This window comes from Rhinoraja longicauda, unplaced genomic scaffold, assembly GCF_053455715.1.
Source record: "Rhinoraja longicauda isolate Sanriku21f unplaced genomic scaffold, sRhiLon1.1 Scf000188, whole genome shotgun sequence".
NCBI classification, from domain to species: domain Eukaryota; kingdom Metazoa; phylum Chordata; class Chondrichthyes; order Rajiformes; family Arhynchobatidae; genus Rhinoraja; species Rhinoraja longicauda.
The window spans coordinates 122182-188793 of NW_027601406.1; the positions used below are offsets into that span (position 1 = coordinate 122182).

At 38.7% G+C, this 66612-nt stretch overlaps 1 protein-coding gene across 1 annotated transcript; it reads right to left on the bottom strand.

The window, feature by feature from the left end:
* Positions 1–35147: 35147 nt before the first annotated feature.
* On the bottom strand, positions 35148–55560 carry LOC144590437 (uncharacterized). Its single transcript, XM_078395051.1, has 10 exons — positions 55497–55560; positions 52490–52585; positions 44864–44959; positions 44480–44539; positions 43971–44069; positions 43066–43125; positions 42560–42631; positions 39326–39376; positions 38934–38993; positions 35148–35215 (listed from the first exon to the last, which is right to left on the bottom strand). The coding sequence occupies exons 1-10, from the start codon at positions 55558–55560 to the stop codon at positions 35148–35150; spliced, it is 726 nt and encodes a 241-aa protein (XP_078251177.1).
* Between the last annotated feature and the right edge of the window lie 11052 nt (positions 55561–66612).

Sequence of the window (66612 nt, forward strand, 5' to 3'; positions counted from 1 at the left end):
AATGGATATTTCAAGGAAATTGGACACCTTTTATTTCATAAGGCAGAATTGTTATCACTGTGTTGTGCACCGAACTGTCAACATGTTATTGCACAAAGTTTCATGTCGTATACTTCAACTGAAAATATTGGATTTTTACATGCTATTTTGATTGAGCATTTCCTGTTAGATTTAAAATTCTGCAACAATTAGTTACCAGAATTAATTGGCCATTTTTTTAATCAATCCGCTGCCTATAATTTATTTACACTGGACAATACATCTTTCTAATACCCATAGATATTTTGAACTTGGTTTGTTTCATTTTGCTGTTGTTATTCAAGGCCAGAAGGTAGAATGTGGGCAGTATAAATAACTAAAATATTGTATATGCAAAAGTCCAGTCTTCGATTTTATTTCTTGGACGAATGGAGGCTGAAGGTTTATCTTGTGGAGGTGTAATAAAATCAAATGGGAATAGATAGGGTGAATGTACAGAATGTTTATAGTGGAGGAATCAAATATGCAGAGAAATCTCAGTTAAAATACATGCAGCACTCTCATGTCGACACTTGTAAAATGTCAAAACTGACTTTAATTATTTGTTTCTTTTTATCTATTGATGCATGTTAGCATGTTGCAGTCATGTAATTGATGACTGGGGCATTATATATACTACTATTTTCCGAACATAGAAGCATCAATGATAATACAAAATATAAATTGCCTGACTTATTTTTGGCTTATTTGACTATTTGCAAGACATTTCTATTTAAATTAAACGAGGTGATTATACTAATGAATGTTTTTCGAAATGACATCAAAGCGTTAGGCCACAATATTATATCCCAGTTGCAACTCTGTATAATATTAGAAATTATACATACAGAAGAACGTAAACTGACAAAATATTTTTCTTTTTCAAGTGACTTATTTTTCTCTTGCAATATTCTCCTGACCACACTCTGTTGTTTTTCTAGAATTGTTCAACAATTCTCAGCAAATAACTTCGAAGTGACTGATAGATTGGTCTCTTTGAGAAAGATTGGCTAATGACTTGATCAAGCATCAACCGTTGTTTGTCACATGTGTTGGTAAATATTGTATCATTTTAATGTCTGATCAGTGAATGCTGGTGCTGCATTATCCTAGTACCTGTTGTTTCGCTGCTGGTGGCAGATGTAGTCGATGCAGTGGCAGTTGTTGTGCTTGGTTCTGAGAATGAAATGAAAATGTGACATCAATGGATATTGAAAGAAAATTGGACTATTTTTGATTCATAAAGCAGGTAAAGTGGGGTAGTGATAATTAAACTGACGACAAGAAATGTGAACAATGAATTCAACAAATAATTGGGTGGGTAATTTTGGGAGTTCTAATGCATCTTAAGTATAATGAACAGTGTTTCTCTAGAATTGTTCAACAATTCTCAGCAAATAACTTCGAAGTGACTGATCAATTGATCTCTTTGAGAAAGATTGGCTAATGACTTGATCAAGCATCAACCGTTGTTTGTCACATGTGTTGGTAAATATTGTATCATTTTAATGTCTGATCAGTGAATGCTGGCGCTGCATTATCCTAGTACCTGTTGTTTCGCTACTAGTGGCGGACGTAGTCGATGCAGTGGCAGTTGTGCTTGGTTCTGTGAATGAAATGAAGATGTGACATCAATAGATATTGCAATGGAAATGGAAGGTAAATTAAACACTTATCGTGTCATAAAGCATGTAAAGTGTAACAGTGTAAATTAAACTGACAAGAAGTAATGTTAGCCAAGGATTACATTAATAATTGTGTGGATAACATTTGGAGTTGTTTGGAATTATGAAATATTTTTGCATTTAAATTCCTTTGTCAGTTTTGCACGGAATTATCACAATTGCATTGAACTATTTTTAATGTAGTAGTCGTCAACTGAAAGTATTCAACTTGTACACGCATATTCCGTTCAGATCAGTGAATGTTGGTGCTGCTTTATCCTCGTACCTGTTGTTTCGCTGCTGGTGGCAGCTGTAGTCGATGCAGTGGCAGTTGTGCTTGGTTCTGAGAATGAAATGAAGAAGTGACATCAATGGATATTGAAAGAAAATTGGACTATTTTTGATTCCTAAAGCAGGTAAAGTGGGGTAGTGAAATTTAAACTGACTACAAGAAATGTGTGAACAATGAATTCAACAAAAAATTGGGTGGGTAATTTTGGGAGTTCTAATGAATCTTAAGAATCATGAACAGTTTTGGTACTGAATGAACCGATGGTTTGGCCTCTTTGAGGAACATTGTTTGATCAAGAAACATCTACTGTTTGTCACTTTTGGTGATAAGTAATGTATGTTTTTAAAGTCTGATCAGTGAATGCTGGTGCTGCATTATCTAGTACCTGTTGTTTCGCTGCTAGTAGTCGATGTAGTGGCAGTTGTTGTGCTTGGTTCTGTGGATGAAATTAAAATGAGACATCAATGGATATTTCAAGGAAGTTGGACACCTTTTATTTCATAAGGCAGAATTGTTATCACTGTGTTGTGCACCAAACTGTCATCATGTTATGGCACAAAATTTCATGTCGTATACTTCAACTGAAAATATTGGATTTTTACATGCAATTTTGATTGAGCATTTGCTGTTAGATTTAAAATTTCCACAACAATTAGTTACCTGAATTAATTGGCCATTTTTTTATCAGTCTGCTGCCTATAATTTATTTGTACTGGACTTTAAATCTTTCAAACACCCATAGATATTTTGAACTTGGTTTGTTTCATTTTAATGTTGTTATTCAAGGCCAGAAGGTAGAATGTGGGCAGTATAAATAACTAAAATATTGTATATGCAAAAGTCCAGTCGTCGATATTATTTCTTGGACGAAAGGAGACTGAAGGTTTATCTTGTGGAGGTGTAATAAAATCAAATGGGAATAGATAGGGTGAATGTACAGAATGTTTATAGTGGGGGAATCAAATATGCAGAGAAATCCCAGTTAAAATACATGCTGCACTCTCATGTCTACAATGGTAAAATGTCCATGGAAGTCAAAGCTGACTTTAAATATTTGTTTCTTTTTATCTATTGATGCATGTTAGCATCTTGCAGTCATGTAATTGATGACTGGGGCATTATATATACTACTATTTTCCGAACATAGAAGCATCAATGATAATACAAAGTATAAATTAAAAATTGCCTGACTTATTTTTGCCTTATTGGACTATTTGCATGATTTTCTATTTAAATTAACGAGGTGATTATACTAGCGAATGTTTTTAGAAATTACATCAAAGTGTTAGGCCACAATATTATATCCCAGTTGCAACTCTGTATAATATTAGAAATTACACATACATAAGAACGTAAACTGACAAAATATTTTTCTTTTTCAAGTTACTTATTTTTCTCTTGCAATATTCTCCAGAACACACTCTGTTGTTGCTCTTGAATTGTTCAACAATTCTCAGCAAATAACTTCGAAGTGACTGATAGATTGGTCCCTTTGAGAAAGATTAGCTAATATCTTGATCAAGCATTAACTGTTGTTTGTCACATGTGTTGGTAAATATTGTATCATTTGAATGTCTAATCAGTGAATGCTGGTGCTGCATTATCCTAGTACCTGTTGTTTCGCTGGTAGTGGCGGATGTAGTCGATGCAGTGGCAGTTGTGCTTGGTTCTGAGAATGAAATGATGATGTGACATCAATAGATATTGTAATGGAAATGGAAGGTAAATTAAACACTTATCGTGTCATAAAGCATGTAAAGTGTAACAGTGTAAATTAAACTGACAAGAAGAAATGTTAGCCAAGGATTACATTAATAATTGTGTGGATAACATTTGGAGTTGTTTGGAATTATGAAATATTTTTGCATTTAAATTCCTTTGTCAGTTTTGCACGGAATTATCACAATTGTATTGAACTATTTTTAATGTAGTTGTCGTCAACTGAAAGTATTCAACTTGTACATGCATATTCCGTTCAGATCAGTGAATGTTGGTGCTGCATTATCCTCGTACCTGTTGTTTCGCTGTTGGTGGCAGCTGTCGTCGATGCAGTGGCAGTTGTGCTTGGTTCTGAGAATGAAATGAAGAAGTGACATCAATGGATATTGAAAGAAAATTGGACTATTTTTGATTTCTAAAGCAGGTAAAGTGGGGTAGTGAAAATTAAACTGACTACAAGAAATGTGTGAACAATGAATTAAACAAATAATTGGGTGGGTAATTTTGGGAGTTCTAATGAATCTTAAGAATCATGAACATGAAGGGCGGCACAGTAGCGCAGCGGTAGAGTTGCTGCTTTACAGCGAATGCAGCGCCGGAGACTCAGGTTCGATCCTGACTACGGGTGCTGCACTGTAAGGAGCTTGTACATTCTCCCCGTGACCTGCGTGGGTTTTCTCCGAGATCTTCGGTTTCCTCCCACACTCCAAAGACGTACAGGAGTGTAGGTTAATTGGCTGGGTAAATGTAAAAATTGTCCCTAGTGGGTGTAGGATAGTGTTAATGTACGGGGATCGCTGGGCGGCACGGACTTGGAGGGCCGAAAAGGCCTGTTTCCGGCTGTATGTATATGATATGATATGATGATAACAGTTTTGGTACCGAATGAACCGATGGTTTGGCCTCTTTGGGGAACATTTTTTGATCAAGAAACATCTACTGTTTGTCACTTTTGGTGATAAATAATATATGTTTTTAAAGTCTGATCAGTGAATGCTGGTGCTGCATTATCTGGTACCTGTTGTTTCGCTGCTAGTAGTCGATGTAGTGGCAGTTGTTGTGCTTGGTTCTGTGGATGAAATTAAGATGAGACATCAATGGATATTTCAAGGAAATTGGACACCTTTTATATCATAAGGCAGAATTGTTATCACTGTGTTGTGCACCGAACTGTCAACATGATATTGCACAAAGTTTCATGTCGTATACTTCAACTGAAAATATTGGATTTTTACATGCTATTTTGATTGAGCATTTGCAGTTAGATTTAAATTTCTGCAACAATTAGTTACCAGAATTAATTGGCCATTTTTTTAATCAATCCGCTGCCTATAATTTATTTACACTGGACAATACATCTTTCTAATACCCATAGATATTTTGAACTTGGTTTGTTTCATTTTGCTGTTGTTATTCAAGGCCAGAAGGTAGAATGTGGGCAGTATAAATAACTAAAATATTGTATATGCAAAAGTCCAGTCTTGGATTTTATTTCTTGGACGAAAGGAGGCTGAAGGTTTATCTTGTGGAGGTGTAATAAAATCAAATGGGAATAGATAGTGTGAATGTACAGAATGTTTATAGTGGGGGAATCAAATATGCAGAGAAATCTCAGTTAAAATACATGCAGCACTCTCATGTCTACACTTGTAAAATGTCCATGGAAGTCAAAACTGACTTTAATTATTTGTTTATTTTTATCTATTAATGCATTTTAGCATCTTTCAGTCATGTAATTGATGACTGGGGCAGTATATATACTACTATTTTCCAAACATAGAAGCATCAATGGTAATACAAAGTATAAATTAATAATTGCCTGACTTATTTTTGCCTTATTTGAGTATTTGCACGATATTTCTATTTGAATTAACGAGGTGATTATACTAGTGAATGTTTTTAGAAATGACATCATAGTGTTAGGCCACAATATTATATGCCAGTTGCAACTCTGTATAATATTAGAAATTATACATACATAAGAAAGTAAACTGACAAAATATTTTTCTTTTTCAAGTGACTTATTTTTCTCTTGCAATATTGTCCTGCCCACATTCTGTTGTTTCTCTAGAATTGTTCAACAATTCTCAGCAAATAACTTCGAACTGACTGATAGATTGGTCTCTTTGAGAAAGATTGGCTAATGACTTCATCATGCATCAACTGTTGTTTGTCACATGTGTTGGTAAATATTGTATCATAGTATATTCTTGCTATTGAGGGCGTGCAGTGTAGGTTTACTAGATTAATTCCCGGAATGGCGGGTCTTTCATATGTTGAAAGACTGGAGCGACTAGGCTTGTATACACTGGAATTTAGAAGGATGAGAGCAGATCTTATCGAAACATATAAGATTATTAAGGGGTTGGACACGTTAGAGGCAGGAAACATGTTCCCAATGTTGGGGGAGTCCAGAACAAGGGGCCACAGTTTAAGAATAAGGGGTAGGCCATTTAGAACTGAGATGAGGAAAAACTTTTTCAGTCAGAGAGTTGTGAATCTGTGGAATTCTCTGCCTCAGAAGGCAGTGGAGGCCAATTGTCTGAATGCATTCAAGAGAGAGCTGGATCGAGCTCTTAAGGATAGCGGATTCAGGGGGTATGGGGAGAAGGCAGGAACGGGGTACTGATTGAGAATGATCAGCCATGATCACATTGAATGGCGGTACTGGCACAAAGGGCCGAATGGCCTCCTCCTGCACCTATTGTCTATTGTCTATTGTCTATTGTCATTTAAAGTCTGATCGGTGAATGCTGGTGCTGCATTATCCTAGTACCTGTTGTTTCGCTGCTAGTGGCGGACGTAGTCGATGCAGTGGCAGTTGTGCTTGGTTCTGTGAATGAAATGAAGATGTGACAGCAATGGATATTGCATTGGAAATGGAAGGTAAATTGGACACTTATTGTGTCATAAAGCATGTAAAGTGTGGCAGTGTAAATTAAACTGACGTGAAGAAATGTTAGCCAAGGATTACATTAATAATTGTGTGGATAACATTTGGGTTTGTTTGGAATCATGAAATATATCTGCATGTAAATTCCTTTGTCAGTTTTGCACGGAATTATCACAATTGTATTGAACAATTTTGAAATTGGTAGTCGTCAACTGAAAATATTGAATTTGTACACGCAGATTCCGTTTTGATCAGTGAATGTTGGTGCTGCATTATCCTCGTACCTGTTGTTTCACTGCTGGTGGGAGATGTAGTCGATGCAGTGGCAGTTGTTGTGCTTGGTTCTGAGAATGAAATGAAGATGTGACATCAATGGATATTGAAAGAAAATTGGACTATTCTTGATTCATAAAGCAGGTAAAGTGGGGTAGTGAAAATTATACTGACGACAAGAAATGTGTGAACAATGAATTCAACAAAAAATAGGGTGGGTAATTTTTGGAGGTCTAATGAATCTTAAGAATCATGAACAGTTTCGGTACCGAATGAACCGATGGTTTGGCCTCTTTGAGGAACATTGTTTGATCAAGCATCATCTACTGTTTGTCACTTTTGGTGATAAGTAATGTATGTTTTTAAAGTCTGATCAGTGAATGCTGGTGCTGCATTATCTGGTACCTGTTGTTTCGCTGCTAGTAGTCGATGTAGTGGCATTTGTTGTGCTTGGTTCTGTGGATGAAATGAAGATGAGACTTCAGTGGAAATTTCAAGGAAATTGGACACCTTTTATTTCATAAGGCAGAATTGTTATCACTGTGTTGCGCACCAAACTGTCATCATGTTATTGCACAAAGTTTCATGTCGTATACTTCAACTGAAAATATTGGATTTTTACATGCTATTTTGATTGACCATTTGCTGTTAGATTTAAAATTCTGCGAAAATTAGTTACCTGAATTAATTAGCCATTTTTTAATCTATCTGCTACCTAAAATTTATTTGTACTGGACATTAAATCTTTCTAATACCCATAGATATTTTGAACTTGGTTTGTTTCATTTTAATTATTCACAAAATGCTGGAGTAACTCAGCAGGTCGGGCAGCATCTCGGGAGTGAAGGAATGGGTGACGTTTCGGGTCGAGACCCTTCTTCAGACTGTTTCATTTTAATGTTGTTATTCAAGGCCGGAAGGTAGAATGTGTGCAGTATAAATAACTAAAATATTGTATATGCAAAAGTCCAGTCTTGGATTTTATTTCTTGGACGAAAGGAGGCTGAAGGTTTATTTTGTGGAGTTGCAATAATATCAGATGGGAATAGATAGGGTGAATGTACTGAATGTTTATAGTGGGGGAATCAAATATGCAGAGAAATCTCCGTTAAAATACATGCAGCACTCTCATGTCCACACTTGTAAAATTTCCATGGAAGTCAAAGCTGACTTTAAATATTTGTTTATTTTTATCTTTTGATGCATGTTAGCATCTTGCAGTCATGTAATTGATGACTGGGACATTATATATACTACTATTTTTTTCCGAACATAGAAGCACCAATGATAATACAAAGTATAAACTAAAAATTGCCTGACTTATTTTTGGCTTATTTGACCATTTGCACGATATTTCTATTTAAATTTACGAGGTGATTATACTAATGAATGTTTTTAGAAATTACATCAAAGCGTTAGGCTACAATATTATATTCCAGTTGCAACTCTGTATAATATTAGAAATTATACATACAGAAGAACGTAAACTGACGAGAAGAAATGTTAGCCAAGGATTACATTAATAATTGTGTGGATAACATTTAGAGTTGTTTGGAATCATGAAATATTTTGGCATGTAAATTCCTTTGTCTGTTTTGCACGGAATTATCACAATTGTATTGAACTATTTTTAATGTAGTAGTCGTCAACTGAAAGTATTGAACTTGTACACGCATATTCCGTTCAGATTAGTGAATGTTGGTTGGTGCTGCATTATCCTAGTACCTGTTGTTTCGCTGCTGGTGGCAGATGTAGTCGATGCAGTGGCAGTTGTTGTGCTTGGTTCTGAGAATGAAATGAAGATGTGACATCAATGGATATTGAAAGAAAATTGTACTATTTTTTATTCATAAAGCAGGTAAAGTGGGGTAGTGATAATTAAACTGACGACAAGAAATGTGAACAATGAATTCAACAAATAATTGGTTGGGTAATTTTGAGAGTTCTAATGCATCTTAAGTATAATGAACAGTGTTTCTCTAGAATTGTTCAACAATTCTCAGCAAATAACTTCGAAGTGACTGATCGATTGGTCTCTTTGAGAAAGATTGGCTAATGACTTGATCAAGCATCAACCGTTGTTTGTCACATGTGTTGGTAAATATTGTATCATTTTAATGTCTGATCAGTGAATGCTGGTGCTGCATTATCCTAGTACCTGTTGTTTCGCTACTAGAGGCGGACGTAGTCGATGCAGTGGCAGTTGTGCTTGGTTCTGTGAATGAAATGAAGATGTGACATCAATAGATATTGCAATGGAAATGGAAGGTAAATTGGACACTTATCATGTCATAAAGCATGTAAAGTGTAGCAGTGTAAATTAAACTGACGAGAAGAAATGTGAGCCAAGGATTACATTAATAATTGTGTGGATAACATTTGGAGTTGTTTGGAATCAAGAAACATTTTGGCATGTAAATTCCTTTGTCAGTTTTGCACGGAATTATCACAATTGTATTGATCAATTTTTAATGTAGTAGTCGTCAACTGAAAGTATTCAACTTGTACACGCATATTCCGTTCAGATCAGTGAATGTTGGTGCTGCATTATCCTCGTACCTGTTGTTTCGCTGCTGGTGGCAGCTGTAGTCGATGCAGTGGCAGTTGTGCTTGGTTCTGAGAATGAAATGAAGAAGTGACATCAATGGATATTGAAAGAAAATTGGACTATTTTTGATTCCTAAAGCATGTAAAGTGGGGTAGTGAAATTTAAACTGACTACAAGAAATGTGTGAACAATGAATTCAACAAAAAATTGGGTGGGTAATTTTGGGAGTTCTCATGAATCTTAAGAATCATGAACAGTTTTGGTACCGAATGAACCGATGGTTTGGCCTCTTTGAGGAACATTGTTTGATCAAGAAACATCTACTGTTTGTCACTTTTGGTGATAAGTAATGTATGTTTTTAAAGTCTGATCAGTGAATGCTGGTGCTGCATTATCTAGTACCTGTTGTTTCGCTGCTAGTAGTCGATGCAGTGGTAGTTGTTGTGCTTGGTTCTGTGGATGAAATTAAGATGAGACATCAATGGATATTTCAAGGAAATTGGACACCTTTTATTTCATAAGGCAGAATTGTTATCACTGTGTTGTGCACCGAACTGTCAACATGTTATTGCACAAAGTTTCATGTCGTATACTTCAACTGAAAATATTGGATTTTTACATGCTATTTTGATTGAGCATTTCCTGTTAGATTTAAAATTCTGCAACAATTAGTTACCAGAATTAATTGGCCATTTTTTTAATCAATCCGCTGCCTATAATTTATTTACACTGGACAATACATCTTTCTAATACCCATAGATATTTTGAACTTGGTTTGTTTCATTTTGCTGTTGTTATTCAAGGCCAGAAGGTAGAATGTGGGCAGTATAAATAACTAAAATATTGTATATGCAAAAGTCCAGTCTTCGATTTTATTTCTTGGACGAATGGAGGCTGAAGGTTTATCTTGTGGAGGTGTAATAAAATCAAATGGGAATAGATAGGGTGAATGTACAGAATGTTTATAGTGGAGGAATCAAATATGCAGAGAAATCTCAGTTAAAATACATGCAGCACTCTCATGTCGACACTTGTAAAATGTCAAAACTGACTTTAATTATTTGTTTCTTTTTATCTATTGATGCATGTTAGCATGTTGCAGTCATGTAATTGATGACTGGGGCATTATATATACTACTATTTTCCGAACATAGAAGCATCAATGATAATACAAAATATAAATTGCCTGACTTATTTTTGGCTTATTTGACTATTTGCAAGACATTTCTATTTAAATTAAACGAGGTGATTATACTAATGAATGTTTTTCGAAATGACATCAAAGCGTTAGGCCACAATATTATATCCCAGTTGCAACTCTGTATAATATTAGAAATTATACATACAGAAGAACGTAAACTGACAAAATATTTTTCTTTTTCAAGTGACTTATTTTTCTCTTGCAATATTCTCCTGACCACACTCTGTTGTTTTTCTAGAATTGTTCAACAATTCTCAGCAAATAACTTCGAAGTGACTGATAGATTGGTCTCTTTGAGAAAGATTGGCTAATGACTTGATCAAGCATCAACCGTTGTTTGTCACATGTGTTGGTAAATATTGTATCATTTTAATGTCTGATCAGTGAATGCTGGTGCTGCATTATCCTAGTACCTGTTGTTTCGCTGCTGGTGGCAGATGTAGTCGATGCAGTGGCAGTTGTTGTGCTTGGTTCTGAGAATGAAATGAAAATGTGACATCAATGGATATTGAAAGAAAATTGGACTATTTTTGATTCATAAAGCAGGTAAAGTGGGGTAGTGATAATTAAACTGACGACAAGAAATGTGAACAATGAATTCAATAAATAATTGGGTGGGTAATTTTGGGAGTTCTAATGCATCTTAAGTATAATGAACAGTGTTTCTCTAGAATTGTTCAACAATTCTCAGCAAATAACTTCGAAGTGACTGATCAATTGATCTCTTTGAGAAAGATTGGCTAATGACTTGATCAAGCATCAACCGTTGTTTGTCACATGTGTTGGTAAATATTGTATCATTTTAATGTCTGATCAGTGAATGCTGGCGCTGCATTATCCTAGTACCTGTTGTTTCGCTACTAGTGGCGGACGTAGTCGATGCAGTGGCAGTTGTGCTTGGTTCTGTGAATGAAATGAAGATGTGACATCAATAGATATTGCAATGGAAATGGAAGGTAAATTAAACACTTATCGTGTCATAAAGCATGTAAAGTGTAACAGTGTAAATTAAACTGACAAGAAGTAATGTTAGCCAAGGATTACATTAATAATTGTGTGGATAACATTTGGAGTTGTTTGGAATTATGAAATATTTTTGCATTTAAATTCCTTTGTCAGTTTTGCACGGAATTATCACAATTGCATTGAACTATTTTTAATGTAGTAGTCGTCAACTGAAAGTATTCAACTTGTACACGCATATTCCGTTCAGATCAGTGAATGTTGGTGCTGCTTTATCCTCGTACCTGTTGTTTCGCTGCTGGTGGCAGCTGTAGTCGATGCAGTGGCAGTTGTGCTTGGTTCTGAGAATGAAATGAAGAAGTGACATCAATGGATATTGAAAGAAAATTGGACTATTTTTGATTCCTAAAGCAGGTAAAGTGGGGTAGTGAAATTTAAACTGACTACAAGAAATGTGTGAACAATGAATTCAACAAAAAATTGGGTGGGTAATTTTGGGAGTTCTAATGAATCTTAAGAATCATGAACAGTTTTGGTACTGAATGAACCGATGGTTTGGCCTCTTTGAGGAACATTGTTTGATCAAGAAACATCTACTGTTTGTCACTTTTGGTGATAAGTAATGTATGTTTTTAAAGTCTGATCAGTGAATGCTGGTGCTGCATTATCTAGTACCTGTTGTTTCGCTGCTAGTAGTCGATGTAGTGGCAGTTGTTGTGCTTGGTTCTGTGGATGAAATTAAAATGAGACATCAATGGATATTTCAAGGAAGTTGGACACCTTTTATTTCATAAGGCAGAATTGTTATCACTGTGTTGTGCACCAAACTGTCATCATGTTATGGCACAAAATTTCATGTCGTATACTTCAACTGAAAATATTGGATTTTTACATGCAATTTTGATTGAGCATTTGCTGTTAGATTTAAAATTTCCACAACAATTAGTTACCTGAATTAATTGGCCATTTTTTTATCAGTCTGCTGCCTATAATTTATTTGTACTGGACTTTAAATCTTTCAAACACCCATAGATATTTTGAACTTGGTTTGTTTCATTTTAATGTTGTTATTCAAGGCCAGAAGGTAGAATGTGGGCAGTATAAATAACTAAAATATTGTATATGCAAAAGTCCAGTCGTCGATATTATTTCTTGGACGAAAGGAGACTGAAGGTTTATCTTGTGGAGGTGTAATAAAATCAAATGGGAATAGATAGGGTGAATGTACAGAATGTTTATAGTGGGGGAATCAAATATGCAGAGAAATCCCAGTTAAAATACATGCTGCACTCTCATGTCTACAATGGTAAAATGTCCATGGAAGTCAAAGCTGACTTTAAATATTTGTTTCTTTTTATCTATTGATGCATGTTAGCATCTTGCAGTCATGTAATTGATGACTGGGGCATTATATATACTACTATTTTCCGAACATAGAAGCATCAATGATAATACAAAGTATAAATTAAAAATTGCCTGACTTATTTTTGCCTTATTGGACTATTTGCATGATTTTCTATTTAAATTAACGAGGTGATTATACTAGCGAATGTTTTTAGAAATTACATCAAAGTGTTAGGCCACAATATTATATCCCAGTTGCAACTCTGTATAATATTAGAAATTACACATACATAAGAACGTAAACTGACAAAATATTTTTCTTTTTCAAGTTACTTATTTTTCTCTTGCAATATTCTCCAGAACACACTCTGTTGTTGCTCTTGAATTGTTCAACAATTCTCAGCAAATAACTTCGAAGTGACTGATAGATTGGTCCCTTTGAGAAAGATTAGCTAATATCTTGATCAAGCATTAACTGTTGTTTGTCACATGTGTTGGTAAATATTGTATCATTTGAATGTCTAATCAGTGAATGCTGGTGCTGCATTATCCTAGTACCTGTTGTTTCGCTGGTAGTGGCGGACGTAGTCGATGCAGTGGCAGTTGTGCTTGGTTCTGAGAATGAAATGATGATGTGACATCAATAGATATTGTAATGGAAATGGAAGGTAAATTAAACACTTATCGTGTCATAAAGCATGTAAAGTGTAACAGTGTAAATTAAACTGACAAGAAGAAATGTTAGCCAAGGATTACATTAATAATTGTGTGGATAACATTTGGAGTTGTTTGGAATTATGAAATATTTTTGCATTTAAATTCCTTTGTCAGTTTTGCACGGAATTATCACAATTGTATTGAACTATTTTTAATGTAGTAGTCGTCAACTGAAAGTATTCAACTTGTACATGCATATTCCGTTCAGATATGTGAATGTTGGTGCTGCATTATCCTCGTACCTGTTGTTTCGCTGTTGGTGGCAGCTGTAGTCGATGCAGTGGCAGTTGTGCTTGGTTCTGAGAATGAAATGAAGAAGTGACATCAATGGATATTGAAAGAAAATTGGACTATTTTTGATTTCTAAAGCAGGTAAAGTGGGGTAGTGAAAATTAAACTGACTACAAGAAATGTGTGAACAATGAATTAAACAAATAATTGGGTGGGTAATTTTGGGAGTTCTAATGAATCTTAAGAATCATGAACATGAAGGGCGGCACAGTAGCGCAGCGGTAGAGTTGCTGCTTTACAGCGAATGCAGCGCCGGAGACTCAGGTTCGATCCTGACTACGGGTGCTGCACTGTAAGGAGCTTGTACATTCTCCCCGTGACCTGCGTGGGTTTTCTCCGAGATCTTCGGTTTCCTCCCACACTCCAAAGACGTACAGGAGTGTAGGTTAATTGGCTGGGTAAATGTAAAAATTGTCCCTAGTGGGTGTAGGATAGTGTTAATGTACGGGGATCGCTGGGCAGCACGGACTTGGAGGGCCGAAAAGGCCTGTTTCCGGCTGTATGTATATGATATGATATGATGATAACAGTTTTGGTACCGAATGAACCGATGGTTTGGCCTCTTTGGGGAACATTTTTTGATCAAGAAACATCTACTGTTTGTCACTTTTGGTGATAAATAATATATGTTTTTAAAGTCTGATCAGTGAATGCTGGTGCTGCATTATCTGGTACCTGTTGTTTCGCTGCTAGTAGTCGATGTAGTGGCAGTTGTTGTGCTTGGTTCTGTGGATGAAATTAAGATGAGACATCAATGGATATTTCAAGGAAATTGGACACCTTTTATTTCATAAGGCAGAATTGTTATCACTGTGTTGTGCACCGAACTGTCAACATGATATTGCACAAAGTTTCATGTCGTATACTTCAACTGAAAATATTGGATTTTTACATGCTATTTTGATTGAGCATTTGCAGTTAGATTTAAATTTCTGCAACAATTAGTTACCAGAATTAATTGGCCATTTTTTTAATCAATCCGCTGCCTATAATTTATTTACACTGGACAATACATCTTTCTAATACCCATAGATATTTTGAACTTGGTTTGTTTAATTTTGCTGTTGTTATTCAAGGCCAGAAGGTAGAATGTGGGCAGTATAAATAACTAAAATATTGTATATGCAAAAGTCCAGTCTTGGATTTTATTTCTTGGACGAAAGGAGGCTGAAGGTTTATCTTGTGGAGGTGTAATAAAATCAAATGGGAATAGATAGTGTGAATGTACAGAATGTTTATAGTGGGGGAATCAAATATGCAGAGAAATCTCAGTTAAAATACATGCAGCACTCTCATGTCTACACTTGTAAAATGTCCATGGAAGTCAAAACTGACTTTAATTATTTGTTTATTTTTATCTATTAATGCATGTTAGCATGTTGCAGTCATGTAATTGATGACTGGGGCAGTATATATACTACTATTTTCCAAACATAGAAGCATCAATGGTAATACAAAGTATAAATTAATAATTGCCTGACTTATTTTTGCCTTATTTGAGTATTTGCACGATATTTCTATTTGAATTAACGAGGTGATTATACTAGTGAATGTTTTTAGAAATGACATCATAGTGTTAGGCCACAATATTATATGCCAGTTGCAACTCTGTATAATATTAGAAATTATACATACATAAGAAAGTAAACTGACAAAATATTTTTCTTTTTCAAGTGACTTATTTTTCTCTTGCAATATTGTCCTGACCACATTCTGTTGTTTCTCTAGAATTGTTCAACAATTCTCAGCAAATAACTTCGAACTGACTGATAGATTGGTCTCTTTGAGAAAGATTGGCTAATGACTTAGTCATCATGCATCAACTGTTGTTTGTCACATGTGTTGGTAAATATTGTATCATAGTATATTCTTGCTATTGAGGGCGTGCAGTGTAGGTTTACTAGATTAATTCCCGGAATGGCGGGACTTTCATATGTTGAAAGACTGGAGCGACTAGGCTTGTATACACTGGAATTTAGAAGGATGAGAGCAGATCATCGAAACATATAAGATTATTAAGGGGTTGGACACGTTAGAGGCAGGAAACATGTTCCCAATGTTGGGGGAGTCCAGAACAAGGGGCCACAGTTTAAGAATAAGGGGTAGGCCATTTAGAACTGAGATGAGGAAAAACTTTTTCAGTCAGAGAGTTGTGAATCTGTGGAATTCTCTGCCTCAGAAGGCAGTGGAGGCCAATTCTCTGAATGCATTCAAGAGAGAGCTGGATCGAGCTCTTAAGGATAGCGGATTCAGGGGATATGGGGAGAAGGCAGGAACGGGGTACTGATTGAGAATGATCAGCCATGATCACATTGAATGGCGGTGCTGGCACAAAGGGCCGAATGGCCTCCTCCTGCACCTATTGTCTATTGTCTATTGTCTATTGTCATTTAAAGTCTGATCGGTGAATGCTGGTGCTGCATTATCCTAGTACCTGTTGTTTCGCTGCTAGTGGCGGACGTAGTCGATGCAGTGGCAGTTGTGCTTGGTTCTGTGAATGAAATGAAGATGTGACAGCAATGGATATTGCATTGGAAATGGAAGGTAAATTGGACACTTATTGTGTCATAAAGCATGTAAAGTGTAGCAGTGTAAATTAAACTGACGTGAAGAAATGTTAGCCAAGGATTACATTAATAATTGTGTGGATAACATTTGGGTTTGTTTGGAATCATGAAATATATCTGCATGTAAATTCCTTTGTCAGTTTTGCACGGAATTATCACAATTGTATTGAACAATTTTGAAATTGGTAGTCGTCAACTGAAAATATTGAATTTGTACACGCAGATTCCGTTTTGATCAGTGAATGTTGGTGCTGCATTATCCTCGTACCTGTTGTTTCACTGCTGGTGGGAGATGTAGTCGATGCAGTGGCAGTTGTTGTGCTTGGTTCTGAGAATGAAATGAAGATGTGACATCAATGGATATTGAAAGAAAATTGGACTCTGCTTGATTCATAAAGCAGGTAAAGTGGGGTAGTGAAAATTATACTGACGACAAGAAATGTGTGAACAATGAATTCAACAAAAAATAGGGTGGGTAATTTTTGGAGGTCTAATGAATCTTAAGAATCATGAACAGTTTCGGTACCGAATGAACCGATGGTTTGGCCTCTTTGAGGAACATTGTTTGATCAAGCATCATCTACTGTTTGTCACTTTTGGTGATAAGTAATGTATGTTTTTAAAGTCTGATCAGTGAATGCTGGTGCTGCATTATCTGGTACCTGTTGTTTCGCTGCTAGTAGTCGATGTAGTGGCATTTGTTGTGCTTGGTTCTGTGGATGAAATGAAGATGAGACTTCAGTGGAAATTTCAAGGAAATTGGACACCTTTTATTTCATAAGGCAGAATTGTTATCACTGTGTTGCGCACCAAACTGTCATCATGTTATTGCACAAAGTTTCATGTCGTATACTTCAACTGAAAATATTGGATTTTTACCTGCTATTTTGATTGACCATTTGCTGTTAGATTTAAAATTCTGCGAAAATTAGTTACCTGAATTAATTAGCCATTTTTTAATCTATCTGCTACCTAAAATTTATTTGTACTGGACATTAAATCTTTCTAATACCCATAGATATTTTGAACTTGGTTTGTTTCATTTTAATTATTCACAAAATGCTGGAGTAACTCAGCAGGTCGGGCAGCATCTCGGGAGTGAAGGAATGGGTGACGTTTCGGGTCGAGACCCTTCTTCAGACTGTTTCATTTTAATGTTGTTATTCAAGGCCGGAAGGTAGAATGTGTGCAGTATAAATAACTAAAATATTGTATATGCAAAAGTCCAGTCTTGGATTTTATTTCTTGGACGAAAGGAGGCTGAAGGTTTATTTTGTGGAGTTGCAATAATATCAGATGGGAATAGATAGGGTGAATGTACTGAATGTTTATAGTGGGGGAATCAAATATGCAGAGAAATCTCCGTTAAAATACATGCAGCACTCTCATGTCCACACTTGTAAAATTTCCATGGAAGTCAAAGCTGACTTTAAATATTTGTTTATTTTTATCTTTTGATGCATGTTAGCATCTTGCAGTCATGTAATTGATGACTGGGACATTATATATACTACTATTTTTTTCCGAACATAGAAGCATCAATGATAATACAAAGTATAAACTAAAAATTGTCTGACTTATTTTTGGCTTATTTGACCATTTGCACGATATTTCTATTTAAATTTACGAGGTGATTATACTAATGAATGTTTTTAGAAATTACATCAAAGCGTTAGGCTACAATATTATATTCCAGTTGCAACTCTGTATAATATTAGAAATTATACATACAGAAGAACGTAAACTGACGAGAAGAAATGTTAGCCAAGGATTACATTAATAATTGTGTGGATAATATTTAGAGTTGTTTGGAATCAAGAAATATTTTGGCATGTAAATTCCTTTGTCTGTTTTGCACGGAATTATCACAATTGTATTGAACTATTTTTAATGTAGTAGTCGTCAACTGAATGTATTGAACTTGTACATGCATATTCCGTTCAGATTAGTGAATGTTGGTTGGTGCTGCATTATCCTAGTACCTGTTGTTTCGCTGCTGGTGGCAGATGTAGTCGATGCAGTGGCAGTTGTTGTGCTTGGTTCTGAGAATGAAATGAAGATGTGACATCAATGGATATTGAAAGAAAATTGTACTATTTTTTATTCATAAAGCAGGTAAAGTGGGGTAGTGATAATTAAACTGACGACAAGAAATGTGAACAATGAATTCAACAAATAATTGGTTGGGTAATTTTGAGAGTTCTAATGCATCTTAAGTATAATGAACAGTGTTTCTCTAGAATTCTTCAACAATTCTCAGCAAATAACTTCGAAGTGACTGATCGATTGGTCTCTTTGAGAAAGATTGGCTAATGACTTGATCAAGCATCAACCGTTGTTTGTCACATGTGTTGGTAAATATTGTATCATTTTAATGTCTGATCAGTGAATGCTGGTGCTGCATTATCCTAGTACCTGTTGTTTCGCTACTAGTGGCGGACGTAGTCGATGCAGTGGCAGTTGTGCTTGGTTCTGTGAATGAAATGAAGATGTGACATCAATAGATATTGCAATGGAAATGGAAGGTAAATTGGACACTTATCATGTCATAAAGCATGTAAAGTGTAGCAGTGTAAATTAAACTGACGAGAAGAAATGTGAGCCAAGGATTACATTAATAATTGTGTGGATAACATTTGGAGTTGTTTGGAATCAAGAAACATTTTGGCATGTAAATTCCATTGTCAGTTTTGCACGGAATTATCACAATTGTATTGATCAATTTTTAATGTAGTAGTCGTCAACTGAAAGTATTCAACTTGTACACGCATATTCCGTTCAGATCAGTGAATGTTGGTGCTGCATTATCCTCGTACCTGTTGTTTCGCTGCTGGTGGCAGCTGTAGTCGATGCAGTGGCAGTTGTGCTTGGTTCTGAGAATGAAATGAAGAAGTGACATCAATGGATATTGAAAGAAAATTGGACTATTTTTGATTCCTAAAGCAGGTAAAGTGGGGTAGTGAAATTTAAACTGACTACAAGAAATGTGTGAACAATGAATTCAACAAAAAATTGGGTGGGTAATTTTGGGAGTTCTAATGAATCTTAAGAATCATGAACAGTTTTGGTACCGAATGAACCGATGGTTTGGCCTCTTTGAGGAACATTGTTTGATCAAGAAACATCTACTGTTTGTCACTTTTGGTGATAAGTAATGTATGTTTTTAATGTCTGATCAGTGAATGCTGGTGCTGCATTATCTAGTACCTGTTGTTTCGCTGCTAGTAGTCGATGTAGTGGTAGTTGTTGTGCTTGGTTCTGTGGATGAAATTAAGATGAGACATCAATGGATATTTCAAGGAAATTGGACACCTTTTATTTCATAAGGCAGAATTGTTATCACTGTGTTGTGCACCGAACTGTCAACATGTTATTGCACAAAGTTTCATGTCGTATACTTCAACTGAAAATATTGGATTTTTACATGCTATTTTGATTGAGCATTTCCTGTTAGATTTAAAATTCTGCAACAATTAGTTACCAGAATTAATTGGCCATTTTTTTAATCAATCCGCTGCCTATAATTTATTTACACTGGACAATACATCTTTCTAATACCCATAGATATTTTGAACTTGGTTTGTTTCATTTTGCTGTTGTTATTCAAGGCCAGAAGGTAGAATGTGGGCAGTATAAATAACTAAAATATTGTATATGCAAAAGTCCAGTCTTCGATTTTATTTCTTGGACGAAAGGAGGCTGAAGGTTTATCTTGTGGAGGTGTAATAAAATCAAATGGGAATAGATAGGGTGAATGTACAGAATGTTTATAGTGGAGGAATCAAATATGCAGAGAAATCTCAGTTAAAATACATGCAGCACTCTCATGTCTACACTTGTAAAATGTCAAAACTGACTTTAATTATTTGTTTCTTTTTATCTATTGATGCATGTTAGCATCTTGCAGTCATGTAATTGATGACTGGGGCATTATATATACTACTATTTTCCGAACATAGAAGCATCAATGATAATACAAAATATAAATTGCCTGACTTATTTTTGGCTTATTTGACTATTTGCAAGACATTTCTATTTAAATTAAACGAGGTGATTATACTAATGAATGTTTTTAGAAATGACATCAAAGCGTTAGGCCACAATATTATATCCCAGTTGCAACCCTGTATAATATTAGAAATTATACATACAGAAGAACGTAAACTGACAAAATATTTTTATTTTTCAAGTGACTTATTTTAATCTTGCAATATTCTCCTGACCACACTCTGTTGTTTCTCTAGTATTGTTCAACAATTCTCAGCAAATAACTTCGAAGTGACTGATAGATTGGTCTCTTTGAGAAAGATTGGCTAATGACTTGATCAAGCATCAACCGTTGTTTGTCACATGTGTTGGTAAATATTGTATCATTTTAATGTCTGATCAGTGAATGCTGGTGCTGCATTATCCTAGTACCTGTTGTTTCGCTGCTACTGGCGGATGGAGTCGATGCAGTGGCGGTTGTGCTTGGTTCTCAGAATGAAATGAAGATGTGACATCATTAGATATTGCAATGGAAATGGAAGGTAAATTAAACACTTATCATGTCATAAAGCATGTAAAGTGTAACGGTGTAAATTAAACTGACGAGAAGAAATGTGAGCCAAGGATTACATTAATAATTGTGTGGATAACATTTGGAGTTGTTTGGAATCAAGAAACATTTTGGCTTGTAAATTCCTTTGTCAGTTTTGCACGGAATTATCACAATTGTATTGATCAATTTTTAATGTAGTAGTCGTCAACTGAAAGTATTCAACTTGTACATGCATATTCCGTTCAGATCAGTGAATGTTGGTGCTGCATTATCCTCGTACCTGTTGTTTCGCTGCTGGTGGCAGCTGTAGTCGATGCAGTGGCAGTTGTGCTTGGTTCTGAGAATGAAATGAAGAAGTGACATCAATGGATATTGAAAGAAAATTGGACTATTTTTTATTCCTGAAGCAGGTAAAGTGGGGTAGTGAAATTTAAACTGACTACAAGAAATGTGTGAACAATGAATTCAACAAAAAATTGGGTGGGTAATTTTGGGAGTTCTAATGCATCTTAAGTATAATGAACAGTGTTTCTCTAGAATTGTTCAACAATTCTCAGCAAATAACTTCGAAGTGACTGATCAATTGATCTCTTTGAGAAAGATTGGCTAATGACTTGATCAAGCATCAACCGTTGTTTGTCACATGTGTTGGTAAATATTGTATCATTTTAATGTCTGATCAGTGAATGCTGGCGCTGCATTATCCTAGTACCTGTTGTTTCGCTACTAGTGGCGGACGTAGTCGATGCAGTGGCAGTTGTGCTTGGTTCTGTGAATGAAATGAAGATGTGACATCAATAGATATTGCAATGGAAATGGAAGGTAAATTAAACACTTATCGTGTCATAAAGCATGTAAAGTGTAACAGTGTAAATTAAACTGACAAGAAGTAATGTTAGCCAAGGATTACATTAATAATTGTGTGGATAACATTTGGAGTTGTTTGGAATTATGAAATATTTTTGCATTTAAATTCCTTTGTCAGTTTTGCACGGAATTATCACAATTGCATTGAACTATTTTTAATGTAGTAGTCGTCAACTGAAAGTATTCAACTTGTACACGCATATTCCGTTCAGATCAGTGAATGTTGGTGCTGCTTTATCCTCGTACCTGTTGTTTCGCTGCTGGTGGCAGCTGTAGTCGATGCAGTGGCAGTTGTGCTTGGTTCTGAGAATGAAATGAAGAAGTGACATCAATGGATATTGAAAGAAAATTGGACTATTTTTGATTCCTAAAGCAGGTAAAGTGGGGTAGTGAAATTTAAACTGACTACAAGAAATGTGTGAACAATGAATTCAACAAAAAATTGGGTGGGTAATTTTGGGAGTTCTAATGAATCTTAAGAATCATGAACAGTTTTGGTACTGAATGAACCGATGGTTTGGCCTCTTTGAGGAACATTGTTTGATCAAGAAACATCTACTGTTTGTCACTTTTGGTGATAAGTAATGTATGTTTTTAAAGTCTGATCAGTGAATGCTGGTGCTGCATTATCTAGTACCTGTTGTTTCGCTGCTAGTAGTCGATGTAGTGGCAGTTGTTGTGCTTGGTTCTGTGGATGAAATTAAAATGAGACATCAATGGATATTTCAAGGAAGTTGGACACCTTTTATTTCATAAGGCAGAATTGTTATCACTGTGTTGTGCACCAAACTGTCATCATGTTATGGCACAAAATTTCATGTCGTATACTTCAACTGAAAATATTGGATTTTTACATGCAATTTTGATTGAGCATTTGCTGTTAGATTTAAAATTTCCACAACAATTAGTTACCTGAATTAATTGGCCATTTTTTTATCAGTCTGCTGCCTATAATTTATTTGTACTGGACTTTAAATCTTTCAAACACCCATAGATATTTTGAACTTGGTTTGTTTCATTTTAATGTTGTTATTCAAGGCCAGAAGGTAGAATGTGGGCAGTATAAATAACTAAAATATTGTATATGCAAAAGTCCAGTCGTCGATATTATTTCTTGGACGAAAGGAGACTGAAGGTTTATCTTGTGGAGGTGTAATAAAATCAAATGGGAATAGATAGGGTGAATGTACAGAATGTTTATAGTGGGGGAATCAAATATGCAGAGAAATCCCAGTTAAAATACATGCTGCACTCTCATGTCTGCACTTGTAAAATGTCCATGGAAGTCAAAGCTGACTTTAAATATTTGTTTCTTTTTATCTATTGATGCATGTTAGCATCTTGCAGTCATGTAATTGATGACTGGGGCATTATATATACTACTATTTTCCGAACATAGAAGCATCAATGATAATACAAAGTATAAATTAAAAATTGCCTGACTTACTTTTGCCTTATTGGACTATTTGCATGATTTTCTATTTAAATTAACGAGGTGATTATACTAGCGAATGTTTTTAGAAATTACATCAAAGTGTTAGGCCACAATATTATATCCCAGTTGCAACTCTGTATAATATTAGAAATTACACATACATAAGAACGTAAACTGACAAAATATTTTTCTTTTTCAAGTTACTTATTTTTCTCTTGCAATATTCTCCAGAACACACTCTGTTGTTGCTCTTGAATTGTTCAACAATTCTCAGCAAATAACTTCGAAGTGACTGATAGATTGGTCCCTTTGAGAAAGATTAGCTAATATCTTGATCAAGCATTAACTGTTGTTTGTCACATGTGTTGGTAAATATTGTATCATTTGAATGTCTAATCAGTGAATGCTGGTGCTGCATTATCCTAGTACCTGTTGTTTCGCTGGTAGTGGCGGACGTAGTCGATGCAGTGGCAGTTGTGCTTGGTTCTGAGAATGAAATGATGATGTGACATCAATAGATATTGTAATGGAAATGGAAGGTAAATTAAACACTTATCGTGTCATAAAGCATGTAAAGTGTAACAGTGTAAATTAAACTGACAAGAAGAAATGTTAGCCAAGGATTACATTAATAATTGTGTGGATAACATTTGGAGTTGTTTGGAATTATGAAATATTTTTGCATTTAAATTCCTTTGTCAGTTTTGCACGGAATTATCACAATTGTATTGAACTATTTTTAATGTAGTAGTCGTCAACTAAAAGTATTCAACTTGTACATGCATATTCCGTTCAGATCAGTGAATGTTGGTGCCGCATTATCCTCGTACCTGTTGTTTCGCTGCTGGTGGCAGCTGTAGTCGATGCAGTGGCAGTTGTGCTTGGTTCTGAGAATGAAATGAAGAAGTGACATCAATGGATATTGAAAGAAAATTGGACTATTTTTGATTTCTAAAGCAGGTAAAGTGGGGTAGTGAAAATTAAACTGACTACAAGAAATGTGTGAACAATGAATTCAACAAATAATTTGGTGGGTAATTTTGGGAGTTCTAATGAATCTTAAGAATCATGAACAGTTTTGGTACCGAATGAACCGATGGTTTGGCCTCTTTGGGGAACATTTTTTGATTAAGAAACATCTACTGTTTGTCACTTTTGGTGATAAGTAATATATGTTTTTAAAGTCTGATCAGTGAATGCTGGTGCTGCATTATCTGGTACCTGTTGTTTCGCTGCTAGTAGTCAATGTAGTGGCAGTTGTTGTGCTTGGTTCTGTGGATGAAATTAAGATGAGACATCAATGGATATTTCAAGGAAATTGGACACCTTTTATTTCATAAGGCAGAATTGTTATCACTGTGTTGTGCACCGAACTGTCAACATGATATTGCACAAAGTTTCATGTCGTATACTTCAACTGAAAATATTGGATTTTTACATGCTATTTTGATTGAGCATTTGCAGTTAGATTTAAATTTCTGCAACAATTAGTTACCAGAATTAATTGGCCGTTTTTTTAATCAATCCGCTGCCTATAATTTATTTACACTGGACAATACATCTTTCTAATACCCATAGATATTTTGAACTTGGTTTGTTTCATTTTGCTGTTGTTATTCAAGGCCAGAAGGTAGAATGTGGGCAGTATAAATAACTAAAATATTGTATATGCAAAAGTCCAGTCTTGGATTTTATTTCTTGGATGAAAGGAGGCTGAAGGTTTATCTTGTGGAGGTGTAATAAAATCAGATGGGAATAGATAGTGTGAATGTACAGAATGTTTATAGTGGGAGAATCAAATATGCAGAGAAATCTCAGTTAAAATACATGCAGCACTCTCATGTCTACACTTGTAAAATGTCCATGGAAGTCAAAACTGACTTTAATTATTTGTTTATTTTTATCTATTAATGCATGTTAGCATCTTGCAGTCATGTAATTGATGACTGGGGCAGTATATATACTACTATTTTCCAAACATAGAAGCATCAATGGTAATACAAAGTATAAATTAATAATTGCCTGACTTATTTTTGCCTTATTTGAGTATTTGCACGATATTTCTATTTGAATTAACGAGGTGATTATACTAGTGAATGTTTTTAGAAATGACATCATAGTGTTAGGCCACAATATTATATCCCAGTTGCAACTCTGTATAATATTAGAAATTATACATACATAAGAAAGTAAACTGACAAAATATTTTTCTTTTTCAAGTGACTTATTTTTCTCTTGCAATATTGTCCTGACCACATTCTGTTGTTTCTCTAGAATTGTTCAACAATTCTCAGCAAATAACTTCGAACTGACTGATAGATTGGTCTCTTTGAGAAAGATTGGCTAATGACTTCATCATGCATCAACTGTTGTTTGTCACATGTGTTGGTAAATATTGTATCATAGTATATTCTTGCTATTGAGGGCGTGCAGTGTAGGTTTACTAGATTAATTCCCGGAATGGCGGGACTTTCATATGTTGAAAGACTGGAGCGACTAGGCTTGTATACACTGGAATTTAGAAGGATGAGAGCAGATCTTATCGAAACATATAAGATTATTAAGGGGTTGGACACGTTAGAGGCAGGAAACATGTTCCCAATGTTGGGGGAGTCCAGAACAAGGGGCCACAGTTTAAGAATAAGGGGTAGGCCATTTAGAACTGAGATGAGGAAAAACTTTTTCAGTCAGAGAGTTGTGAATCTGTGGAATTCTCTGCCTCAGAAGACAGTGGAGGCCAATTCTCTGAATGCATTCAAGAGAGAGCTGGATAGAGCTCTTAAGGATAGCGGATTCAGGGGGTATGGGGAGAAGGCAGGAACGGGGTACTGATTGAGAATGATCAGCCATGATCGCATTGAATGGCGGTGCTGGCACGAAGGGCCGAATGGCCTCCTCCTGCACCTATTGTCTATTGTCTATTGTCTATTGTCATTTAAATTCTGATCGGTGAATGCTGGTGCTGCATTATCCTAGTACCTGTTGTTTCGCTGCTAGTGGCGGACGTAGTCGATGCAGTGGCAGTTGTGCTTGGTTCTGTGAATGAAATGAAGATGTGACAGCAATGGATATTGCATTGGAAATGGAAGGTAAATTGGACACTTATTGTGTCATAAAGCATGTAAAGTGTAGCAGTGTAAATTAAAGTGACGTGAAGAAATGTTAGCCAAGGATTACATTAATAATTGTGTGGATAACATTTGGGTTTGTTTGGAATCATGAAATATATCTGCATGTAAATTCCTTTGTCAGTTTAGCACGGAATTATCACAATTGTATTGAACAATTTTGAAATTGGTAGTAGTCAACTGAAAATATTGAATTTGTACACGCAGATTCCGTTTTGATCAGTGAATGTTGGTGCTGCATTATCCTCGTACCTGTTGTTTCACTGCTGGTGGGAGATGTAGTCGATGCAGTGGCAGTTGTTGTGCTTGGTTCTGAGAATGAAATGAAGATGTGACATCAATGGATATTGAAAGAAAATTGGACTATTCTTGATTCATAAAGCAGGTAAAGTGGGGTAGTGAAAATTATACTGACGACAAGAAATGTGTGAACAATGAATTCAACAAAAAATAGGGTGGGTAATTTTTGGAGGTCTAATGAATCTTATGAATCATGAACAGTTTCGGTACCGAATGAACCGATGGTTTGGCCTCTTTGAGGAACATTGTTTGATCAAGCATAATCTACTGTTTGTCACTTTTGGTGATAAGTAATGTATGTTTTTAAAGTCTGATCAGTGAATGCTGGTGCTGCATTATCTGGTACCTGTTGTTTCGCTGCTAGTAGTCGATGTAGTGGCATTTGTTGTGCTTGGTTCTGTGGATGAAATGAAGATGAGACGTCAGTGGAAATTTCAAGGAAATTGGACACCTTTTATTTCATAAGGCAGAATTGTTATCACTGTGTTGCGCACCAAACTGTCATCATGTTATTGCACAAAGTTTCATGTCGTATACTTCAACTGAAAATATTGGATTTTTACATGCTATTTTGATTGACCATTTGCTGTTAAATTTAAAATTCTGCAAAAATTAGTTACCTGCATTAATTAGCCATTTTTTAATCTATCTGCTACCTAAAATTTATTTGTACTGGACATTAAATCTTTCTAAAACCCATAGATATTTTGAACTTGGTTTGTTTCATTTTAATTATTCACAAAATGCTGGAGTAGCTCAGCAGGTCGGGCAGCATCTCGGGAGTGAAGGAATGGGTGACGTTTCGGGTCGAGACCCTTCTTCAGACTGTTTCATTTTAATGTTGTTATTCAAGGCCGGAAGGTAGAATGTGGGCAGTATAAATAACTAAAATATTGTATATGCAAAAGTCCAGTCTTGGATTTTATTTCTTGGACGAAAGGAGGCTGAAGGTTTATTTTGTGGAGGTGCAATAATATCAGATGGGAATAGATAGGGTGAATGTACTGAATGTTTATAGTGGGGGAATCAAATATTGGGGGCGTGGCTGTGTTCTGCAGCTGCGGCTCACCGGCAGTCTCTCCGTTTTTTTTTGTCATTGTCGTTGTTAAATGTACGTTTTGTTTTATTTTTAATTCTGTGTATGTAGGGGGGTGGTGGGGGGGCTGGGGGAAACCTTTTTTTCAATCTCCTCCTCAACGGAGATGCGACCTTTACCGTGTCGTATCTCCGTTCGCGCTACGGCCTAGCATCGTGGAGTCGGCGGCCTCCAGCTGGGATCGACCTCGAAGACTCCGGTCGCAGGGCCTGGACTTACCATCTCGGAGGCTTCGGCCGTTGGGCCCTGCAGACCGCAACATCGGGAGCTCGCAGGTCCCTGGCTGGCGACCGGCTTTTGGGAGCTCCAGCCATAGCAGCTTCGACCGCCCCGAAGCGCAAGGTACGATCAACCCGCCCGCAGGCCCTTCATCGCCCTGCTCGGCTCGGCCGCGGCATTTTCCATCGCCCGGTGGAGGCCCAGGACTTTCATCGGCCTGCTCGGCTCGGCCCTGGGACTTTCCATCCCCCGGTGGGGGCTTCAAGGGGTTGGGAGCCTCGATCGCCTCGTGGCGCCACGGGAGAAGAATGAGGAGGAGATAAGACTTTGCCTTCCATCACAGTGAGGGTATGCCTGGAGCAATCACTGTGATGGCTGTTTTGTGTAAAAAATTGTATCTGTGTGTCTTGTGCTTTTTGATGTCTGCTGCCGGACCCTGACGTGAGAGGACGCTGGCGTTGAGTATTGGCCGCTTTTCCGTCAGGATAGTTTGTCTGTTTGTTTCTATGTTAATTGTATTTGTAAAGCGCTTTGAGCATGTGATAAGGCGCTATATAAAATAAATATATTATTATTATTATTATTATTAAATATGCAGAGAAATCTCCGTTAAAATACATGCAGCACTCTCATGTCCACACTTGTAAAATTTCCATGGAAGTCAAAGCTGACTTTAAATATTTGTTTCTTTTTATCTATTGGTGCATGTTAGCATCTTGCAGTCATGTAATTGATGACTGGGACATTATATATACTACTATTTTTTTCCGAACATAGAAGTATCAATGATAATACAAAGTATAAACTAAAAATTGCCTGACTTATTTTTGGCTTATTTGACCATTTGCACGATATTTCTATTTAAATTTACGAGGTGATTATACTAATGAATGTTTTTAGAAATTACATCAAAGCGTTAGGCTACAATATTATATCCCAGTTGCAACTCTGTATAATATTAGAAATTATACATACAGAAGAACGTAAACTGACGAGAAGAAATGTTAGCCAAGGATTACATTAATAATTGTGTGGATAACATTTAGAGTTGTTTGGAATCATGAAATATTTTTGCATGTAAATTCCTTTGTCTGTTTTGCACGGAATTATCACAATTGTATTGAACTATTTTTAATGTAGTAGTCGTCAACTGAAAGTATTGAACTTGTACACGCATATTCCGTTCAGATTAGTGAATGTTGGTTGGTGCTGCATTATCCTAGTACCTGTTGTTTCGCTGCTGGTGGCAGATGTAGTCGATGCAGTGGCAGTTGTTGTGCTTGGTTCTGAGAATGAAATGAAGATGTGACATCAATGGATATTGAAAGAAAATTGTACTATTTTTTATTCAGAAAGCAGGTAAAGTGGGGTAGTGATAATTAAACTGACGACAAGAAATGTGAACAATGAATTCAACAAATAATTGGTTGGGTAATTTTGGGTGTTCTAATGCATCTTAAGTATAATGAACAATGTTTCTCTAGAATTGTTCAACAATTCTCAGCAAATAACTTCGAAGTGACTGATCGATTGGTCTCTTTGAGAAAGATTGGCTAATGACTTGATCAAGCATCAACTGTTGTTTGTCACATGTGTTGGTAAATATTGTATCATTTTAATGTCTGATCAGTGAATGCTGGTGCTGCATTATCCAAGTACCTGTTGTTTCGCTACTAGTGGCGGACGTAGTCGATGCAGTGGCAGTTGTGCTTGGTTCTGTGAATGAAATGAAGATGTGACATCAATAGATATTGCAATGGAAATGGAAGGTAAATTGGACACTTTTTGTGTCATAAAGCATGTAAAGTGTAGCAGTGTAAATTAAACTGACGAGAAGAAATGTGAGCCAAGGATTACATTAATAATTGTGTGGATAACATTTGGAGTTGTTTGGAATCAAGAAACATTTTGGCATGTAAATTCCTTTGTCAGTTTTGCACGGAATTATCACAATTGTATTGATCAATTTTTAATGTAGTAGTCGTCAACTGAAAGTATTCAACTTGTACACGCATATTCCGTTCAGATCAGTGAATGTTGGTGCTGCATTATCCTCGTACCTGTTGTTTCGCTGCTGGTGGCAGCTGTAGTCGATGCAGTGGCAGTTGTGCTTGGTTCTGAGAATGAAATGAAGAAGTGACATCAATGGATATTGAAAGAAAATTGGACTATTTTTGATTCCTAAAGCAGGTAAAGTGGGGTAGTGAAATTTAAACTGACTACAAGAAATGTGTGAACAATGAATTCAACAAAAAATTGGGTGGGTAATTTTGGGAGTTCTAATGAATCTTAAGAATCATGAACAGTTTTGGTACCGAATGAACCGATGGTTTGGCCTCTTTGAGGAACATTGTTTGATCAAGAAACATCAACTGTTTGTCACTTTTGGTGGTAAGTAATGTATATTTTTAAAGTCTGATCAGTGAATGCTGGTGCTGCATTATCTAGTACCTGTTGTTTCGCTGCTAGTAGTCGATGTAGTGGTAGTTGTTGTGCTTGGTTCTGTGGATGAAATTAAGATGAGACATCAATGGATATTTCAAGGAAATTGGACACCTTTTATTTCATAAGGCAGAATTGTTATCACTGTGTTGTGCACCGAACTGTCAACATGTTATTGCACAAAGTTTCATGTCGTATACTTCAACTGAAAATATTGGATTTTTACATGCTATTTTGATTGAGCATTTCCTGTTAGATTTAAAATTCTGCAACAATTAGTTACCAGAATGAATTGGCCATTTTTTGAATCAATATTAAATTTATTTACACTGGACAATACATCTTTCTAATACCCATAGATATTTTGAACTTGGTTTGTTTCATTTTGCTGTTGTTATTCAAGGCCATAAGGTAGAATGTGGGCAGTATAAATAACTAAAATATTGTATATGCAAAAGTCCAGTCTTCGATTTTATTTCTTGGATGAAAGGAGGCTGAAGGTTTATCTTGTGGAGGTGTAATAAAATCAAATGGGAATAGATAGTGTGAATGTACAGAATGTTTATAGTGGGGGAATTAACTATGCAGAGAAATCTCAGTTAAAATACATGCAGCACTCTCATGTCTGCACTTGTAAAATGTCCATGGAAGTCAAAACTGACTTTAATTATTTGTTTATTTTTATCTATTGATGCATGTGAGCATCTTGCAGTCGTGTAATTGATGACTGGGGCATTATATATACTACTATTTTCCGAACATAGAAGCATCAATGATAATACAAAACATAAATTAAAAATTATAAATTAATAATTATTAAATTATGGGCCTCCTCCAGTGCCATAGTGAGGCCCGCCGGAAATTGGAGGAGCAGCACCTCATATTTCGCCTGGGCAGTTTGCGGCCCGGTGGTATGAACGTCGACTTCTCCAACTTCAGATAGCTCCTCTGTCCCTCCCTTCCCCTCCTCCTTCCCAGATCTCCCTCTATCTTCCTGTCTCCACCTTTATCCTTCCTTTGTCCCACCCCCGACATCAGTCTGAAGAAGGGTCTTGACCCGAAACGTCACCCATTCCTTCACTCCCGAGATGCTGCCTGACCTGCTGAGTTACTCCAGCATTTTGTGAATAAATCGATTTGTACCAGCATCTGCAGTTATTTTCTTATAAATTAAAAATTGCCTGACTTATTTTTGGCTTATTTGACTATTTGCACGACATTTCTATTTAAATTAAACGAGGTGATTATACTAATGCGTTTTTAGAAATGACATCAAAGCGTTAGGCCACAATATTATATCCCAGTTGCAACTCTGTATAATACTAGAAATTATACATACAGAAGAACGTAAACTGACAAAATATTTTTCGTTTTCAAGTGACTTATTTTTCTCTTGCAATATTCCTCTGACCACATTCTGTTGTTTCTCTCGCATTGTTCAACAATTCTCAGCAAACAACTTCGAACTGACTGACAGATTGGTCTCTTTGAGAAAGATTGGCTAATGACTTGATCAAGCATCAATTATTGTTTGTCACATGTGTTGGTAAATATTGTATCATTTAAAGTCTGATCAGTGAATGCTGGTGCTGCATTATCTTAGTACCTGTTGTTTCGCTGCTAGTGGGGGACGTAGTCGATGCAGTAGCAGTTGTGCTTGGTTCTGAGAATGAAATGAAGATGTGATAGCAATAGATATTGCAATGGAAATGGAAGGTAAATTGGACACTTATTGTGTCATAAAGCATGTAAAATGTAGCGGTTAAATTAAACTGACGAGAAGAAATGTTAGCCAAGGATTACATTAATAATTGTGTGGATAACATTTGGAGTTGTTTGGAATCATGAAATATTTTGGCATGTAAATTCCTTTGTCAGTTTTGCCCGGAATTATCACAATTGTATTGAACAATTTTTAATGTAGTAGTTGTCAACTGAAAATATTGAAATTGTACACGCATATTCCGTTCAGATCAGTGAATGTTGGTGCTGCATTATCCTCATACCTGTTGTTTCGCTGCTGGTGGCAGACGTAGTCGATGCAGTGGCAGTTGTGCTTGGTTCTGAGAATGAAATGAAGATGTGACATCAATGGATATTGAAAGAAAATTGGATTATTTTTGATTCATAAAGCAGGTAAAGTGGGGTAGTGAAAATTAAACTGACGACAAGAAATGTGTGAACAATGAATTCAATAAATAATTGGGTGGGTAATTTTTGGAGTTCTAATGAATCTTAAGAATCATGAACAGTTTCGGTACCGAATGAACCGATGGTTTGGCCTCTTTGAGGAACATTGTTTGATCAAGCAACATCTACTGTTTGCCACTTTTGGCAATGTCTGATCAGTGAATGCTGGTGCTGCATTTTCTGGTACCTGTTGTTTCGCTGCTAGTAGTCGATGTAGTGGCAGTTGTTGTGCTTAGTTCTGTGGATGAAATGGAGATGAGACCTCTGTGGAAATTTCAAGGAAATTGGACACCTTTTATTTCAAAAGGCAGAATTGTTATCACTGTGTTGTGCACCAGACTGTCATCATGTTATGGTACAAAGTTTCATGCCGTATACTTCAACTGAAAATATTGGATTTTTACATGCTATTTTGATTGAGCATTTGCTGTGAGATATAAAATTCTGCAACAATTAGTTACCTGAATTAATTGGCCATTTTTTTTATCAATCCGCTGCCTATAATCTTTTTACACTAGACATTAAATCTTTCTTATACCCATAGATATTTTGAACATGGTTTGCTTCATTTTGCTTTTATTATTCAAGGCCAGAATGGTAGAATATGGGCAGTATAAATAACTAAAATATTGTAAATGCCAAAGTCCAGTCTTGGATTTGATTTCTTGGATGAAAGGAGGCTGAAGGTTTATCTTGTGGAGGTGTAATAAAATCAAATGGGAATATATAGGGTGAATGTACAGAATGTTTATAGTGGAGGAATCAAATATGCAGAGAAATCTCAGTTAAAATACATGCAGCACTCTCATGTCTCAACTTGTAAAATGTCCATGGAAGTCAAAACTGACTTTAAATATTTGTTTATTTTTATCTATTGATGCATGTTAGCATCTTGCAGTCATGTAATTGATGACTGGGGCATTATATATTGTTGGATGTTAAACCAAAACTGTTTAACTGTGCTCTTATACTGACTTCACTTCCGGTTAAAGCAACACCGATGTATGAGAGCATGTGTGTTTATTCCTCCGAAGAATAAAAGACATAATACCGACTATCCTGCCCTTGAGATGCAAATGTCAACAGGTTATGGGCCCAGGAGGGATGGTGGAAGCCGATGGAACAGATTATGCTTCGACGGAGATGAAAAGAATTACGAATTATGGGAAACAAAGTTTTTAGGCCACATGCGGCTACAAGACTTAAAGTCAACAATTCTGAACGAGCCGGCTACGGACGAAGAAGACGACGGGGAAGCCGAGAAAAACGAAGAAGCCTACGCCGAGCTGATACAAGTGCTAGACGACAAAAGTTTGTCGCTCATTATGAGAGAAGCGGCGGACGACGGGAGAAAAGCGTTGCAGCTACTGAGGAGCCATTACGCGGACACAGGGAAGCCGCGAGTGATCGGCCTCTACACCGAGCTGACGTCGCTGAAAAAAGGCCATAAACGAAAGTGTAACAGAATACATTATTCGTGCAGAAACGGCGATTACAGCACTAAGAAAAGCCGGAGAGACTCTTAATGACGGGCTGCTGATTGCCATGATTCTGAAAGGCTTGCCAGAGACATTTAAGCCATTTGCCATCCACATAACACAGGGTGATGAGAAGACAACTTTTGGTGAGTTTAAGACCAAGTTGAGAAGCTACGAGAGCACTGAAAGATTTAGCGGCCATATGAGTGACGACAACGTAATGAAAGCAAGAGGCTGGGTGAAAGAAAGGACTAAAGGCTCAGAGAAGACATTCACCTGCTACAACTGCGGTCAGACGGGACACAAAGCGTGGGAATGCAGCGGAGAGTGCAGCGGTAAAGAAGAGAGACAGTGGTGCAGTTTTTGCAAGAGCCCCACTCATAAGGAGGCAAACTGCAGAAAGAAAAAGCGAGAACGTGAAACAAGCATCCGACTCCAACGACCACACATTTGCATTCAAAATAAATGACTGCCAGGCAAGTGAAGAGACTCGTAAAGGGCTTATGGTCGACACGGGCGCAACGTCACACATAATCACAGACATTGAAAAGTTTAAGAACTTTGATGAGACTTTCCAGCCCGCCAAACACTTCATCGAGTTGGCTGATGGGACAAGGACGAGCGGTGTTGCATGGAGGAAAGGCGAAGCAGAGGTGTACCTGAGAGACAATGAGGGCCGTCGTGTGAGGACGACGTTGAGAAAGGCGTTGTACATCCCATCATTCCCACAGGACATCTTCTCTGTCAAGGCAGCAACGACCACCGGAGCTTCAGTGATCTTTCGCCAAGGCAGCAACGAGCTCATCCACAAGAACGGTACCAAGTTCGACATTAAGGAGTACGACAGACTATACTATCTAAACACTGTAAGTCATAAAACTAATGACGGATGTCACGTGTGATATGATATTCAAACATGGCACGAGATACTTGGTCACTGTAACTATGATGATGTATCACAGTTAGAGAGGGTAACAGAGGGCATGAAAATCAAAGGTAAAGTTGGTAAGTCCAAACTCAACTGTGAGGTCTGTATAAAAGGCAAATTTGCACAGAGCAGGAACAGAGAGCCAGATGTAAGGGCTAAAGAAGCACTTGAGTTAGTGCATACTGATTTGGCTGGCCCTGTAGAGCCAGAAGCAAAAGATGGATACAAATACATACAAACTTTCACAGATGACTACTCAGGAGCAGTGTTTGTTTACTTCTTGAAAACAAAACGTGACACTATAAAAGCTACAGAAAAGTTCATAGCGGACGTGGCCCCCTATGGAAAAATTAAGTGCATAAGGTCTGATAATGGCACAGAGTTCACAGCAGCAGATTTCCAATCATTGCTCAGTAGAAATGCCATAAGGCATGAAACCTCCGCACCTTACTCCCCCCATCAAAATGGGACAGCTGAGAGAAACTGGAGAACGCTACTTGAAATGGCAAGGTGCATGCTACTCGAGAGTAACCTACCGAAAGAATTGTGGACATATGCTGTAATGACTGCTGCAGTAATCCGCAACAGATGCTACAACAAACGTGTTGGTCAGACTCCATGCTACATGGTGACAGGCAGAAAGCCTAATCTTTCAAAAATGAAGAAGTTTGGATCAGTCTGTTTCTCATACAAACAAGTCAAAAAGAAGTTAGACTCAAGACGTGAAAAAGGGATTTTTGTAGGTTATGACAAAAACAGCCCTGCATACTTAGTCTACTACCCAGAGACAGGGCGAGTTCTCAAAAACAGACTAGTGAAGTTCATAACAAAAAGTGTAACTGAAAGCCAAACTCAGACAGATATGGAGATGAGTGATGATGACCATCCTGGGAAGAGATTAACATCCCCCAGACCAAATGCAGAGGTGACTGATCAGAGTCCAGAAGTGACACTGAAGTCACACACGGATACTACTGAGAGTGATAGCAACACTCAAACTGGACAGGGTGAAAATAGTCAGAGCACACGCTATCCTAAGAGAGAAAGGAAAAGCCCACAGTACTTACGAGACTATGAGTGTAAAGGAGAAGAGGATGACCAGATAAATGTAAATGTAGACTACTGCTACAGAGTGATGTATAATGTTCCACAAACCTTCAAAGAAGCTATGAGCTCATCAAAATCTGACATTTGGGCTAAAGCTATGAAGGAGGAAATCGAATCTCTCAAAGAAAATGACACATACACTCTAACCACAATACCACAGGGCAAAAATGCAGTGGGGGGGAAGTGGATGTTTGCAGTAAAAGAATCTTCAGATAAGACTGAGACATACAAAGCCAGGTATGTTGCAAAGGGGTATAGTCAAGTAGTAGGAATAGATTACAAGGAGATGTTTTCCCCAACAGCTAACATGACATCAGTGCGCAGTCTGATGCAGCTAGCAGCTCAGTACGATTTGGAATTACACCAGATGGATGTGAAAACCGCTTATCTACATGCTCCAATTGATTGTGAGCTGTATATTGAACAACCTGAAGGATTTGAAGTGAAAACAGACACAGGTAAAAAGCTGGTCTGCAAACTTAACAAATCACTGTATGGACTGAAACAGTCAGGACGGAACTGGAACAAGATGCTGCATGATCATCTCAGTAAAAATGGTTTCGCACAAAATCCAGCAGATCACTGCGTGTACAGTAAAGAGACTGAAAATGAGAGAATAATTCTGATCATGTGGGTTGACGACCTAATTATTGCTGCCAGTGATAAAGAATCTCTCAATGGTGTGAAAGAAATGCTAAGTGCAAAGTTTAAGATGAACGATCTTGGGAAACTTAGACATTTTCTAGGCAATGATTTTTCACAGACAGAGGGAGAAATAAAAATGAACCAAAAGAGGTACATAGCAAAAATACTGGAGAAGTTTGGAATGTCTGACTGTAAAACAAGGTCAACTCCATGTGAACAGAAACAAAACTTTTATGATGATCATGAGCCTGTTAATCCAACACAATACAGGGAAGTGGTAGGCAGCTTGATATATGTGATGACATGTACAAGGCCTGATTTAAGCTGGATTGTCAGTAAACTGTCACAAAATCTAGCAGAGCCTAAAGAACAACATAGGATAACTACCAAACATGTGTTGAGGTACTTAAAGGGTACTATAAACCAGGAGCTGTGTTACAAGAAAAGAGAGGAAAAACTCAAACTTGTTGCATACAGTGACGCTGACTGGGCGGCAGATCAAAATGACAGGCGAAGCACAACAGGATATTGTTTTAGTTTGTCTGAAAATGGGCCTGTTATTTCATGGAAATCCAAGAAACAGCAGACAGTAGCCTTATCCACATGTGAAGCCGAATATATGGCAATGGCGGCTACTACACAAGAGAGCTTGTATCTTGTGCAGCTATTGAAAGGAATGGACAAAGATTGCCAGTACGAGCCAGTGAAAATCGTTGAGGACAATCAAGGTGCGATTGCATTATCAAAGAACCCAGTGAACCGACAAAGATGCAAACATATCGACATTAGGTATCATTTCATTCGGTCTGCACTCAGTGATAAGAAAGTAATCATTGAGTATTGTCCAACAGCAGACATGGTTGCAGATATCTTAACTAAGCCTGCAACAAAGTTTAAAACTGAGAAATTCAGGGATTATATGTTTGGAGTGTAAAGTCATAAAAACAAAATTATTTTTTTGAAAAGTTGAACACTGTAAATGTGTAAAATGTGGTGATACAGAGAATGTAATCAGATTAAGTTATGTTGTATATGTTGTTAAATGTAATGCAGAGCATAAGAGCAAGTGGGGGTGTTGGATGTTAAACCAAAACTGTTTAACTGTGCTCTTATACTGACTTCACTTCCGGTTAAAGCAACACCGATGTATGAGAGCATGTGTGTTTATTCCTCCGAAGAATAAAAGACATAATAACGACTATCCTGCCCTTGAGATGCAAACTTCAACATATATACTACTATTTTCCGAACATAGAAGCATCAATGATAATACAAAGTATAAATTGCCTGACTTATTTTTTGCTTATTTGACTATTTGCACGATATTTTTATTTCAATTAACGAGGTGATTATACTAGTGAATGCTTTGAGAACTGACATCAAAGTGTTAGGCCACAATATTAAATCCGAGTTGCAACTCTGTATAATATTAGAAATTATACATACATCAGAACGTAAACTGACAAAATATTTTTCTTTTTCAAGTGACTTATTTTTCTCTTGCAATATTCTCTTGACCACACTCTGTTGTTTCTCTAGAATTGTTCAACAATTCTCAGCAAATATCTTGATCAAGCATCAACTGCTGTTTGTGACATGTGTTGGCATATATTGTATCATTTTAAAGTCTGATCAGTGAATGCTGGTGCTGCCTTATCCAAGTACCTGTTGTTTCGCTGCTAGTGGCGGACGTAGTCGATGCAGTGGCAGTTGTGCTTGGTTCTGAGAATGAAATGAAGATGTGTCATCAATAGATATTGCAATGGAAATGGAAGGTAAATTGGACACTTGTTGTGTCTTAAAGCATGTAAAGTGTAGCAATGTAAATTAACCTGACGAGAAGAAATGTTAGCCAAATCAACCACATTAATAATTGTGTGGATGACATTTGGAGTTGTTTGGAATCATGAAATATTTTTGCATGTAAATTCCTTTGTCAGCTTTGCACGGAATTATCACAATTGTATTGAACAATTTTTAATGTAGTAGTCGTTAACTGAAAATATTGAACATGTACACGCATATTCCGTTCAGATCAGTGAATGTTGGTGCTGCATTATCCTCGTACCTGTTGTTTCGCTGCTGGTGGCAGATGTAGTCGATGCAGTGGCAGTTGTTGTGCTTGGTTCTGAGAATGAAATGAAGATGTGACATCAATGGATATTGAAAGAAAATTGGACAATTATTGATTCATAAACCAGGCAAGGTGGGGTAGTGATAATTAAACTGACGACAAGAAATGTGAACAATGAATTCAACAAATAATTGGGTGGGTAATTTTTGGAGTTCTAATGCATCTTAAGAATCATGAACAGTTTTGTTACCGAATGAACCGATGGTTTGGCCTCTTTGAGGAACATTGTTTGATCAAGTATCATCTACTGTTTGTCACTTTTGGTGGTAAGTAATGTATGTTTTTAAAGTCTGATTAGTGAATACTGGTGCTGCATTATCCGGTACCTGTTGTTTTGCTGCTCGTAGTTGATGTAGTGGCAGTTGTTGTGCTTGGTTCTGTGGATGAAATGAAGATGAGACATCAATGGTTATTTCAAAGAAATTGGACATGTTTTGTTTCATAATGCGGAATTGTTATTACTGTGTCTTGCACCAAACTGTCATCATGTTATTGCACAACGTTTCATGTCCTATCTACAGAAGATCTCTGACGACTCTTCCATCGTCGGTCTCATCACGGGCGACGAGGACAGGGCGTACTGAGGACTGATCAAGAATTTTGTGGACTGGTGCTGCGGAACCGCCTCCGGAACAACGTGGGGAAAACCATGGAGATGGTGTTAGATTTCTGCTGCCGCATCCATGTCCCCATGACACCGGTGAACATCCAGGGAATGGACATCGAGAGGTTGGATTCTTGTAAGTACCTGGGTGTCTACCTCAACAAAAAATTGGACTGGACAGAAAACACCGAAGCGCTATACTGAAAGGACCAGAGCAGACTTTATCTGCTAAGGAGGCTCTGGTCCTTTGGAGTGCAGGGGGCACTCCTAAGGACCTTCAACAACACGGTGGTTGCATCAGCCATTTTCTACAGAGTGGTCTGCTGGAGCAGCAGCATCTCAGCCGCGGAAGGGAAGAGACTTGACCAGCTGGTCAGGAAGGCCAGTTCTGTCCTGGGTTGCCCCCTCGACTCAGTGCAAGTGGTGGGAAAGAGGAGGATGATGGCAAAGTTAACATCGCTGCTGGACAACGACTCCCACCCCATGCAGGACACTGTCACTGCACTGAGTAGCTCCTTCAGTGACAGACTCCTTCACCCTAAGTGCATGAAGGAGAGATATAGGAAGTCCTTCCTTCCCGCTGCTGTTAGACTGCACAACCAGCACTGCTCCCAGCAGACGAGTCAACAGTAACATTTAAGAACACACAGACAATTGATGACAAATTATCTTTGTCTTTACTTTTATTTATAATGAATGATCTCTTGCTATCCACTTTGCTGCTGTAACACTGTACATTTCCCCGGTGTGGGACGAATAAAGGAATATATATATATATGTATATATATATATATATATATATATATATATATGTCGTATACTTCAACTGAAATTTTTGGATTTTTACATGCAATTTTGATTGAGCATTTGCTGTTAGTTTAAAAATTCTGCAACAATTAGTTACTTGAATTAATTGGCCATTTTTTTAATCAATCCACTGCCTATAATTTATTTACACTAGACATTAAATCTTTCTAATACCCATAGATATTTTGAACTTGGTTTGTTTCATTTTGCTGTTGTTATTCAAGGCCAGAAGGTAGAATATAGGCAGTATAAATAACTAAAATATTGTATATGCGAAAGTCCAGTATTGGATTTTATTTCTTGGATGAAAGGAGGCTGAAGGTTTATCTTGTGGAGGTGTAATAAAATCAAATGGGAATAGATAGTGTGAATGTAAAGAATGTTTATAGTGGGGGAATCAAATATGCAGAGAAATCTTAGTTAAAGTACATGCAGCACTCTCATGTCTACACTTGTAAAATGTGCATGGAAGTCAAAACTGATGCATGTTAGCATCTTGCAGTCATGTAATTGATGACTGGGGCATTATATATACTACTATTTTCTGAACATAAAAGCATCAATGATAATACAAAGTATAAATTAAAAATGGCCTGACTTATTTTTGGCTTATTTGACTATTTGCACGATATTTCTATTTAAATTAACGAGGTGATTATACTAGTGAATGTTTTTCGAACTGGCATCAAAGTGTTCGGCCACAATATTATATCCCAGTTGCAACTCTATATAATATTAGAAATTATACATACATAAGAACGTAAACTGACAAAATATTTTTATTTTACTAATGATGCATGTTCGCAACTTGCGGGCATGTAATTGATGATTGGGGCATTTTCTATCTATCTATATATTACTCAAACTCTCTGTCCGTATGTATGTGTGTATGTGTGTTTGACCACAGCATAACTTTTATGGTTCGCACTGCCAAATCGGTACACCATAGCCCCACCATCTTTGCACAATGTTACTCACCATTATCCTGTGCATAATATGTAAAAATTCTCATTCAAATTGAACCTACATTTTTAAAGCTAGGGACATTTTAAAGTTCACTATTTTTGATTCATAAAGCAGGTAAAGTGAGGTAAACTGACAACAAGAAATGTGAACAATGATTCAACGAATAATTGGGTGAATACATTTTGAAGTTCTGATGAAACTTAAGAATCATGAAAAGTTTTGGTACCGAATAAACCGATGTTTGAGGAACATTGAGGAACATTGGTTGTTAGAATGTTCAAGCGTCATCTATTGTTTGTCACTTTTGTTGGTAAGTAATGTATGTTTTTAAAGTCTGATCAGTGAATCCCGGTGCTGAGAAAGAATTTCTAATATCTGAGAAAGAAATTTGAGAATGGATGTCTAATATCTTGATCAAGCATCAACTATTGTTTGTCACACATGTTGGTAAATATTGTATCTTTTTTAGGTTTGATCAGTGATATCAATGGATATTGAAACTAAATTGAATACCTTTTGTTTGATAAAGTTTGTCACACATAGCAGTAAAAATGTGTTTAATATTTGGTATTTTAATATTTGGAGTTTTGATGAAAGTGAGGAATCATAAAAAATGTAGGCATGGATTTTTGTTCTCTGTATTATGCATGGGATTGTCACTATATTAATGCATAATTTTTAATGTGGTAGTCATCAACTGAAAATATTGAATTTGAGCATGCAAGTCTGATTGAGGATTTCTGCTTGATTTAGAAATCTGCATGTATTAGTTACCTGAAATACTTGGCCATTTCTGAGCTTTCAACAGCAATTTATTTTTGCTCTTTACATTATCGCTTTCTAATATACATAGCTATTTTGAAATCAGCTAGTTTTATTTTACTCTTGATATATTTGCTAAGTAATGTTTGATTTTAAAGTCTGATCAGTGAATCCTGGAGCAGCAATGAAAATTAACCTGACGTGAAATAATATTGGACAGATATGGAAGCGCTGTGGCCAAGTGGAGCTAGCTTCAATGGCTGATCATCCGTGGCTTGGACATATTGGGCTGTAGATAGTATTTCTCTTCTGTATGACACAATTACTCTCTGAGTGTAAAAAGTGTTGAGAAGACAAGTTTTATCATTATTTCCACATATCCCTTGCCCATATTTGGAGCACAAGTTGTAATTTATTGTACCTGTCTCTGATGATGTTGATTCGGACGTGTAAGAGGTCATCATAGTACTTTGGGCTGTGGATGTGCTCTCTTCTGTGGTTGCAGAAATTGTCGAATGTTCACATATGCAGAGAAATATTGGTTAAAATAAATGACAGCACACTCGTGGCGAACCATTTATAAGCTGCATGCAATCATGGAAGTCATAACTGGTGCGTAAGACTGCTGCTATGTTCCAAACAAGGAAACATTCATGATATGAACAAATAATAAATGAATAATTCCCTGAATTTTATTATTGGTTTATTTGACTACTTGCCTGGCATTCCTACTTAAACTATGGAGATGATTACAATGGCAACTGCTTATCAAAGTGAAAGCAAAATGTTAGACAATAAAAATCTACACCAGTTATCACTCTTTTTCTGTCATTCTTTACGACAGTAATATCGATTGTTATGTGGTGATAAGTAAGTTATCTGTTCAAATTCTGATCAGTGAATGCTGGTGCTGCATTATCCTAGTACCTGTTGTATCGCTGCTAGTGGCAGACGTAGTCGATGCAGTGGTAGTTGTATTGCTTGGCTCTGAGAATAAAATGAAGAGGTGACATTGTACTCTTTTTGTTTCACAAAACATGTAAAGTACAGCAGTAAAAATTAAACTAACGAGAGGATGCATATTTGCAAAATGAAATCATGTAAGTGATATCAGGGACATGGGATAGGGTGCTATTTTGCAAACATAGAATTATCCATATGATATCAATGGATATTGCAATCAAAATGGAAAGTAATTTGGACGCATTGTTTCATAAAGCATGAAAACTGCAGCAGTGAAAATTAAACTGATGAGAAGTAATGTTATCAAGGATCCAACAAATAATTGCATGGTTAATATTTGGAGTTCTGATGAAAATGAAGAATCATGAACAATTATTCCATGGAATTTGTAAATCTGTGTTATGCATGGCATTGTCACCATGTTATTGCACAACATTTAATATAGACGTCTTGAACTGTAAATATAGAATTTGTGCATGCAAATTGGATTGAGTATTTCCTGTTAGATTTAACATTCTCTTTCCGTAGTTACCTTTAATTAATTGGATTAACTGATCTTTTTCACAGAGGGTGAAGGGTACATGGAGCAAGCATCCAGATGAAGTGGTTGAGGCAGGAACAATGATATTATTTAAAGGAGATTTGGACAGGTTCATGGATTGGATATTTTAGAGTGATGTGGAACCGCTGTGGCCAAGTGGATCCAATGGCTGATCATCCGTGGCTTGAACATATTGAGCCGTAGAGAATATTTCTATTCTGTATGACACAATTACTCTGAGTGTAAAAAGTGTTGTGAAGACAGGTTTTATCATTATTTCCAAATATACCTTGCCCATATTTGGAGTACAAGTTGTAATTTATTGTACCTGTCGTCTCTGTTGTTGTTGATTCAGATGTGTAAGAGGTCATCATTGTACTTTGGTCTGTGGATGTGCTTTCTTCTGTGGTTGCATAAATTGTCGAATCTTCACATATGCAGAGAAATATTAGTTAAAATACATGACAGCATACTCATGGCAAAACTTTTATAAGCAGCATGCAATCAGGTAAGTCATAACTGGTGCGTTGGATCTGCCGCTATGTTCCAAACAAAGAAGCCGCCATGATATTAACAAATAATAAATGAATAATTCTCTGACTTTCATTATTGGCTTATTTGACTACTTGCATGGCATTCCAACTTAACTATTGGGTTGATTACAATGGCAACTGCTGTTCAAAGTGCAAGAGAGATGTTAGACGACAAAAATGTACACCAGTTATCACTCTTTTTCTGTCATTCTTTACGACAGTAATATTTATTGTTATGTGGTGATAAGTAAGTTATCTGTTCAAATTCTGATCAGTGAATGCTGGTGCTGCATTAACCTAGTACCTGTTGTTTCGCTGCTAGTGGCGGACGTAGTCGGTGCAGTGGCAGTTGTTGTGCTTGGTTCTGAGAATGAAATGAAGATGTGACATTAATGGATGTTGAACGTTAATTGGACACTTTTTTGTTTCCTAATGTATGTAAACAGCAGCAGTAAAAATTAAACAGATGTGAAATAATATTGGACAGATATGGAACCGGTGTGGCCAAGTGGAGCTAGCTTCAATGGCTGATCATCCTTGGCTTGGACATATTGGGCTGTAGATACTATTTCTATTCTGTATGACACAATTACTCTCTGAGTGTAAAAGGAGTTGATGAGGCAAGTTTTATCATTATTTCCAAATATCCCTTGCCCATATTAGGAGTACAAGTTGTAATTTATGGTACCTGTCTCTGTTGATGTTGATTCGGATGTGTAAGAGGTCATCATTGTACTTTGGTCTGTGGATGTGCTTTCTTCTGTGGTTGTAGAAATTATCAAATCTTCACATATGCAGAGAAATATTAGTTAAAATACATGAAAGCACACTCATGGCAAAACTTTTATAAGTAGCATGCAATGATGTAAGTCATAACTGGTGTGTAGGATCTGCTGTTATGTTCCAAAGAAAGAAGCATCCACGATATTAACAAATAATAAATGAATAATTGCCTGACTTACATTATTGGTTTATTTGAATACTTGCATGATATTCCTACTTAAGCTATTGGGTTGTATAAAATGGCGACTGCTTTTCAAAGTGAATTAAAGATGTTACGCAATAAAATTCTACTCTGTCATCAATTACAACTGCATTATTGATAGTCACTTGTTGATAAGTAAGATATGTTTTAAAAGTTAGATCACTGAATGCTGGTGCTGCATTATCCTAGTACCTGTTGTTTCGTTGCTAGTGGTGGATGCAGTCGGTGCAGTGGCAGTTGTGCTTGGTTTGGTGAATGAAGTGAAGATGTGACATCAATGGATAATTGAAAGGAAATTGAACTTTTTTTGTTTCACAAAACATGTAAAGTACAGCAGTGAAAATTAAACTGACGAGAGGATGCATATTTGCAAAATGCAATCATGTAAGTGATATCTGGGACAAGGGACAGGGTGCTATTTTGCAAACATAGAATTATCCAAATGATATCAATGGATATTGCAATCGAAATGGAAAGTAAATTGGACACATTGTTTCATAAAGCATGAAAACTGCAGCAGTGAAAATTAAACTGATGAGAAGTAATGTTACCAAGGATCCAACAGATAATTGCATGGTTAATGTTTGGAGTTCTGATGAAAATGAGGAATCAAGAAAAATTATTCCATGGAATTTTTAAATCTGTGTTATGCATGGCATTGTCACCATGTTATTGAACAACATTTAATGTAGTTGTCTTGAACTGTAAATATAGAATTTGTCCATTCAAATTGCATTGAGTATTTCCTGTTAAATTTAACATTCTTTTTCCGCAGTTACCTTCAATTAATTGGATTAACTGATCTTTTTCACAGAGGGTGATGAGTACATGGAGCAAGTATCCAGATGAAGTGCTTGAGGCAGGAACAATGATATTATTTAAAGGAGATTTGGACAGGTTCATGGATTGGATATTATAGAGTGATGTGGAACCGTTGGGACCAAGTGGATTCAATGGCTGATCATCCGTGGCTTGAACATATTGGTCCGTAGAGAATATTTCTATTCTGTATGTCTATTCTGTATAAAAATTCATATATCCACCGCCACCCTTTGTGTGAAAACGTTACCCCTCTGGTTCCTATTAAAACTTCCCCCCTCTCACATTAAACCTATGTTGGCGCAGTGGTAGAATTGCTGCCTAACAATGCCAGAGATCCTGACTACTTGTGCTGTGTATATGGAGCTTGTACATTCTCCCAGTGACATGCGTGGGTTTTCTCCAGAGGGCTCCGGCTTCCTCCCACACCCCAAAGATGTACAGGTTTGTAGGTTAATTGGCTTTGTAAAGTTGTAAATTGTTCCTAGTGTGCATAGGATTGTTTTAGTGTGTGGGGATCGCTGGCCGTTGCAGACCCGGTGGGCAGAAGGGCCTGTTTCCGTGCCGTTTCTCTGAACTAAACTAAACAAAAATTAAACTATGTAGGAAAGAACTGCAGATGCTGGTTAAAATCGAAGGTAGACACAAAATTCTGGAGTAACTCAGTGGGTCAGGCAGCATCTCTGGAGAGAAGGAATGGGTGATGTTTTTGGTTGAGACACTTCTTCAGACTGATGTAAGGGGAGTGGGCGGGACAGGGATAGAATGTAGTCGGAGGCAGTAAGACTAGTGGGAGAACTGGGAAGGGGAAGGGGATGGAGATTGAAAGCAAGGGCTGTCTGAAGTTAGAGAAGTCAATGTTCATACCTCTGGGGTGTAAACTACCCAAGCAAAATATGAGGTGCTGTTCCTCCAATTTGCGCTGGGCCTCGCTCTGACAATGGAGGAGGCCCAGGTCAGAAAGGTCAGATTGGGAATGGGAGGGGTAGTTGAAGTACTGAGCCATTAAACTATTAAATTACGTTATATTATATTAATTTAAATTATTTAAATTAATTATATTAAATTCAAAATTAAACTATGGTCTCTGGTTCTTGATTCCCCTACTCGGATTAAAATGCTCTGTGCATTTCCTCTATTTAATCTATTCATAATATTTTACACATCTATAAGATTACACCTCATCCTCCTGCATGATATGTGATGTGCATTTCTGATCACCCTCAGACGAATGTTCATCACTTAAAATGACATCCCCTTTGATCTGTGTTTTCACACCTTGCCCTTCCATATCTCTTATCTCCCTCTCCACTGACTCTCAGTCTGAACAAGGGTCTCAACCCAAAAGGTCATCCATTCCTTCCCTCCAGAGATGCTGCCAGTCCTGCTGAATTACTCCAGCTTTTTAGTTTAATACTGTCAAACTTGTGTTAAACGTGTCTTTAACCATAACTATTTAAAAACCAATAGAAATGTGGTCGCTGGTCCCAAAGGGCCCACTTCCTGCCAATTCAGGCACTTGCCCTGCCCAATTCCCTTTGAGTAAATCAAACCTTGCCCTCTCTCGCCTCCGTATGTTGCTTGCAGAAACGATCCTGCACACACTTGGCAAATTTCACCTGACCTATACTGTGGGCATGATGGCAGACCCAGTCTATAAAGCCAAAAGTTAAAATCCCCTACTATGATAACCCTATTAGCTTTGCAGCTGTCAGCAATCTCCTGGCATATTTGTTCATTGAATTCTTGTTGACTATTTGGGAGATTATTACCTTTTCATTTGTCAGCTCCACCCATATAGCCTCACTGGACAATCCATCCATAATGCCACCTTGGACCTAATTAGTTTAGTTTATTTTAGAGATACAGCGTGGAAAAACATTTAGACGGCTACATGGATAGGAAAGATTTATAGCGATATGGGCCATATGTGGACACGTGGGAATAGTGCAGATGGGGCTTCTCGGTTGGCAGGGGCAAGCTGGGCTGAAGGGCCTGTGTCCATGGTTGGCAGGGGCAAGCTGGGCTGAAGGGCCTGCTTCCATGGTTGGCAGGGGCAAGCTGGGCTGAAGGGCCTGTTTCCATGGTTGGGGTTAGATTGGGGGAAAGGGGGGTGGTGGGGAAAGAGGGGTGGGGGAGAGTGGGGGTGGGTGGGAGAGTGGGACGGGGAGGAGGGCAGAGTGCGGGTGGGGAGGAGGAGGGGTGGGGGAAGGGGACAGCAGGGGAGGGGGGTGGTGGTGGGGGGATGAGAAAGTGGTGGGGGGGAGGGGACAGTGGGGATCAGGGAAGAGGGGAGAGTGGGGGTCAGGGGGAGGTTGGGAGGCGCAGAGAGTGGGGTTGGGAGGGAGAGTGGGACTGGGGAGGGGGACAGCGGGGGAGGGGAGGTGGTGGTGGGGGGGAAGAGAGAGTGGACGTGAGGGGGAAGGGAGGCAGTGGGGTCAGGGAAGAGGGGAGAGTGGGGGGAGGAGAGAGGGGGAGTGGGGGAAGGGGGTGGTGGTGATGTGGGGAAGAGAGTGGGGGTGGGGGGGAAGGTGGACAGTGGGGGTGGGGGAGAGTGGGGGTGGGGGAGGGGAACAGTGAGAATGGGGGTGGGGCGAGTGGGGGATGGGGAGGGTGGGGGTAGGAGGGGGCGAGGGTGGGGGGAAGAGACAGTGGGGGAGGCGGGGTGGTGAAGAGGGCGGGTGGGGGAGAGTGAGAGTGGGGCTGGGGAGGAGCGAATGGGGGGGGGTGGGGGGGAGGAGAGAGTGGAGGAATGTGGGGTGAGTGAGAGTGGGGCTGGGGAGGAGTGAATGGGGGGGTGGGGGAGGAGAGAGTGGGGAAAGGGGGTGGTGGGGGAGAGTGCGAGTGGGGGTGGGAGGGAGAGTGGGACTGGGGAGGAGGGCAGGGAGGGGTGGGGTGGAGGGAGGAGTGGGAGGGTTGAGGGGAGGGGACAGCAGAGGAGGGGGTGGTGGTGGGTGGATGAGAGAGTGGGGGTGGGGGTGAAGGGGGACAATGGGGGGTCGCCACTCTCCCCGCTGGTGCCTATGATATTTTCATTTAATTTGGTTGTATATTTTTTAAGTTACAGAGGTTTTAAAGTTAAAACATCTTATTTCTAACTGATTTCTTCACGGTCTTCAGCGTGTGATGTCACAATGCCCCTGTGAGATGAACTCACGCTGCCCCCCCACCTCCTCCCCCACAATTCATGCAGATATATGTATAACATGTGGACCTGCATCCACAACGGTAAACCACAGCGCCACAATGTTAGTGCCACCTTAATCACCACTGTCCTGGCGACTGTTTATAACAAGTTTTATTTAAATTAGTCGTATATTTTTTAAGTTAGAGACATTTTAAACTTTAAAACTTTCATTTCTAAACACATTTTTTCCAAGTGCTGTGCACCTGACGTCACAACGCACGGCCTCTCCTCACTCGCACAAACAAGATGGACGCCATTAGTGGAGCCGCCCGCCCGCAATCACGGGCTCCCCTCTCCTCACTCCCCTCACTCTCCCCGCTCTCCCACACCCGGGGGACACTCCCGAACAGGAGGGACATGGTCCTCATCTTTCCCTTCAACCCACGCCACGGCGTCCTCGAGTCCCCCCTCCCACCCGGGCCCAGCGCCCAGCACCGTCACCGCACACAGGCCGCAGCGCAGTGGGCAGCTTCTTCTCCTCCTCCTTCAGCGGCCACTTCCACTGATGGCGGCGTCGACGAGGGCCGTTGCCACTTCAGCGGCCTCCTCACGCTCCGCCATCTTGTGCGCGCCTCCTGCCACGCCTCTCTCCGCTCGCTTCAATCCCCTCCCCACTCCCAGACCCGCCGGTCCGCCTCGAGTAGTCCGGGGCTCCCTCCTCCCTGCACGCTCGGTAAGTGCTTTTCGCCGCCAACGGCTCCACGGAGGGGAGTGGACGTGGGGGCCGAGTGGGTGGAGGGAATGGTGGGGGGGGTGTGGGTGGGGGGAGGAGTGATGGGGGGTGGGGGGAGGAGAGAGTGGGGGAAAGAGGGATGAGAGTGAGAGGGGAGAGAGTGGGGGGAGGGGGAGAGTGGGACTGGGGAGGGGGACGGCGGTGGTGGGGGGAGGAGAGAGTGGGGGTGAGGGGGAAGGGGAACAGTGGGGGTCGGGGAAGAGGGGGGAGGAGTAGAGAGTGGGGGTGGGAGGGAGAGTGGGACTGGGGAGGGGGGTGGTGGTGGGGGAAGAGAGAGTGGGGGTGGGGGGGAAGGGGGACAGTGGGGGTCAGGGAAGAGTGGGGGAGGGTAAGGGGAGAAGGTGGGTGGGGGGAAGGGGACAGTGAGAGTGGGTGGGGGAGGAGGGGGTGGGGGTTAGAGGGAGTGGGTGGGGGAGGCTGGGGGAGGAGAGAGGGGTTGTCGGGGAAGGGGGGGTGGTGGTGGGGGGAAGAGATTGGGGAAGCCGGGCAGTGGGGGAGGGGACACTGGGGGTGGGGGGGAAGGGGACAGTGAGAATGGGGGTGGGGCGAGTGTGTGGAGGGGAGGGTGGGGGTAGGAGGGGGTGAGGGTGGGGGAGGAGAGGAGCGGGGGTGGGGGAGGAGAGAGTGGGGGAGGGGGAGGATGGGGGAGGGGAAAGGTGGGGGGAGGAGAGAGTGGAGGTGAGTTGGGAAAGGGGACAGTGGGGGTCAGGGTAGAGTGGGGGAGGAGGGGACAGTGAGAGTGAAAGGGGAGGAGGAGTGTGGGGGGAAGGGGGTGGTGGTAGGGGGAAGAGAGTGGGGGTGGGGGGAAGGGGACAGTGGGGGTGGGGAAGAGGGGAGGGGGAGGGGGACAGTGAGAATGGGGGTGGGGCGAGTGGGTGAGGTGAGGATGGGGATAGGAGGGGGTTGAGGGTGGGCGGAGGAGAGGAGCGGGGGTTGGGGGAGAGTGAGTGGGGCTTGGGAGGAGAGATTGGGGGGTGGGGGGAGGAGAGAGTGTGCGAAAGAGGGGTGGGGGAGAGTGCGAGTGGGGGTGGGAGGGAGAGTGGGACTGGAGAGGAGGGCAGAGTGCCGGTGGGGAGGAGGAAGGGTGGAGGGAAGTGGACAGCAGGGGTGGGGGGTGTTGGTGGGGGGGATTAGAGAGTGGTGGTGTGGGGGAAGGGGGACAGTGGGGGTCTGGGAAGACGGGAAAGTGTGGTGGAGGGGGAGTTTGCGAGGTGCAGAGAGTGAATACAGAGGCAAAGTTTAGCACCTCACTTACATCCGCGTACTCCAAGCATAGACGCTCTGCTTTATCCGTGGGCTGTCCTACCTTCTGGTCATCCTTTTGTTTTTAAGCTGGATATAAAAAGCCTTGGGACTTTCCTCAATCGAACTTGCCAGTGACATTTCATGTCCCCTTTTGGCCCTTCTAATCCCCATTGGAGTTCTTTCCTTCCCGCTTCCCATTCCACATAATGCCACCCTGATGCCACCCTCTAAACCCACATGTTTAGGATTATTCCCGATCTTCCACAATTTGCTCTGTGGATGTGGTTGCTCCTGTGATTGCAATAGATGTAGAATCTTTAAATACCAGGGAAATGCCCATTAAAATATGTGGCAGCACTGTCGTGATTAGCCCTATAACTTGTATAAAATGAACTTAGAAGTCTAAGCTGACTTCAATAATCTTGCTTTCCTTTCTGTTGGCAAAAAATACCATCATGCAGATAGTCAATGATGCCATGGAGATCCTGATATTTTCCAAGTTAATAGGCTTCCATGATATATCAAGTCACAAATGAATATTTGCTTGATCTTTGCGACAAGGCATAGTTAACTCACTGTGTTTCTCCAAGTCAATCTATGTCTAAACCACCAAAGTAACAACATTGTAGTGCCATTATGCCTTCAGTGAAAGTAATTGTAGTTGATGTGACAATGACTAGTTACATCAATGTATATAGCCTATTCTTTCCATTTAAAAAAAAAGTTGGATTGCAACTCTTGCTACGAAGAAACTGCATCCTGTTAATGGCAGATAGACGCAAAAAGCTGGAGTAACTCAGTTGGTCAGACAGTATCGCTGGAGAAAAGGTGACCTTTAAGGTCGAGAACCTTCTTCTGAAGAATGGTCTCGACCCGAAACGTCACCTATTCCTTTTTTCCAGAGATGCTGTCTGACCCGCTGAGTTACTCCAGCTTTTTGTGTCTATCTTCGGTTTAAACCTACATCCGCAGTTCCTTCCTACACATTTCCTGTTGATGGAATTTTAGTTGACCCACTTCATGGGGATCAGTGCTACAACTATGGTCATGTTAAATATGTTACTGGACAGTCTGTGAGGTATCAATGACTTTCCTGATATGGGTAAAATTCTATGACATGATGCTCAAGCTTGCTCTGTTGCTCGTTGCTGAGAAAAGTATGAAACATATCTGAAGAAAGGGTAAATGTGGTAATTGGTGCTTCAACACTGTTGTTTTAGTGGTAAAGGTCATTGTTGAAGCAGTTACATTTGTACATGGTTCTATTGTCGTTGACGACATTGATACAAAATGAATCTCAGAAAGCTAACTATTGATCGACTCTCACAAAAACTATTCCACTTACAGAAACTAAGATTAATTTCATATTGAGAAACTCTGGCATGAATAACATGTTTTATGTAGTTCTCTTTGGAGATTTGATTGTCTTCAAGCTCCTGATCTTCAGATAATGTGACATTATTACATTATTTTACTTAATCATGCCCTATGTAATTAAATGTCCCTCCTACATGAGGTGGCTGGTTCTCTTCAAGTCAATGAACCAAACTCTGCCCAATGATTTCGATTTTAAAACAAATTAACCTCTACAAATTGTATTGATTGATTTTATCTGATTTTATTCCAATGTGAATTTTAAATGGAATTTCTCTGCATAAGTCTAAAATCGTTTAAGTTGATTGAAGAAAACATCATTAAAATTTGTGAATTTTAGCGTTTCTGATTTTGGTTTGCTATGTTGCAAATTTATGGCACCTGTTGATGCTGATGTTTCTTCTGCTGAACAGGATAAATTTGTTATATCCTCCTCGGAGCTTTCTTCGGAGCTGAAAGATTTTTTTTCAATATCTAATTAGGAGCGAAATGTTAGTAAAACAGAGCATTATGAGATAATAGCACGAATAGTCTGAACAAATTAAAAACATCAGAGTTGAATTCAAACACTTTGATTTCATTCATTTTGAAAAAAATTACAATCATGCAATAATGTAGAATAGTGTTGATCCACAATCATTCTAAGTGTATACAATCATACTAATATAATGAACCCTCAATAACTGGGACTTTTCACCTCTTCAGGTTTTCTACAGGCTTAATGTATTTTGCAAGATGGCAGAAAAATGCCTTCACTGAATATGTGGCACTGGCAAAACGTTCAGCAATTCAGAGATCACTCTGAACTAAATGGTTGAATATTTCTACAATGGAGCTTGCGATCAGATTTGGCACATCCATGGCCACTGCTTTCCATCTGGCACATAATCAGGAATCCACAACATCTGATTTAATCTCTTGAAAGAATAGTTACCACCCAACATTTGATCTTTCACAACTATCTGTGGAATGTTGTAGATAAATTTAAAAGATTAATTATAGTCACACAATTATAGACTGGTACAGCATGGAAACAGGCCCTTCAGTTGACTCATCCATGCTGAGCGAGATATCTAGCTACACTGTTCCCATTTCCCACCATTTGGCCCATATCCCACTATTCCTTTCCTATAAATGTACCTGTTCAAATCGTTTTAAAACACAGTGATTGTATGAAGGCAAGCAAGCTAAATGTCATCTTCATTACTCTATCTACCTCTACCTCCTGGGAAGACTGAGAAAATTCTGCATGTCTTCAGTGACTCTTGCAAACTTTTATAGATGCTCCATAGAAAGCATCACAGCTCAGGGTTGCATCACAGCTCAGCTTGGGAATAGCTCTGCACAAGACCACAAGAAACTGCAGAGAGTTGTAGGTAACCCAGTCCATCACACAAACCTGACTTCCCACCATTGTAGATGTAACCCAGTCCATCACACAGACCAGACTTCCCACCATTGTAGATGTAGCCCAGTCCATCACACAGACCAGACTCCCCACCATTGTAGATGTAGCCCAGTCCATCACACAGACCTGAATTCCCACCATTGACTCCATCTACACTTCACACTGCCTCAGAAAAATAGTCAACATCATCAAAGACTTGTTCCACCCCAATCCTTCCAGAGCTTGAAAGTGCACCCCACCAGACTGATCAGCTCTGTTATTAGTCTGTTGAATGGTTCTTCCATAAGCTAGGGTCCTGTCTGATTTAGCTCTTCAGCACTGTGGACATTGCACTTTGTCTATTCAACTGATGTGCCACAATGTTGAGAACTACTGTATATTCTGCATTCTGCATCTTCTCCTTTGCTCCATCTATTGTACATGAGTTTGACTTGATTATATTTATGTATAATATATATCCGATCTGTTCGGATAGCATACAAACCAAAGCTTTTCACTGTACCTCAGTACATGTGACAATATAAACCTAAATGGATCTACCTATATTGCCACTTTCAGGGAGCTTTGAACATGCATCCCTGAAGATCCCTCTTTACATCAACGCTTCTAAGGTACCTGACATTTACTTCATACACCCTGCCAATATTAGGCAACCCAGAATTCATTACCTCATTAAAGTTCTGGAATGTCCCAAGCACTATTGCTAAAACCCCTGTCCCACTTAGGTGATTTTATAGGCGACTGCAGGCTGTTGCCACATGGTTGCCGGCGTGTCGCCTATATGGTCGTGAGTCGTCTCCAAAGAGTCGTAGCATCTTTCTGGTCCCCGCTGGATTTTCAGAATGTTGAAAATGTTTCAGCGACAGTGGGTTTGACGCCAATGAGCGTAGCTTGACGTCTCCTGATGTAGGTGCTGTCTTAGGTTGTCGCCAGGTGACGTAGGTTGTTGCCGGTGCTGACTTCAATGAATTCCATTGGCAACTACCTACGTCAACCTACGGCAACTGGCGACAGGTACCAGCGTCAAAACAGGAGGCCAAAATGACGTGAATTGTCCTTAGTTGTCTTCAGTTGTCACCGACAGGGTCGTAGCTTGTCGCAGGTGGACGTAGGTTGTCGCCTGTGTGGTCATAGGTTGTCGTAGGTGCGGTCATAGGCGGACGTCCTAAGTCGCGATGATTGGGTCACCGGTTGTCAGTAGCTTGCCGTAGCTTGACATCAACTAGGTGGTCGGTTGTTGTAGCTTGTCGTAGACATTGTCGTGGGGGGGGGGGGGGGGTTCAGTCACTGGTTTTTCGACAAACTGCTATGACTATGACAGTCGCCTAAAAAATCGCCGAAGTGGGATAGGCCCATAAATGAGTACAACCATCACTGGGTTAACATTCACATACTAACATCTACTATTGTACCCCCGTTTATTTAGTCTGGCACAATACAAAACTCATTGAAATGATGGTGAATTTAATGGAGTTGGAAATTAGGAGAATCATCAGGTCAACCCCAACTCAGTGGTTTTCAGTGCTGTTGAATATTGCTTCCTTTTTCTAGCCGTCAAAATACAGCTAACCTTCAGTCACCCACACCTTCCAATGCAGTGAGCTCTGACCCTGTGCCACTTCATCAGTGTTCATGCTACTCTGATTTTATCAAATTCAATCATGTTGATAAATGGAATAAAGCCCAAGTTTAAAAAAAAACACTGGCCAAACCAAGGGATATATTCAAGATCCAATGATTGCTGAAGGTTACAGCACTTTCTCCTCACTTTCCATAGGATTGCAGACCAGTTTGGTGCTCATTGGCCTCAGAAATGCACCATTTGAACTCAAATCACTGAATAGTAGCCTATTTAATTTCTAGAGAGATGTTAAACATTGTGGAAATGATAGTGCCTATTTATGAGAACTGATTTTTATATGGGAAAATAATATCAACGTTAGTAATAGTTTCCTTCACTGGAGCTGGATTTCGGAATTGTAGTAGATGTCACCTGATGACAATGATGACGATATTTGTAGAATATGTCAAATCTGCTGTTGTTGCATGGGGATTTTCAGAGGTAATTGTAATATGTATAGAAATATCAAAACAACACTACACCATTCACAGATAATATCATCAATATTCCAAATGTATTTCTGATGTCGTTATAATGAAACAAATTCACACGGACCAACAAAATACAAGATTTTAATCCAAGCAGCTTGATGACAATTGTGACTGTCTGCTTCATCTCGTACCCATTGGGGACATTTGACTTTGACTATGGAACTGATGTGCTTCATTGCTAAGATCAATTGAATATAGAACAGTGCGACACAAGAACAGGCCCTTCGACCCCCAATGTCTGTGTGGAACATGATGCCAAGACCATTTCTTATCTCCCTGATACATAATCCCTTCATTCCCTGCATATCCCAATGCAAAGGGGATTACAGAGGCATGAGGCGGGAGCTGGCCAAAATTGACTGGAAGGAGGCCCTAGCAGGGAAGACGGTAGAACAGCAATGGCAGGTATTCCTGGGAATAATGCAGAGGTTGCAGGATCAATTTATTCCAAAGAGGCGGAAAGACTCTAAGGGGAGTAAGAGACACCTGTGGCTGACGAGGGAAGTCAGGGACAGCATAAAAATTAAGGAGAGGAAGTATAACATAGCAAAGAAGAGTGGGAAGACAGAGGATTGGGACTCTTTTAAAGAGCAACAAAAGTTAACTAAAAAGGCAATACGGGGAGAAAAGATGAGGTACGAGGGTAAACTAGCCAATAATATAAAGGAGGATAGCAAAAGTTTTTTTAGGTACGTGAAGAGAAAAAAAATAGTCAAGGCAAATGTGGGTCCCTTGAAGACAGAAACAGGGGAATTTATTATGGGGAACAAAGAAATGGCAGACGAGTTAAACCGTTACTTTGGATCTGTCTTCACTGAGGAAGATACACACAATCTCCCAAATGTTCTAGGGGCCGGAGAACCTAGGGTGATGGAGGAACTGAAGGAAATCCACATTAGGCAGGAAATGGTTTTGGGTAGACTGATGGGACTGAAGGCTGATAAATCCCCAGGGCCTGATGGTCTGCATCCCAGGGTACTTAAGGAGGTGGCTCTAGAAATAGTGGAAGCGTTGGAGATCATTTTTCAATGTTCTATAGATTCAGGATCAGTTCCTGTGGATTGGAGGATAGCAAATGTTATCCCACTTTTTAAGAAAGGAGGGAGAGAGAAAACGGGTAATTATAGACCAGTTAGTCTGACATCAGTGGTGGGGAAGATGCTGGAGTCAATTATAAAAGACGAAATTGCTGAGCATTTGGATAGCAGTAACGGGATCATTCCGAGTCAGCATGGATTTACGAAGGGGAAATCATGCTTGACAAATCTACTGGAATTTTTTGAGGATGTAACTAGGAAAATTGACAGGGGAGAGTCAGTGGATGTGGTGTACCTCGACTTTCAGAAAGCCTTCGACAAGGTCCCACATAGGAGATTAGTGGGCAAAATTAGGGCACATGGTATTGGGGGTAGGGTACTGACATGGATAGAAAATTGGTTGACAGACAGAAAGCAAAGAGTGGGGATAAATGAGTCCCTTTCGGAATGGGAGGCAGTGACCAGTGGGGTACCGCAAGGTTCGGTGCTGGGACCCCAGCTATTTACGATATACATTAATGACTTAGACGAAGGGATTAAAAGTACCATTAGCAAATTTGCAGATGATACTAAGCTGGGGGGTAGTGTGAATTGTGAGGAAGATGCAATAAGGCTGCAGGGTGACTTGGACAGGTTGTGTGAGTGGGCGGATACATGGCAGATGCAGTTTAATGTAGATAAGTGTGAGGTTATTCACTTTGGAAGTAAGAATAGAAAGGCAGATTATTATCTGAATGGTGTCAAGTTAGGTGGAGGGGGAGTTCAACGAGATCTGGGTGTCCTAGTGCATCAGTCAATGAAAGGAAGCATGCAGGTACAGCAGGCAGTGAAGAAAGCCAATGGAATGTTGGCCTTCGTAACAAGAGGAGTTGAGTATAGGAGCAAAGAGGTCCTTCTACAGTTGTACCGGGCCCTGGTGAGACCGCACCTGGAGTACTGTGTGCAGTTTTGGTCTCCGAATTTGAGGAAGGATATTCTTGCTATGGAGGGTGTGCAGCGTAGGTTCACTAGGTTAATTCCCGGAATGGCGGGACTGTCGTATGTTGAAAGGCTGGAGCGATTGGGCTTGTATACACTGGAATTTAGAAGGATGAGGGGGGATCTTATTGAAACATATAAGATAATTAGGGGATTGGACACATTAGAGGCAGGAAACATGTTCCCAATGTTGGGGGAGTCCAGAACAAGGGGCCACAGTTTAAGAATAAGGGGGGGGCCATTTAGAACGGAGATGAGGAAGAACTTTTTCAGTCAGAGAGTGGTGAAGGTGTGGAATTCTCTGCCTCAGAAGGCCAGTTCGTTGGATGCTTTCAAGAGAGAGCTGGATAGAGCTCTTAAGGATAGCGGAGTGAGGGTGTATGGGGAGAAGGCAGGAACGGGGTACTGATTGAGAGTGATCAGCCATGATCGCATTGAATGGCGGTGCTGGCTCGAAGGGCTGAATGGCCTACTCCTGCACCTATTGTCTATTGTCTATTGTCTTATCCAAAAGTCTCTTAAATGCCACTATAGGGCCTGTCCCACTTAGGCGATTTTTTAGGCGACTGCCGGCGACTGTCAAAGTCGTAGCAGATCGCCTAAATTTTCTTTTACCCGACGACAATGACCACGACAATGCCGAGTCAGGTCGAGATTGCAGCGTCCCACTTGTCAATGCTTCTCCGGCGTCCTGATTTTCGCTGAAATCACTGACAAGTCGGTAAGTACTTGAGAGTTTGGAACTATAACAACTTGTATGGGTTACTTAATAACCAAGCTTCACTGTAACAAGGCATAAACTGAATTTACTTCCAGTTTACTAATAGCTGTATTAAAAAAAAAATGTTTTTAATGGTTAAGTGGATTGTTGTGAAAAGTGTGTGGGCATTCTTTGAAAATGTAAGGGAGATGCATATCTGGTTTCTGGGTTGCATATCTGGTTTTGGAGCCCACTTTAAATGTAATGGATGATGGCCAAAAACATAGTGAAAATTCCCACGCTGTCAATGATTCTCCGGCGTCCTGATTTTCGCTGAAATCACAGACAAGTCGGTAAGTACTTGAGAGTTTTGAAATAAAACATCTTGCCCGGGTTACTAGAAAACCAAGCTTCACTGTAACAAGGAATAAACTGGATTTAATTCCAGTTTACTAATAGCTGTATTAAAAAAATTTTTTTTTTAAGTGGTTAAGTGGATTTTTGTGAAAAGTGTGTGGGCATTCTTTGAATATGTAAGGGAGATGCATATCTGGTTTCTGGGTTGGATATCTGGGTTTGGAGCCCACTTTAAATGTAATGGCTGATGGCCATAAACATCATGAAAATTCCCACGCTTACCTGACCGTCAAACTGTCGCCTCCAATCTACCTGTCAAATGTCCTGACGGTAAATAAATTGGTTAAACACAAGCATTTTATGGTATTTTGAAATGACTTTACTTATTTTAATATTATGTGCTTCTAAATGCATCTAACAGAACCTATCAAACCTGGGGACAGCAGGCAACAGAGCCCGCAATAAGTAACGATACCTGGCAACAAGCCAGCTGTCGCTGAGAAATTGCAAACCGGATAATTTCTCAGCGACGCACCAAAATCCACTACGATTTTTGGAAGATTCCTCACGATCATGCCCGCGATACCCGGCGAACTGCCGGCGACAGCCTAGTCGACGGCAGTCACCTTAAAATCGCCTAAAGTGGGACAGGCCCTTATCATATCTGCCTCAACCACCACCACCAGCAGCACATTCCAGGCACTCACCACCCACTGTGTAAAAAAACTTGCATCGCACATCTCCTTACAACTTTACCCGTCTCACTGTAAAGCTATACCCTCTCGTATTTGATTACGCCAAGCTGGGGAAATGGTTCTGACCGTTTAGCCTATCAATACTTCTGATAATTTTATATACTTCTATCAGGTCTTCCCTCAGACATTCCACACTAAGCAATCCAAGTCTGTCAAACCTCTCCCTGAGCTAATACCCCCTAATCCAGGCATCATTCTGGTAAACCTCCTCTGTACCCTTTCCAAAGCCTCCACATCTTTCCCGCAATGGGCCAACCAGAACTGGATGCATTACTCCAAACGTGGCCGAACTAACGTCCTATAAAGATGCATCATCATTCTCTGCCTCCTATCAATGCCCTGACCTATGAAAGCAAGCATACCATATGCCTTCTTTACCACTCTATCTACTTGTGTTACCACTTTCAGGGAGTTATGAACGTGGACTCCAAGACCCTTCTGTACATCAATGCAGTTAAGGGACAAGCCATTAATTGTATATTTTCTCCTTACATTTAACTTTCAAAATGCAGCATCTCTCTCTTGCTCGGATTGAACTCTCCTGCCATTTCTCCGTCAATTTATGTAACTGCTCCATATCCTGCTGTCCCCTGACAGTCTTCCTCACACTCCATGTATTTTAATCTTCTGGATCAGCCCACTATGGGGGAATTATCAAATGCTTTACAAAAATCCATGTAGACAACGTCCACCGCCCCATCCCCATAGATCACCTTAGTGTTGAAGGAGACCTTCTTGCATTCCCCCAATAAATTCTGCCCCATCTAATCCTCTTTCCATGAGTAAGTTCCAGTTAATATGGGGGAAGTTAAAGTCATCCACTAAAACAATCCTGTATCCTTGCATCCTTTGGTCATTTGTCTATATGATCTTGACAATTAGCGGCACGGTGGCGCAGCGGTAGAGTTGCTGCCTTACAGCGAATGCAGCGCCGGAGACCCGGGTTCGATCCTGACTACGGGTGCTGTCTGTACAGAGTTTGCACGTTCATCCCGTGACCTGCGTGGGTTTTCTCCGAGATCTTCGGTTTCCTCCCACACTCCAAAGACGTACAGGTTTATAGGTTAATTGGCTTGGTAAATGTAAAAATTGTCCCTACTGTGTTCTGTGTGTAGGACAGTGTTAATGTGCGAGGATCATTGGTTGGCGCGGACCCGGTGTGCTGAAGGGCCTGTTTCCACTCTGTATCTCTAAACTAAACTAAACTAATCTAAACTAAACTAAACTAAATTGGGTGGCCTATAATATAATCTGATTAGTGTAATTGCTCCTTTATTTTTGAGCGCAACCTAGAATGTCTCAGTAGATGTACCCTCCACTATCTCCTGCCTGAGTACCCCCCTGACTGTCTCCCTGATCAGTTAAGCAACTCCTTCACCTCTATTACCCCCCCTCTGTATCTCGTCAGAAACATCGAAACCCAGGCAGATCGAACTGCCAGTTGTGTCTCTCTCACAACCAAGTTCCATAGTGATCACAACATCATAATCCCAAGCACTGATCCAGGCTCGAAATTCATCAGCGCTAACCACAATACTCCTTACATTCATTATCACTATATACATGAAACTCTTCCTGCCTGTCCTTCATAGAGTCATAGAGTGATATAGCATGGAAGCAGGCCATTTGGCCCAACCTGCCCACACCGGCCAACATGTCCCGGCTACATTAGTCCCGCCTGTCCGCATTTGGTCCATATCCCTCCAAACCTGGCCTATCCATGTACCTGTCTAACTGTTTCTTAGAAATTGGGATGGTTCCTACCTCAACTACCTCCTCTGGCACCTCGTGCCATACACTCACCACCCTTTGTGTGAAAAAGTTACCCAGTCCGATTCCTATTAATTCTTTTCACCTTCACCTTCCTTTGAGACTTGCTTGTTATAACGTCCTCTTTCTCATCAGCCCTTCCCTTTGCTGACCTGCTGCTCTCATTCCCACCCCCTGCCATTCTAGTTTAAACCCTCCTGAGTAACACCAGAAGAGTATGCGGAAGAATTGCCATCGAGAAATGCTTAAGAAGATTCATGAATGATTGATTATTAATAATATCTGTATACTATAGAGGGGATTAACTGTATTAAGGATTGTTAATTTTTAGAAGTACTTGATATATCGGGGGGGTTGGAGAATGTGGATGCTCCACCATAATCATGGGCACAAGTGTGGTGCGGACCACACCTCGTATAATAGAGGAGGGTAATGTTGCTAATCTATTTATTAACAACATTAGAGGGAGGGTCTATTTCTCTATCTTTCTTATTTCTTTTCTGTTTTTATACCTGGACTATGGAGGGGAGCACACTGAAATACGGCACAATGTAAATACCGGAAGAGGTATCAAGGTAAGGAAAAATGAAGAAAAAAAAGGAAAAGGGAAAAAAAAAGAAAAAAAAAAGGAATGAATGGATAACACATTAAATTTTTTAAGCTATAATGTGAATGGGTTAAATGGACCGATAAAAAGGAAGAGAATTTTAACACAGATGAAAAAATTGGAAGTAGATATTTGCAAGAAACACATCTAACGGAAAAAGAGCATCAAAAGTTAAAGAGAGATTGGGTAGGAAGTATGGTCGCATCATCTTTTAACTCAAAAGCCAGAGGGATTGCTATCCTATTTAAGAAAACGCTACCAATTAAGATACAAAATATTGTAAGTGACCCAGTAGGTCGATTTGTAATGGTACATTGTCAAATTTTCTCAGAATTGTGGACCTTAATGAATATATATGCACCAAATATAGATGATGAGAAGTTTGTGCAGGGTACCTTTTTAAATCTGGCGGAAGCACATGAAAATATATTGATAGGGGGAGATTTCAATTTTTGTTTAGATCCAGTAATGGATAGATCATCAAGGACAACGACAAGGACAAGAGCAGCGAAGACAACCTTGAATTTAATGGAAAATTTAAATTTAATAGATGTTTGGAGGAAAAGCCATCCCAGGGAAAGAGACTACTCCTTCTATTCCAATTGACATGATACATATTCTAGAATAGATCTATTTTTGATTTCAGCTCAATTAAGGGGTAGAATAATACAAATAGATTACAAGGCTAGATTGTTATCGGATCACTCACCATTATTAATGAAAATTACGATGCCAGATAAAGAACAGTCAGTCTATAGATGGAGACTCAACTCTTTACTATTGAAAAGGCAAGACTTTTGTGATTTTATTCGAGGACTTATTCCGGCTGCATATATATGATATGATATGATATGACAAATTGAATTATTTTTGGAAACAAATTTAAATTCAGTTGATGATAAATTTATTGTATGGGATGCAATGAAGGCTTATTTGAGAGGCCAAATGATAAGCTACTCATCTAAGATAAAGAAAGACTATAGGAAGGAATCTGAAAGATTAGAAAAAGAAATCACCGTATTAGAAAAAGACTTACAGAAAACTTCTTCAGATACGAAAAAAACACAACTTGCAAATAAAAAATTTCAATACAATACTTTACATACTTACAGAACAGAAAAACTAATATTACGAACTAACCAAAGATATTATGAATTAGGAGAAAGAGCGCACAAGGTATTGGCATGGCAACTGAAAGAAGAACAAATATCAAGAACAATAAATTCAATTAGAACAGATCAAAACATTATTACTTATAAACCTAGAGAAATCAATGAGGTATTTAAGCAATTCTACACTAATCTGTACCATTCTGAATCTGAAAAGGATGAAATTAAGATAAATAATTTTTTATCCAAGATACAATTACCAACAATCTCTAATGAGGAGCAGATGGGACTAAATGCCTCCTTTACTTTGAGAGAGGTGGAGGAAGTATTATATTTTTTACCAAGTAATAAATCTCCAGGGGAAGATGGTTTCCTGCCTGAGTTCTATAAAAAATTTAAAGATTTGTTGTTACCAGTATTTATGGAAGTGATACATCAAGCGGAAAAAACTTCTACATTACCAGAATCCTTCTCACTGGCAATTATAACAGTAATTTTTAAAAAAGGGAAAGACCCTTTAAATGCATCTTCTTATAGACCAATATCATTGTTGAATGCAGATTATAAAATAGTTGCTAAACTTTTGGCAAGGAGATTGGCAGAATATTTACCGAAGCTGGTTAAAGAGGACCAAACTGGATTTGTCAAAAAAAGGAAAATATCTGATAATGTAGCAAGATTTATAAGTATTTTACATTTAGCACAGAAAAGAAAGGAATTGAGCGTAGCAGTTGCTTTAGATGCTGAAAAGGCGTTTGACAGGTTAGAATGGGATTTTTTATTTAAAGTATTAGAGAAGTACGGATTAGGAAATGGTTTCATTAACTGGGTAAAAGCTCTTTATAAACAACCTAAAGCCAAAGTGGTGACAAATGGCCAATCTTCTCAATCATTTAATTTGGAAAGATCTAGTAGACAGGGATGTCCCTTGTCACCAGCTTTATTTGTATTGGCCATTGAACCTCTGGCAGAGCTAATAAGATCAGATTTAGACATTGAAGGATTTAAAGTGAATCAGGAAAATCACAAAATTACTTTATTTGCAGATGATGTTTTAATTTGTCTTACTAGACCATTGGAATCCTTAAGAAAATTATATTTCAGACTGGAAGAATATGGGAAAGTATCAGGATATAAAATTAATAAAGATAAAACTGAAATAATGCCTCTTTCTGAAGGTAATTATGATCAATGTAAAAGAGAAAGTCAGTTTAAATGGCAAAAAGAAAGCATGAAGTACTTAGGGGTTAAAGTAGATAATAAGTTAAATAATCTGTATAAACTAAATTATAAACCACTAATTAAAAAAATTGAGGAGGACTTGAAGAAATGGATGAATCTTCCAATTACATTGCTAGGGAGAGTGAACTGTATTAAGATGAATATTTTTCCGAGGTTACAGTATTTATTTCAAACACTGCCTATACCTTTACCAAATAATTTTTTTCAAGAATTGAATAAAATTGTGAGAAATTTTCTTTGCAAAGGTAAAATGCCAAGAGTGTCTATGGAAAAATTAACATGGAAATTTGAATTAGGTGGACTGCAATTACCAAATTTTAAAAATTACTATCTGGCAGCACAAATGAGTTTTATTTCATCCTTTTATCAAGAGGGTGGAAAAACAGCATGTGTTAAAATTGAAATGGATAAAATAAAAGAACTATGCCCAGAAGAATTTATCTATAAATGGGAAGCGAAGCTATTAGTTAGGGATCAAGAGTCACCTTTGCTAAAACATTTAATTAATATATTGTTGAAAACAGTTAAAGCTAATGATAAAAGATTTTTTCTAACAGCTAAAACTCCATTAGTAAAAAATAGATTACTGCCGTTTGCTTGGAATAATCAAATATTACAAGTCTGGGAACAGAAGGGTATTAAACATATGGGAGATTGCTACGAAGGAAATAATTTTTTGACATTTTCTCAATTGAGAAACAAATATCAAATTCCAGGGAATAGTATTTTTTTCTATTATCAATTACAATCTTATTTAAGGGAAAAGTTAGGTAATTCAATGTTTTTATTTCAAATTAAAGGAATTGAATCCCTGATTCAGGGCAAGGGAACTAAAAACATTATATCTTCAATGTATAAATTGTTACAAAAATCTAGTCCAAAGACAGGAATTCAAAAATCAAGACAAAGATGGGAAACAGATCTGAATATTAGCATTGATGAACCAAGTTGGGAAAGATTGTGTTTAGAAAGAATGAAAAATACTATTAATGTGAGATATAGTTTAGTACAATACAATTTTTTACATCAACTATATTTAACTCCGAAAAAATTAAACAATTTAAATCCAAATTTACCTGAAATTTGTTTTAGATGCAACCAGGATGTGGGTACTTTTTTTACACTCCACATGGGCATGTCCTAAGGTAACTCCTTTTTGGAAAGACCTAAAAAACTTTTTGGAACAATTGATGAATAAGACCATACCATTGGATTCAAGGTTGATTTTATTGGGAGATACTAAAGGAATATTACCAAGATTAATTTTAGATAAATATCAGGAAAGATTTCTCAAAATAGCAATAGCAATAGCAAAAAAATGTGTGGCGGTCACTTGGAAAGATCACAATGAAATAAGAATTGCAAGATGGTATGCAGAAATGCGTAGTTGTATCCCATTAGAAAAAGCTACTTATAATCTGAGAGATAAATATGATTTCTTTTTGAAACTTTGGAACCCATTCACTTTAAAACTAGGATTAAGAATTGGAAATATTTAATTTCAGGATTGTTTTGATACCCCTAAAAAGAATTCAATAAGAAATTAGCCGGAAGTATTTCCTTCTTGTCTCCAGGTTCCCTTCTTTCTTCTTTCTTTTTTCTTTCCTTTTTAATTTTTTTTATTTCTTTATCTTTCTTCTTCTCCTTTTTCCTCTTTTTTTCTAACTGGGGGGTGGGGGGAGGGGGGGGGTTGGGAGATAATACAGAACAATACAGGTATAATCGAATTTAAATGTATAATCAAATTTATAATGTAGGTACCATCGCGTACTATGAGTTCATACATGTATTTGTTTTGTTAAAATTTAAATAAAATTAAAATTAAAAAAAAGAAGTGAATGGTCCAAAAATCTGGATCCCTGTCCCTTGCTTCAACTACTCAGTCGTGTATTCATCTATCCTGTCCTATTGCTACCCTCACTAGCACATGGCACCAGTAATAAACCAGAGATATTACCTCCCTTGACATCCTAGATTGTAACCTTGTGCCTAACTCCTTATATTCACTCTGCAGAACCT

Coding starts and splice junctions, on each gene's coding strand:
- LOC144590437 (XM_078395051.1), bottom strand. CDS start 55,560: ATGAACACTGATGAAGTGGCACAGGGTCAGAGCTCACTGCATTGGAAG. Junction 52,586..55,496: donor GAAGGTGTGGGTGACTGAAG/GTTAGCTGTATT, acceptor CATTATCTGAAG/ATCAGGAGCTTGAAGACAAT. Junction 43,126..43,970: donor AACAACAACAGAGACGACAG/GTACAATAAATT, acceptor TTTTATTCTCAG/AGCCAAGCAATACAACTACC.